Here is a 72,089-nt window from a genome sequence, read left to right as displayed (position 1 = left end):
TCAAAATACTTAAATTTCAAAGTTGATTACATGTCAGAATTCTTTGTGCCTTATGATAAAGATGGTATAAACACTTTTCCATTTCTGATCATAATGATTTTATGATTTAAGATCTAGTCTATTTTTCATGTTACTTTTATTTTTACTTTAGTAGCAATTTTTTCCCTGTGTCTGGAATTATGTTAGTTTATATTTCTTATAGGTAACCAAGTTCAGGTTATGGAAAAAAATAGAACTCCACAATATTTCTCTCTCTTTCTCTGTCACACACACACACACACGCACACACAAACATACACACACACCGAGAGAGAGACTACACATGCTCACTACCCCAGGCTTTTTAGAATTTTTCATGTTTAAAAATAAAACTTAGAGTCTGTAGGTCATAGTCCAAAGTCTCTAAAAAGAACTAATAATTGCATTTCCACTGACCTGTGTCTCAGTACTGACACTTGGTTTATAGCTATAATGTTTTTCACAGGGTTCATACATTTTGAAATTATATCTGAATACTTGTCTCATCCTAATATCAGTCTGCTCATAGACCACCGGAGGAGGAAGTGCTATGCTGCTGCCAGTAATGGCAAAAAGACATCATTTAGCATGGAGTGTTTGCTGGCACTATGTTGAAAGCTATGTGGACATTACCCCCATTGAATATTCAGAATCTTCTTAGGAGGCAAGAACTGTCATTATTGCCACTCTATAGCTACATAGTGGGGAAGTTAAATACTTGAACAACAGAGCAGAAATCTGAAGTCAACTCTATCTCTATCCAGAATAATATTAAAATTCTGCTTTCTTGATGCTCTCTGAATTCCTGTTGTCCACTTTCCTATAGGATCTCACAGCTGTGTTTGGTATCAGCGGCCCTGGGAACAACTCTTTGAGAGTCACAAACATGACTATATGCCATTACTCTAGGATACCCATTTGTTCATATTAACATCTTTGAAATTGACATGCCTCTTCTAGTCAGTGGTGCTTTATAGTTTAAGATTTTCCCCTTTTCTTGGAAGTGCTTAAAATAATGTCATTTCAATTTGATGTGGCATAAATAAAAGTAAAAATGTGACAAAGAAATTGAATATTTTGTATAAATGTAGTAAGAAAAGTTATTGAGCAGTCATTGTGTGCTGGATTATACTAACCATTTTACCTATATTTTAATTGTTATAACTATCCCATGAGTTAAGCTATATATATATATATATATATATATATATAGCTATATATAACATATATAATATGTTATATATAATATAACATATTATAGAGATGAGAAAATAGAGCTTAGCAAACCCTTTTACCTGAGGTCCCACCGTGAGGAAGTAATTGAAAAAGATTCTAACCCAGATAGTCTGAGTCCTCTTAAATACTGAGAAAACTGATTCTTGTAGTTTGCCTGTTTTGCTAATGGAATTTAAAATAGCTTAAATTTTCTAGACTAATGAAGAGGCTACAATTTGCAAAATAATTTTCACATTAACAAGCGGCTTTATTTGAAAAAGTGAGCAGTCAACAGTAACTGGTTTGGTGGGGAGAAAAAGCATTATGTTAAATTTCCTTCTTTCATTTTTTAGAAAATAGGAATGGAGGCAGAAAAATGGACCTAATGAAACTTTAGTCCAAAGATATGTGGAGATACTGGAAGAGAAAGAGATTTTTTAAGAAAAAAAATAGTTTTTAAATATTCATTAAAAAGCAAAATGAATTTTCACTAATAAAACCAAAATCTAGAGAAAAACCCAACTATGAGAATTTTTAAAATTTCATTAATTTTCATTTTATTTGAAAGGGAGAGAGAGAATTTGCATTCACTTTTTCAATCCCTAAATGCCTGCAAGATCCAGGGCTTAGCCACACTGAACCCAGGATCCTGGAACCTAATCCAGGTCTCCCATCTGGGTAACAGGAACCCAGGTACTTGAGGCGTCACCGGCTACCAAAGGGTATGTGTTAAAGGAAAGCTATAGTTGGAAGTGAAGCCTAGAGGTGAATCTACACACTCTATTATGAGATGCAGGCATCCCAAGCAGTGACTTGATGACTTCATCAATGTCTACCTCCTACTGGAATTTTTGCAACTTCAAAGCTACTGGAGAAGACATCCAAGAGATGTGAAGCAGCTGATAGAGATTGAATGAAAATTTTTAAAATTCAGTAAATATAATCTATTTTTACTAATTCTTTAGAAACCTGTAAATTTCCTACTGTAGATGGTCTGTCAGATTCATTTACTTCTTTTTCTGAATTTAATTTTAGATTCTGGTGTGGTTAACTATGGCATATATATCTCAAATATTGTCATTTTCCTATCATCTTGCCATAAATTTTCAACCTAATCTGACAACTTTCACCAAGTTAACTCCCTGAACTTTTTAAAATGCCCATCAGAGCTCTTTTTAATGACAGTGCCATATGTCATGACTGAGGATCCTCTGTGATAGCTTACTATATCCACCTCTTTCTCGTTTAACTGCATATATCTCAATTTCTCTTTCTGCTTTTCTTCTACCACCAAGCCCTGTCATTTCCCATATAGGTTATTGCAATACCTCCTTTCTAGGACCCTAGTCTTTCAAGAGTAAACTCTTTGATTTAGGCTTGACCTTAATATGAGTCACTGCTCCTCTGGTTTCCACATCTGTGAACTTCAAAACCCCTATCATGGACTTGCATTCTCTTTTACAAGCATGCATTGTCAAATAGGGGTCATTAGCCACATTTAGTTCTTTAGTTTTTATTTTAATTAAAATAACATCAAGCATTCATATTTTAATCACGTTGGCCATATTTAAAGTTCTCAATAGCCGCTTACAGCTAGTGACAACCATAGTAGACAGTACAGATAGATGACATTTCCATCAACACAGAAAGTGCTAGGCACTACATTCTAACATCTACTGTAGGGCACCGTCTTCTTTATTTCTTATTCTCCTGGTGTTCTCTTGGCTTATACCAGGATACATCTCTGCCTTCCCTCTTCATGTGAATGCTGTGGGTGGGCTATGCTTGACTTACTCATTTTCATTTTGTCCATGAATCCTGAGACTCTGTGTTCTTGGAAACTGTCCAAGTAGCAATGCCAAGGGATGGAAGAGGCAACACAAAATAAATCTACTTACAGTAATTTATGTGTCATGAATGCTGAGCATGTTCCTTGGACTAATGTAAGTCTGCATAGCCCCAAAAGAAACTTCCAAGCATGCTTGGTTGGATTTTCGTGGTCAACAATATTTGTTCCTTTTAGACTTTTATTTCATGTGGATATTCATCTAGTGGTACTACCTTAAGACTCTTTAGGAAATGCTCATTTTTCCATTAACTTTTAGAATACCCTAATATGCATGGACTTCAACATTTTGTATGCCAAAATAAACTTACATTTTAATTCCATTTTCACTACCTCTTTGAAGTCCTTCTATATGTTCTGTTTTGCTGGGAACAGTCCTGACTTGTATATATTATGCCAGCGTAATCATTAATAATACCCCTTCCCATCTCAAAGGTTTCCCTGTTTGGGTGATAAATTATTTCATTATCTTTATTAAATATCCATCTAGGTTATAAGGCAAAAACAGTATTTGCATTCTTCATTTCTTTCACCAGATGGTTTTGGACAGAATAATAAGAATGGGGAACGTACTCATTAAGTACCGTAAGAATGGATAGATGGAAGACCTTTGTTAAAATTAGCTCTTTTCAGTAGCTACTCTCAAGGCCATGTGAATTAGCACTGCATCCTTCACCCGGGGCATCAGGGTCACCCTGCTCTTCAGCCAAACAGCAGGTACTTGATAACCTGATGTTGTTTGTCCCTCACATATGGCTAGTGCAGGCTAAATGATGTTTTCTGTCACTGCATGCCAGCTTCTCTGGGTTGCTCTCTCTGTCTTGTCACTGTATGCTTTAGAGAGTGGATGGATGATATTGTGGTAGTAACAAAGGAATTCATTTTCCATTGATTGACCTCCTTCTTGAATGTGAGCCTGATTTCACCTTGTCTACCAGCCTCTATAAGTGTGAATCCTTTTTGATTCACACTTATTCCATTTTTCCATCACATTATTTAACAGTAACCTGAATATACAATTAGGTTCAGAAGCAGCTTTTATCTTAGTGTTGCATGCATTCTCTTGGTAAAGTATAGGTCATGCATTGAAGACCTACACTAGACCCTGAGGCTGAAAGCTCCTCTAAAATGTACAGTGACTCCTTGTTGCTGTTTAACCTGCATTTCCTACTCTAGAAAATTATATCTTATAAAGAAACATTTTAGTCATAGACAAAGTATAAAATGATTATGCATCTTTTTGTAGCACTGCATCAAAAGTGTAGTGATGAATGTAGATTCGGGTATTGAGATCTTTTTTGTAGGTACTAGTTATGATGTTGAAAGTTTTTGTGTGCTATAAAAATTTTATCTTATATTAATGCAAAATTTTCCTTCTGCATAATGTTTGAAGATCCCCATGTAAAAAAAAAGGCAAATAAACTCAGCATATGAATAATTCAGAATAAATAAAAAATACATTCTTCCTCCCACATATACACACATAATATCAAAATTAAGCTAGCTAGAAATGTTTTTTTTTTTCTTTCTCTCACTCTGTCTCTCCTCCAACCCCCTTTCAGGGTAACCAATAGTCTCTAGCACATATAGCTAAGTGAAATGATTTCTTATATTTAGAGTAAAATTCTCATAGATATTGTTGCACTGAATTGTCAAATTTTCTTTCTTACGTTTCATCAGTGAATAAAAACAAAATTTTGAATCTCAAGTGTATTCATCATCTGGGTTTTTTTTACTGCTGAATAAAAAAAATGTAGGTAACATTGATATCATTTCAAAGAGAGTGAAGGGGTGGAAATGAAGAAAGAATTCCCACAAACAAACAGAGATCATATTTTCTTGCATTGCTGCTAATAATAACTTAGGACTCATAGCTAGAGTATGGATGCTGTATAAGCAAAAAATAAATCTATATAAAATGGCTTTAAATGGCTGAAAGGCAAAAGTAACTGTAAAGTTGGAATGAATTTACTATAAACACCTTCTCCATGGCAGCACATTTTACTTCAAGTTCTCACTGGAATTACTTGGCATACTGCTCATAGAACATTCAGTAGAAGATACCGAAGGAGCTCTTTACCATTCATAATTCTCTTCTGAGAGATACTTTACCAAATGTAGAAATTAAAAACTATAAATTCCTCCAAAGAAAGTACTCCTGTTCCAATATGACTAATAAGTCTTCTCTCTGCAGTAGATGATAGTGATTTTTAACCAGCAAAACAGTTTTTAAAATAATCATTACAAACATGAGAGTCCAATTTTCATAATGATAAAGCAATTATGTGACTGAGGCATGATCAGTATGTTAAAAAAGATAACTTCCCAGACTACAACTCAATTAAACGCCTTTCCTAACAGAAATCCCCACCCTATCCCAGGTGGTAGGCAACTTCTCCTTTAATACCTTCAGTTTCAAGGAATTCATGCCTTTGCAAAGCAGTTCTTTCTATTGTCAGATCACTCTCTTTCTTAGGAGGTTAATCTTCACTTTGAGTAGAATGTGTCTCCTGGGAACATCCACATTTTCAGTAAAGCTTTGGTTTTGAAGTAACACAGAATATTCTCTATTTGTCACTGTGGAAGATGACAGGCTGTGTCTAACCTTGGGAGCTAAGGACACAGCTTAGCAGTAGGGGGTGAAGGTTGATATACTCCTGGGTGACTTCACAAGAGTCAGGTCCAAACCTGTGCATGACAAGGACATGATATGGCTCAGCAGGTAAAGACAAAGGAGAGACAGATATACTCTGGGGGGAAAGGGATACTAATTATGGAGTCTGCACTTGATAGGGGAGCCAATATACTTGAGTATCCTCTTTGAAGATATGTTAAAAAATGTTTCTAGGCATACAGCAATATATTAGTAGACCTACCTAGGAGTTCTAGCAGCAGAGCAGATATCATTGAATATTCTTTGGACAATAATTGCAATAACATGTAGGGTAAGAAGGTAGAGTATTTGACAACTGTGTTTTCCATCAAATAGGTTTTACTGTGTACCATACTCTTCAGAATTGTTAGCTCCCTGTGAGGCTGAAATAATGTGTCCCCTTAGAAGCTTTGCCTTTTCTGGTTAGGCTTCAAACTAAGAATTTATAGCAGCTTTATTTCCATAGATGAATAACAAATGTGTCAATTTTTTCTTTGTTCCAAAACTTTTTTCTGCAATTCTAACTCCAGTCGTAAACATCAGAGTCCTAATTGATTGATTAGGTTTGCGCACAGCCTCTTCTCCCATGACAATTGTGTCTTCTGTGATCATAAGCCAATGAAGCACTACAATTGAAGAGTCTTCCTAAGCCCTTCTGCCAGCAGAATTCTATTTTTCAGGGTGCCAAATAACAGAACAAAATCTTTCCTCCAACATGCTCCAAGGAGAGCATACACACCCAACTCTCTCTTTGCACTAAGTTCTTGAATGTTGGACCCAGCAGTGCTCTTACATGTTAATTATGATTTATGATGCAAAATTAAGAGTAATGGAAAAGTAAAACTGCTGTTAGATTTAAATGGATCATTTGAATTCATAATTATTGAGGGTTCCATAGAACTAACATTTAGAGGTTAAGTTCTTTTATCTTTGCTATAAAAATAGAGTTCGTATTTTGTCACTCATTCAGCAAATATATTTGAGAGGTAGGGAAGGAGAAAAGCAGACAGACAGAATTCAAATCTGCTGTTTCTTTTTTTTAAGATTTATCTATTTCTTACTTTAAAGTCACAGTTACACAGAGAGAGGAGAGGCAGGGAGAGAGAGAGCTAGCTTCCATCCGCTGGTTCACTCCCCTGATGGCCACAACAGCCGGAGCTGCACCGATCCGAAGCCAGGAGCCAGGAGCTTCCTCCCGGTCTCCCACATGGCTGCAGGGGCCCAAGGACTTGGGCCATCTTCCACTGCTTTCCCAGACCACAGCAGAGAGCAGGATCAGAAGTGGAGCAGCCGGGTCTTGAACCGGCACCCATATGGGATGCCTGCACCGCAGGCAGAGGTTCTACCAGCTACACCACAACACCTGCCCAAATCTGCTGTATCACTTCCCAAATGCCTTCAAAGGCCAAGACTAGCTGGGGCAGAAACTGGGAGCCAAGAACTCAGTCCTTGTCTCCCACCTGAGTGGCATGAGCCCAATTACTTGAGACATTACCTACTGCTCCCCATGGCCTGCATTGGCAAGAAGCTGGAATTGAGAGCTAGAGCCAGGAATTAAACCCAAGAATGCTGTGCAAAATGGGATGCAGGTGTCTTCACCAGTGATTTGACTACTGGGCCAAATTGTTGCACCAACTCTGTTTCTTCATATTGAGAATTGTTAATTCTTTATGGAATATAAGCTTTTCTTTCCTCCTACCCTCCAGTATCTTGAGCTAGGCTTGCCCTGCCCTGCCAACGTGTTTTCTCTACAGTGAACGTTTTATATGATGTATTTCACCCTTAACGGATAGTAGCTATATTTATGGAAAACCTTGTCAACTCTTGTGGTTAGACAGCTGTCAGCGTACATTAAGTATTGTTCTGTGAAACATCATACAGAGGTCTCCATATTAGACACTTAATAATTTATTTTTTGACAGGCAGAGTTAGACAATGAGAGAGAGAGACAGAGAGAAAAGTCTTCCTTTTTCCGTTGGTTCACCCCTGAAGTGCCCGCTACAGCCGGCACATTGCGGCTGGCGCACTGCGCTGATCCAAAGCCAGGAGCCAGGTGCTTCCTCCTGGTCTCCCATGCAGGTGCAGGGCCCAAGGACCTGGGCCATCCTCCACTGCCTTCCTGGGTCACAGCAGAGAACTGGACTGGAAGAGGAGCAATCAAGACAGAACCTGCGCCTCAACCGGGACTAGAACCCAGGGTGTGGTGCCGGTGCCGCAGGCAGAGGATTAGCCTAGTGAGCCGCAGTGCCAGCCCTAGACAATTAATGTAAAGGATTTCTAATGTTTTCATGAGTTGTTTAATTCATTTCATTTTTTCACATCACACATTTTTCAAGACACTGTAATTACCAGATTGCTGATAGTATGTTTAGGGATATTATTTTTACAGTTGCTAGATGTTTGAGGAACTGCGACCAAAATGGATATCAGACTTATATTATTTTTATAGCTTTATTTTAATTTCTTTTGTGGTTTAATAGATACATCAAGCAGCATAATCGATTCAGCTCTTTTGCTAAAATTGGCTAACTTCAAATAAGCACTTATTCTGAAGTTCATATTGAAAATAACATGTACACAAAGCACCTTCAAAAAGTTTATAGAAAATAAATATGAGAGTATTTCAGGTATGGAAAGCCAAGACACTCTGCCAAAAAAAAAATGACCTAAATGAAAGATCTCTGTGAGTGAGAAACCAGTGGATATAGCAGGTCTTCAAAGAAGGAGGTACCTTTCTCTGAAGGGAGGAGAGAACTTCCACTTTGACTACGACCTTGTCTAAATATGATCTGAGTCAGTGAACTCAAAAGGCTTCCATAGCCTTGGCAGCTCATGACAAGAGCCTAGGGTGAATACTGATGCCATAAACAAGAGTGCCAATTTGTTAAGTCAACAACAGGAGTCACTGTGCACTTACTCCTCATGTAGGATCTCTGTCCTTAATGTGCTGTACATTGAGATTTAATGCTATAACTAGTACTCAAACAGTATTTTTCACTTTGTGTTTCTATGTGGGTGCAAACTGTTGAAATCTTTACTTAATATATGCTAAACTGATCTTCTGTATAAAAAGAGAATCAAAAATGAATCTTGATGTGCATGGAAGGGGAGAGGGAGCGGGAAAGGGGAGGGTTGAGAGTGGCAGGGAAGTTATGGGAGGGGAAGCCATTGTAATCCATAAGCTGTACTTTGGAAATTTATATTCATTAAATAAAAGTTAAAAAAAATAAATATTATAAATATATTAGCTCACTAGGCTAATCCTCCGCCCTGTGGCGCCGGCACACCGGGTTCTAGTCCCAGTTGGGGCGCCGGATTCTGTCCCGGTTGCCCCTCTTCCAGGCCAGCTCTCTGCTGTGGCCAGGGAGTGCAGTGGAGGATGGCCCAGGTGCTTGGGCCCTGCACCCCATGGGAGACCAGGAAAAGCACCTGGCTCCTGGCTCCTGCCATCGGATCAGCGCGGTGCGCCAGCCGCAGCGCGCCGGACGCGGCGGCCATTGAAGGGTGAACCAACAGCAAAAGGAAGACCTTTCTCTCTGTCTCTCTCTCTCTCACTGTCCACTCTGCCTGTCAAAAAAAAAAAAAAAGAAATATACTATCCATTAATGTAAACATTGTACAAACAAAACCCTATATTTTAAGTCTATTTTTAAAAGACTTTCTGACATACCCACATCTGTCTGATTCCACTATTGTCATAGGAAAAGACAACCTCTAAATTCATCTTGGTGTACCCATTTGAGCCAAGGAGAAAGGCACAGGACAAGAGTGAAGTCAATTTTTTTTTTACTATTAATTAATTAATTAATTTAACTTTTATTTTGTAAATATAAATTTCCAAAGTACAGTTTATGGATTACAATGGCTTTCACCCCACATAACCTCCCTCCCACTCGCAACCCTCCCATCTCCCGCTCCCTCTCCCATGCCATTCACATCAAGATTCATTTTCAATTCTCTTTATAGACAGAAGATCGATTTAGTATATATTAAGTAAAGATTTCATCAGTTTGCACCCACACAGAAACACAAAGTGTAAAATACTGTTTCAGTACTAGTTATAGCATTACTTCACATTGGACAACACATTAAGGACAGATCCCACATGAGAAGTAAGTACACAGTGACTCCTGTTGTTGACTTAACAATTTGACACTCTTGTTTATGGCGTCAGTAATCTCCCTAGGCTCTAGTCATGAGTTGCCAAGGCTATGGAAGCCTTTTGGGTTCGCCAACTTCAATCTTATTCTGACAGTTTTATAGTCAAAGTGGAAGTTCTCTCTTCCCTTCAGGGAAAGGTACCTCCTTTGATGGCCCTGTTCTTTCCACTGGGATCTCTGGGATCTCACTCACAGAGATCTTTCATTTAGGTTTTTTTTTTTTTTTTTTTTTTTTTTTTTTGCCAGAGTGTCTCAGCTTTCCATGCCTAAAATACTCTAATAGGCTCTTCAGCCAGATCTGAATGCCTTAAGGGCTGATTCAGAGGACAGAGTGCTATTTAGGACATCTGCCATTCTATGAGTCTGCTGTGTATCCTGCTTCCCATGATGGATGGTTCTCTCCCTTTTTGATTCTATCAGTTAGTATTAGCAGACACTAGTCTTCTTTGTGTGATCCCTTTGACTCTTAGACCTATCAGTGTGATCAATTGTGAACTGAAGTTGATCACTTGGACTAGTGAGATGGCATTGGTACATGCCACCTTGATGGGATTGTTTTGGAATCCCCTGGCACGTTTCTAACTCCACCATTTGAGGTAAGTCCGATTGAGCATGTCCCAAATTGTACATCTCCTCCCTCTCTTAGTCCCACTCTTCTATTTAACAGGGATCACTTTAATTTAAAATTTAAACACCTAAGAATAATTGTGTGTTAATTACAGTGTTAAACCAATAGTACTAGAACAAAAAATACTAAAAGGGATAAATTATTGCATTGTACATCAACAGTCAGGACAAGGGCTGATCAAGTCACTGTAAATATATTGATTTTATGACTCTCCTGAGCCTTTGAAAATTACATATATGAGATTGAAAGAATTATGGACTGAACTTCATAGTCTTCTTGAGAGATTATTCATCTCTCTTTTTTTAAACTTTTAGTTAATAAATATAAATTTTGAAAGTATAACTTTCGGATTATAGCAGTTTTCTCCCCCATAACCACTCTCCCACCCGCAAACCATCCCATCTCCTACTCCCTCCCCTGTCCCATTTTTCATTAAGATTCATTTTTAATTATCTTTATATACAGAAGATCAACTTAGTATATACCAATTAAAGATTTCAACAGATTGCACCCACACGGACACACAAAGTATAAAGTACTGTTTGAATACTAGTTCACCATCATCTCTTATACCATGTGTGTTTGGAGTTATATATTTGCTCATTTCATATTAAAATGACTCCTCGAATTTCTTTAAAAATGTTTTCCTGTCCTACCTACAGTTCTCCAATATTGTAACAACTGTAAATAATCCACTATCTTTGAAATCTGGCAAATATATTCATCTATATATCTATTTCCACTTAAAATGTAGAAATCTAGTTCCTTTGATTTAAAATGGCTATTCTTCCAATCTTCTGTTACCTATCATTTTCCTCATTGTCATTAAAAAATCTTCATCTTCGAGCAGTCTTGTTGATATAATTATAATATTCAAAGAACAAGGGGCCACCCATGAGGAACTCTGCCATTATGACAAGTGTAAAGATCAATCCACCTCATAACAAAATCCTCCTACTCCATGGTAATTCTCTGTTCTTCAAGACTCACATTAGCACTAGTGTCATATTTGACAGATTAGATTCACATTTTCATTTAGCATCATTTTATCGTTCATGGTTTGTGCAAATTTTTTATGACATGACTTATGTTGAATATTTATTTCTCACCAAAAGAATATGTCATTGTCGAAGAATTTACTCAGTGGACAGAAAACATAAGAGTGGAAGCATTAGTCCTGAACAATATTTTTCATGCTTAAATTGTAACCCAGGCAACTAAGTATAAATAAAACAGCAGCTATCCAGTGACCCAGGAGGCACGGTGCACAAGTTATAATGTAGTCAATAATAGTGCAAAACTCTAAAAAATTGCTCATTTTAAATAGTCAATTCACTTGTCTCTGGTAATGGGAGGCACAGATGAGCATGGTTCCTTGAGTTAATAGTTTGACTTTAAAAGACTCATGCTCACCATTCATTTGAAATGTTTTCCTTCTCAATATTACTTTTCTGGGACTATTTTCGATAGAAGGAAAAGTACTGATATTTTGATCTTTGTACATATTCCTCCTCACTGATATATTTTAATTCTAGGTCTTAGAATTAATATTAATGAAATAACCACAGTAGAAGCAGTAGGAAAAGGGAATGGGAACTAAAGGCTATATGAGCAACACTGCAGATTTATCAAGCCAATTTCAAATTAAAATATTGGGATTACTTCCTTGTTGCTACAATGACAAATTACCTCAAATATACTGGTTTAAGTGACACAAGTGTTTTATCTTATAATTCAGGGAGATGGAAAGCCTACATTAGTCTCCCTGAAATGAAACCAAAATGTTGGCAGGTCTACTTTCCTTCCTAGTGTCTCTGAAGGATATTCCATTTCTTTGTCCTTTCCAGCCTTTGGAGGCCACAGACATACCTTGGTGCATGGCCCCCTGGCTCCATCTTCAAAGCCACTAACAACTAGTTGTGTCCTTCTCATATTTTACCACTCTGATCTCCCCTTCTGCCTCCTCTTTCACTTTTAGCAACACTTGTGATTAAATTGGGATGACCTGAATAATGCAAAGTAAACGCTATCATTATCAAACTTAACTTCATCTGCAATTTTTTTCTCTTTGTATGTAAGATCACATATTTATAGATTCCAGGAAATAGGACCCATGCATCCTTGATTGAGGGGATGGGGCCTCAGTCTGCCTACAATAAAAATCTAAGTAAGATCATGTTTCAAAATTAGGAATATTATTTCTTTTGCTTTTATAATTTATTATGTGTTATTCTTTCACTAGATAGTACCTAGAATTCATCTACTTCTGGAGAAAATTAGAAATAGTAAAGGATGCTGAAGGCTGCAAAAAAAGCAACTCCTGATAGTTAAACATGGAACTGTTGAAAACAATTGTAAATGTTTTTGGTCTCTGCCTTTTATATATCTATGTCAAAGGGTAGAAAACCCGGTTCAAAGAGTTTTCTACATTTCAGAGAAAACATTCTTCCAATGGCAGAAAAGTCATTAACATGGGTAGATGTATATAAAATGTATATAAAGAAAAATGGCTATTTCTTGGGCCAAAATAATGTAAGAAATGAAAAGATAGAATAAAAATGTGAAGAGAAGGTGGCTTGGGAGGACAGAATGCTTTGCAGGCAGACAATGAGTCATCCCAGCAGCAAGCACCACTGATTTCTGAAAAAGATTTGAAAGGGACAAGAATTTGGCTTATATTACATAAGCAGACCTTAATATTAGGATTTCATTATTAGTGGGAAGGGCTGATGGTGTCTTCACTGAGCCATTTAGTTCAGGTTTTAAGCTTGAATTTCACTTTTTCAACACAAATTCTTCAAGATCCTGTAAACTACTGAATGATGATTTTTCCTATTGGTAAGATACGTTTTTTATTCAAGAAGACAACAATTTTTATGGCTTTTCGGTTTTAGCATAACTTAACTTCTTATGTGTGATGATTCAATAGATGCTTCAAGCATAAGCAGCTCCACTTGCTGCAAACACTGTCTAAATATTTGTATATGTATCTGATTTCCCCCCACTATTCTCATGAGGAAAGAATTGTGTCAAAACTTTTCTTGGTGTCCCCACTGACTATCAGAGTGTCTAGCACAGGGCAAGCTTGTTCTGGACTGGCAGCATGAAGCAGGTGATCCCTAAGGGGAATCACTGTAGGGATGCTTTATTATTTTACCACAGTTTCTGACTTTCAGCACCATTCAGTGTGACAGACAATGGAGAAAGTTGCTCCAGTACTCAAACACTGGCCATTCCTATGAAGTTTTTGTGAATATTCTTAATCAGTGATTCTCAAAAATTGAGCCCCAACAGCAGCACTGTGAACTTGTTAGAAATTCAATCCTAGCAGTCCCACCAAGACTTACTGTACTGAGAAATCTAGGAATGGGGTAAAAAAATCTAAGGGTTGTTTCTAAAAGCATTTTTTAAACTATTCCAAATGCAGGGAAAGCTTCCATTCAGGCCATTCCTAAAATCCGCTAATGGGCCAGCCAAAGCCAGAACTTGGGAACACTATTCCTGTCTCCCACATGTGTGACAAGGACCAAACTTCTTAAGCCATCATCTGCTGCTCCTTGGGGTGTGCATTACCAAGAAGCTAGAATCCAGAGAGCCAGGACTTGAACCCAAGTGCTTCGATATCTGATGCAGGCATCCAAACAGATGCCTCAACTCTAGACCAAACACCTGCACCCCAGATATAGGTTCTGACACATCCTCTAGAAGATTCTGGTGATACTAAAACTTGAGAAACACAGTTGCACAATAACCCTATAATTAGGCCATATAATTTTTCCAATTGAACATATCTTCTTGAGAATGAAGAGCTAAGTAATTAGTTATGTAGTTTCTCAAAAATACATGATTTGCATGTAGACACTTCAACAGTCAGAATTTGTCAATTGTGAGATAATAAATAATCATTTTTTGAGTCACAGTGTGCATTTAAAGACATTTCCTCTAAACTGTTAAGGGCTATGCTTAGGACATAGAACTCCAAAAGAGTACTCTTATAATTGAACAAATGAGTAACTCTGAAACAATGACTATGCTAGTAAACTTTTTGAATCTGTTTATTAAATGTTTAAGATGTCTAATAAATGGTAGTTGCAACTATTCTATTTAGAAATTAAGTCTGTAGTGTAGAAAAATGATGAATACATAGTGTCATAAGAAAAAAATGCCTTCCTTATGATCATGTGAAATATATTTCAAGTTTATAAAACAGACAAATAGGCCAGTAGATAAATAGTAGATAGAAATACTGATATGCAGAGGGAGATAGACTGGAAAGAATTGTATCCAAATGTTAATAACATTTGTTTCTATATGTCAGAATATTGGGATAGTTAAATGATTTTTATACTATTATTTTTGGTTATCTGTTTCTTTAAATTTTTCTATATGTATGTCCTATGTTTAACAATAAAAATTTAAAATGGCATCATCAACAGAAAAAGTGATCTATAAAGAGAGTAAATCATTAAAAACATTGGTTGAACTTATTTAATGACAGTAATATATCTTTGAGTAGAGAATCTTGCTGAATGTTTTCATCTTTTGATTCTGATTTTTAATAGCAGATACTACTAATTAGGTGGCATAGGCCTAGTGATAAATGTATAATGAAGGAAAAGTATTAAAGTATATTTCTCTGGTCTGTGCTCCATCTTCTCATGAAAATTTTAATCATTCAATTTTTGCAAGTTCATTCTGAAATTTTCCATAATAACATATCACTCTTTTCAATAATTAATAGGTACTACCATCCTCAGCCTCCTGTATGTATGTCAGTATGCGAGGTGACTGACTGACACTGTCACAAAACTCACAACCGATGTGTCCTAGCAAGGCTCCCATGGCTGTCAGAGCATCTCATAGAGGCAGATACCCTACGTCCAAATCCTCATCATGTTTCCTCCTCTCTACTTTAAACTGCTCTGACGCCACTCAAGATTTGAAACAACCCTTGACTCTGCAGAATTCTGCATCCTAGAACAAACATAACCACAGGAGTCCGGTAAAGACTCCTTAACAATATTATCTTAAATTTGTATAGTCCTTGAAAATAGTGAGCTTTCACAGGTTTTATCTGTGAGCTCTCACAAGTTTTATTTTTATGAAAAATTTCACTAGACTCCAAAATATGTTATATTATTTGCTCTGGCTCATATATAAAAGCAAAGAAAGGTCCTTTGTAGTTGTGGTCAGTCTGAAAACACATATCCAGAAAGTAGTGGAGCCAGAAATCATATTAGCCACCAAATCCAAGATTGTATATGATACTCTTTCCATTAAAATATTGTACAGTTTGGCTATAATAATCATGGTCTATTTATTATTTAGAGTATTGTGAATATGCATATTTCATAAAGTTGTAGTGATAACGCCAAAGAAGAGACACAAGTGTTAAAAATCATTACTTTCAAGATATGGTCTTTTCAAAGAAAGATTATTATGTTTTTAAATACTATTATTTAAAGAGATATCAATATTGGGCATTTTTAATTGCAAAGTAAATGTCTTGAAGAAGAACTGTTTTGAATTTTAAGCTCTACAGCATCAATCAAATTGCTTGCCTAAGTGTAAAAAATAATTAACATCAAAATATTACCAATTAAGTTGGAGCTCTCAAATGGCATCTCTTGTTAGTAATGAAAACATCAAAATATACATGAATCTAAGGAAAGATGAATAAAATTAATTCCTACTCTCACTGAATTTAAATTTAATAACATCAAATAAAAAGATGACTATGAGATAGGACACTTAATACTTCTGTTGGAATATTTCTGTGAGAAACTTTGTTCTCTTTGTTTTTCAAAAAGCATTTTCACTGAAGAGCTTACAAAAGTAAAGAACTAAAACCTACCAACTACAAATTTTTACCATGGAACTAATAATATGATTAACATATACTTGCATTATTTTCTCTTGTTTTCTATTTATTTTTTAAAGATTTATCTATTTTTCTTTGAAGGGGAGTGTGTGAGAGAGAGAGAGAGATCAATTTTCTTTGTGTGTGTTTTTTTTTTTTTTTTTTTTTTTGGACAGGCAGAGTGGACAGTAAGAGAGAGAGACAGAGAGAAAGGTCTTCCTTTTCCATTAGTTCACCCCCCAATGGCTGCTGCGGCCAGTGCACTGGGCTGATCTGAGGCCAGGAGCCAGGGTCTCCCATGCGGGTGCAGGGCCCAAGCACTTGGGCCATCCTCCACTGTACTCCTGGGCCATAGCAGAGAGCTGGCCTGGAAGAGGGGCAACCGGGAAAGAATCCAGCGCCCTGACCGGGACTAGAACCCGGTGTGCCGGTGCCGCAGGCGGAGGATTAGTCTATTGAGCTACAGCGGTGCCGGAGAGATCCATTTTCTGTCTACTAGTTCACACGCCAAATGGCCTCAGCAGCCAGGACTGGGCCAGTCCAAAGCCAGAAGTTCAGTGCTCCATCCACATCTCCTCTGTGGTTGGCAGGTACCAAAGTACTTAGATTGCTTTCCTAGGCAAATTAGCAGAGAGCTGGCTCAGAAGCAGAGAAGCTGGGACTCGAAATGTCACTCCCATATGAGATTTTGGCATTGCAATTGGTATCTTAACTCACTGTGCCACAATTCTGGCCCTTTGCTCTTATTTAAAAAAAAAAGTTTAAAAATTCATGTGATGCTTATATTTTATTTTTTTTTTTGCAGTAACTTGATCAACACCACAGTTTATTTGTAAACATGTTATATGTGTCAATAATCAAATTGACAACACTTTGTACATTTCATTGTATAATATGAACATAACAGAAAACAATCCACTGTATTCATTACAGTTTTGGTACTTTAAAACCTTTTAATTCAAACTGTATTTGAAACATTAAACATAAAAAAGACACAAATGGCAGAGAAACTGAAAATATCACATAAAAGAAACCAATATGCCCCCAAAAACAAATACAAAATCATCTGATTACATATTAAACAAAAGAAAGAAGCAAATAAATGAAAGATATCAGATGATCCTATTTTTTAATGATATAAAAGTTGAATTTCTTTAGACTTATTTGAGAGGTGAAATTGTACCATACTAGAATCTATAAGTATGCCCTTTTTGATAATTTTTTTCCTCTTGATTACTTAATAATGTTTGCCATGGTTTAAGCTGTTTTAGGAGGTGAGGGAAGAAAGGAGGGGAGGCAGCACAAAGCCAAATGAAATTAAACATTGGCAAATTTTGTTTCATGAATAATCTTTGGCAAATAACAGTCCATATCTTAAATTTATGTTTTTGTTGGATTGGATCAACACTTGGAAGAGGTAAGGGATGCATCCTTTACATGAGCTAATATTTGAAGGAAACAAATCCAAATTCATAAAGCAAAGACAAACATCAGCTTTTCACGCTTTCTAATAGCTCTAAAAATGCAGACTCCCCCTCCTTAAGAGCACAGGGGGCTCCAGCTGGGAATCGGATGGTCACTGTGTCGTCATTCAGCACCAGAAACCAGGGGTGACCTTGTGTTTTCTAACCACTTTCCCTAAAATCCATGATCAGGGTCAGGTTCAGCTTCTTATTCCATTACCACTCAAAGGAAATATAGCATCAAACCACTCTTGTGTTTTAAGCTTTAAACTCACCAACAATTAGGTTTACTGCCAACAACTACCAATGTTCAACTCTTTATTAGTGGGCATATCATTACAGTTGGCTTATACTGTTAATACAAGAATAAATAAACTACGGTTAACTCAAATAAAGCAAATTAAAATGAGATTATAGGGCCCTGATCAAAAGAAATAATTACAACTTTCAGTTGAAGACCTATAAAAGTTACATACATACATACATACATACCTAAGAGCACTAGGAATGTACAATATCAATTATTGGAAAAATAAATGAGTGATTCACAGTCATAAGAAAGTATTTTAATATTAATATGCATTTCTCCTTTTATAGACAAACAACATACACATGGTTTCTACCTTATATGAGATAAAGTAGAAAACTAAACGTTACTGTATTCAACCCCCCCAACACAGCACTGACTGTGCCACAGGTAACCTGGTCCAAAATACTCAGTTCTACAGATAGGCCATTGAATGCATGGTTATATTAACAGTTTTAAGAAAGGCATATATTTCCAGAAGTATGTTAAATACACAAATATCACTTCTATAAATAACAAAAATTGCCAGCCAAAATGGTTAGGTTATAACATTCCCAATTTTTTTAGTGCTTTAGTATTTTAGATACAATGTTGTTTGATCAGTTAGTTTAGTTAACAGTTTTAAACTAGCAAACCATTACCCTACAAAAGGAGCTAAACTATAACACTGCACAAACTTCCCAAGGAAGGTAACTTGACATGTCGAAAAGTGATTCCAATTATTCTAATTAACATTTGAGATATTGAAAGAACCAATGACTTAAGAAATGCCTTGAAAGAGATTCAATGTATCACTTCATCCAAATACCTTTAATATCCAGACTGCCTAAGAATCTGTCTTCAACGCAGGTTTCGCACTAAAGTGTTCTGATCCGAAGACACAGCCTTAGTGCTTCTGACGTGTGATTCTACGCAAAATCACAATCCTTGGTTTGAAAACATCAGATTCAATTTCTATAACAATTCGTTGGTAATACTACAAACAAATCAGGATGAAAACGTGCAACAGCTGCAGCTATAAGAGTGGAAAATGAATTCCATTTTTTTCCATAAAGACTCTATGAAAATATAAAGCCCAAAGTGAGTGACAACAGAAGTCCACATATAAACACTGTTTAAAAATAGAATGTTTTCCAAAGCTTCTCATGAGATGTCAACGAAGAGTCATCATCTGAGTTAAGACCTCAGAAACCAAGGTTATGTTATACGTGACTATACTGATCTACGTGTCTTCAACAATGGTCAACTGACATACATAATTTACAGACATCCACAGGAATTCTTAATGCCCCGTCATCTCATCTCTCAGTACTGGATGCTTATTGTTTTATAGTTTTACTACCACGAGTACCAAGAAGCCTTTCAGAGGAAGAGTTCCATCTCTTCCTTTGATCCCATAAACTGTAGGTAACAAAATATAAAATTAAACAAGATTTATGTTTGATAAACTAACATATAAAATTACCATTGCAATATTCATAGTGACTGCTTATAAACATAACAGTCATCATAAAGCCTATAAAGTATATTTGTAGTTTTATAAAAGAAATGCAGATTGTCTCAAGGTAAAAAATACAGTGCTGGCTGCTAAAAAGCACTTTGTTGCAACAAGAGGTGCAATAATGAACAAAACTTCAGAAAACATGAACATGTTCCCCAAACTCTGAGTCTCAGGTAAGCAAGGACCGCACTGTAGCAGCAGGATGCTTTTTAGTAGCTGACACTATAAAGCTAACGTCAAGGAGGAAAAAAAGGCAGAAAGTGTGGGCAACAAATGGTGTAACCAAATTATTGCAAATGGAGATTAGCAACAAGAAGTGAAGAAGGCGACCGCCCACTCCATTCTGATAAGGTGCCGTCTTGAAATACTAAGTTTTTTGCAGGAAGTGGAACTCCCATATCGCCACAGGATGACTGTGAAATCAAACTTGAAAAACTGGGCTCTGTCTGAATATCCAATGTTGAAGCACCTTCCTGGAATGAGTGAACGAAGTTAAGGACTTGTAAAGAGAGTTTCCTACTGGAATGCAAGAGGTTCTGAAGGCTTTCTTTTCTGCAAAGGCCATGTGTTGCAATTTTCCTACAAACTTTCCGGTTTAATTCTGAACTGAACAGTGGAATTCCAAAGCATAGTTCAAGAGGAACCCAGTCTGCCTCTGTTGTGATACCAGAGTTTTGCTTTGTGGCTGAATCCATAGTTGCTTCCTCAATGACCATTTCAAATGACTCTGTACTCCCATTCACATCTGAGCCAGAAGCTAAATCAGGTTCTCTCTCATCAGAAGCATCACTGAGTTTTCTACTTGCAAGTTGGCTAGAAGCATTCAACATGGTGATGTAGCCACAGAAATGCTGCAAGTCCACCTTGTTCCTTAATATTTGCAATGCTTTATGAACACCCATACTGACACGAGTGAACTCTCCTTGTAGTTCTGTTTCATCAAATGGAAATGGTATATGGACAGTTTCTCCTACCCCATGCAAACCATGTCCCTGAATTAAAACTGCAGAATGTGTTAAAGCATCATTCAACATTGTAAGCACATTTGATGTAGGAACTACTCCAGGATCATGACCCCAAGATGTTATTAGTAACCGATCATAACCCTGAAATATATCTGGCAGTTTTCGAAGTCTTGTACCTTTGGATAGTAAGAGAGATGGCGGTCCTTGTCCAGTGATATGATAAATGTACAGTTTAAACCAAACAGAACTAACTTCTGGAATAGCTGGTCCAATATGCTGAGGGGTGCAGCTGCTGATGGGCCAGATTTCATTGGTGAGAGGCGCCATGGAGACAAGCAGTGTGTAATTCTTGTTCAGAACTCTGCTGCAGGTGGCAGGGTCTAAACCAAGAAGGCTTTCACAGCGCAAGAGATCCAGAGGAAAACCATAATTGGGTTGGTCTGGCTGTGCAGTTTGTGCAACTAGGTCTTTGTTGTGACGTAGAAACAGTATTGTATTCCTCAGAGTAAGAGCGTGATCAAAATATCGCTGTGCTTCTCCTTCACCAGTGATGCTTATATTTTATTATTTTTTTTTTTTTTTATTTGAGAGATAGTGTTACAGACAGAAAGGGAGAGAAAGGATGGTATTCCATCCACTGGTTTACTTCCCAAATGGCTGCAATGGCCAGAGCTGGGCCCATCTGAAGCCAGGAGCTTCTTCCAGGTCTCCCATGTGGGTGCAGGGCCTAAGCATTTGGGCCATCTTCTACTTTTTTCCAAGGCCATAGCAGAGAGCTTGATTGGAGGAGAAACAGCTGCAACTTGAACTGGCATCCATATGAGATGCTGACACCGCAGGCAGAGGCTTAGCCCACTATACCACAGCATTGGCCTCGCATATTTTATTTTTATTATTATATTTATTATTAAATATAATAGCATATAAGAGATAGCCAGAGCATTCAAAGGTGAAATACTTTTCTGAGACTGTCATAAAATGATTCTGTCCTCTCTTTACTCTGTCCTTGTTCTGATCAGAAGTTTGTTTTGTTTGTTTTGTTTTGTTTTGTTTTTGTAATGACTTTAAAGGCCAATTTGGAAATATTACTGGCTTCATCAGAGGAGGCGAAGTATGAATTCTTTAGGATGGTATACAACTGGGTGTTTTATTCATGTGTCACCATTTGTCTTTACATACATTTGACTTCACTTGACAGGCAACGCCTTTCTATTTCTGTCCAGGTTAGTGTGGCTAAAGCACCACCCACCTCTGTAATGAAACAGGAGATTCAAGACTGGCCAAAATGAGCATGGTTGTTTCATTTCACGATGACTGGCTGGCCTGTGGTGGGTGTATGGGTGGCCTGAGTCAGGCCAAATGACAGTATGGAAGCAACCCAGATTAGGATTTTTGAACGTCTTCTGTTTGAGTCTCTTCCTTCCCACGTTTTCTCTGTCCTGATCTTCCTAAGCAGCCAGCTGGATCTTTGTATTCTTTAGCCTAGACTTTTCTTTCAAGGTGATTTTCCTCCAGATTACAGACCACTGTTCCATGGTGGGTTTGATTTCATGTCCAGTTCAATTATTTCCAGCTTAGAAATACTCCTCAGCAGGAATGCTCACACAATAAATGTCCTCATGCATATAATTGGGTAAAATGGCAAATAATGAGAAGTGAATTATGGATGGTGGCAGTCTTTTCTCTTTGATTCTCTGAATTTTATTTCTAGTAGAAAAAAATGAATAATTGGTACAATGAATGTTGACCTGGAATTTAATGATTTTTAAAATCATGTTTTTATCCTTAATTTTTTTGTACAAGATTCCTTCAGTTCATTGCTTTCAATGTCTGTATTTTCTCTTTTCGTTCAAATTATGGGCACTATTAATGATTATTACATTTAAATATATTTTAAACAGTGATAGGCCATTCATTTTTCCATAAAAAAGGAAATAATTCAGACATGTTATATATCTGCTGACACCTCCAAAGCAAATAACTGCTTCCTGTCTATAAGTTGCCTAGAAAATGTGAATTTGAGTTACTGCCTGGTAATCTAAAAAATGAGTGTTTCCTGACTTGGCTGGTCTGAAAACTGAGATAGTTACTATGTTGTATTTTTTTCTCAGAAATATATTGCTTTGGGGAGAAAAAGTAGGAGTAAATATCAAGTCAGGGGAGAGGATGAAAAAGTGCCTTTACTAATCATGGCTATATCAATTGCAAAATGAAGATTCTAATTTAAGAATCACAGAATGTGTATATCCATGTAACTGTGATCAAAAATGACATTAACATTTAGGTACATAATTGATATAGCCTCTGTGAAATGTTCATTTCTACACTCAGTTTCTTAACCACATTCTTCCCTGCTTTGGCTGGGAGCCCCTCCTCTGTCAGGCTCAGGTGACTGACCCTAAATGTTAGTGTGGAGACTAGAGAGACCATGGTCTCTTGCCCGACTGCCAAGACTTGAAGTAAGTTACCTGAGGAAGGAGCATGGAAAGCCTGCTGGAAAGACTAACTGCACAGCTCTACAACCTCCTATAGTCTCCTGTATCCACAACAGATAAATTTTACACTGTTTTTATTCAGTGAAGTTTCAGTTTCTAGGAAAGAATAAAAATGGGACTGTATATCTTACATGGATTTCAAACTCCATTTTAGGATGTTTTACCAGTTATTTCTGGGAAAAGGTTTAGGATCCATGAGCTTTTCAAAACCCTGTGATGTTCTAAGATCTGAAAACCATAAGTTGACTGAAGAAAACCTAAAATACCAAAATAACTAAATATATAATTGAATGCTTACAAAAGCAACCTATTGGAAAGAAAATTATAACTCAAAAAGGACAAAGTGCCCTGAAAGTATGAGTCTGGAGCCTATGCTGTGCTTAAAACTGCACTGGCCCTCCCACATGACTGTTGGAAACCCACAGTATACACAGAGTGTATACACAGTATACACAGAGTGGGTTTGGTAGCCATCCAGTAAATTTCACTTGCCAGCTTGGTTCATGTCACCTCAGATGAAATGGAGACATTAAACCTCTCCATCGTCATCTTTTCTGTGATTCTGCCTAAGTTCTTACAAAAGCTATTCATTCAAAAGTTTGCTCCCAGAATACAAAAATGTTGATTCTACCTTCTAAAATTAGTAAACAATGAGTGAACAATCTTGAAATGAAAGCAAAGCATCTTGATTTTATGGTTAAACCTAGAATTACAAACCATCTATATATCTAAGTAAAGCATCATGTTAACAATGATGACTTGTTCTTCAGTTGTTACATATAAGTTCTATCATAAGAACACTGTCCTTAGAGCACTGATCAGAAAAAAATCCATGTATTTATCATTTTCCATACCTCACTCAGACAAGGATACACTCCTTTTTCTATATTTTTACATGCATTGTTACCAACCTCTTTATTACTCTGACTGTTATGGAACTCTCCACAGCCTGGATAATTTCTATTTTTATTTAGAAATAAATCCCCTAATTACATTATAAGATTACATTAGAGATATGAATATGACCACATATACTAAAGTGATATAAGAAATATGTAAAACATATAAAAATATAGGGCCTCTCCTCATAGAACATCATTTAACCAGATAATTGGCTGGATTTTTATAAATTACAAATTCATAAATATTTGTAAAGAAAGATGAATAGATGATTATCTAAGAAAGGTAAAAATTATGATTCTCATACAAATATAAAAGGAATATATTCTAAAAATTTTATTCATGAATGAGAAAATCAGTAAAATATTACAAGTTCGAATAAGAATGCAAAGTATGAGGTATTGATAGATAAAAAGTCATTAAATTACAGAGTTCAACCAATGGTACTAGAACAAAAAAAATACTAAAATGGATAAAGTATTACGTTGTACATCAACCGTCAGGACAAGAGCTGATCAAGTCACTGTTTCTCATAGTGTCCATTTCACTTCAACAAGTTTCCCCTTTGGTGCTCAGTTAGTTGTCGCCAATCAGGGAGAACATATGATATTTGTCCCTTTGGGACTGGCTTAATTCACTCAGCATGATGTTTTCCAAATTCCTCCATCTTGTTGCAAATGACTGGGTTTCGTTGTTTTTGACTGCTGTATAGTATTCTATAGAGTACATGTCCCATAATTTCTTTATCCAGTCTACTGTTGATGGGCATTTGGGTTGGTTCCAGGTCTTAGCTATTGCGAATTGAGCTGCAATAAACATTAATGTGCAGACAGCTTTTTTGTTTGCCAATTTAATTTCCTTTGGGTAAATTCCAAGGAGTGGGATGGCTGGGTCGAATGGTAGGGTTATATTCAGGTTTCTGAGGAATCTCCAGACTGACTTCCATAGTGGCTTAACCAATTTGCATTCCCACCAACAGTGGGTTAGTGTCCCTTCTTCCCCACATCCTCTCCAGCATCTATTATTGGTACATTTCTGAATGTGAGCCATTCTAACCAGGGTGAGGTGGAACCTCATTGTGGTTTTGATTTGCATTTCCCTGATTGCTAGTGATCTTGAACATTTTTTCATGAGTCTGTTGGCCATTTGGATTTCCTCTTTCTTAGGTGTTTAAATTTTAACTGAAAAGTGATCCCTGTTAGGAATTTGGAAAACATTATGCTGAGTGAAATAAGCCAATCCCAAAGGGACAAATACCACTTGTTCTCCTTGATAGGTGACAACTAACTGAGCACCAAAAAGGAAACCTGTTAAAGTGAAATGAACACTACGAGAAACGGTGACTTGATCAGCCCTTACCCTGACTGTTGATGAGCAGCTTAATATGTTATCCCTCTTAGTATTTTTTTGTTTGTTCTACTTAATACTTTTGGTTGAATACTGTAATCAATACACAATTCTTCTTAAGTGCTGAAACTTAACTGAAAAGTGATCGCTGTTAAATATAAGAGTGGGAATAAGAGAGGGAAGAGATGTGCAATTCGGGACATGCTCAAGCTGATTTACCTCAAACGGTAGAGTTAGAAACATACCAGGGGATTCCAATTCAATCCCATCAAGGTGGCATGTACCAATGCCATCTCACTAGTCCCAGTGATCAATTTCTGTTCACAATTGATCATAATGATAGGACTAAGAACCAAAGGGATCACATAAACAAGACTAGTGTCTGCAAATACTAGCTGATAGAATCAAAAAGGGAGAGAATGATCCAACATGGGAAGTGAGATACACAGCAGACCCAAAGAATGGCAAATGTCTTAACAGCACTCTGGTCTCTTAATCAGCCCTTAAGGCATGCAGATCTGGCTGAAAAGCCCATGAGAGTATTTCAGGCATGGAAAGCCAAGACACTCTTGGGGGGAAAAAAAAAAAAAAAAAAAAAACCTAAATGAAAGATCTCTGCAAGTGAGATCCCAGTGGAAAGAATGGGTCATCAAAGAAGGAGGTACCTTTCTCTGAAGGGAGGAGAGAACTTCCACTTTGACCATGGCCTTGTCTAAAAATTATCAGAGTCGGTGAACTCAGGGGGCTTCCATAGCCTTGGCAGCTCATGACAAGAGCCTAGGGTGAATATTGATGCCATAAACAAGAGTGTCAATTTGTTAAGTCAACAACAGGAGTCACTGTGCACTTACTCCTCATGTAGGATCTTTGTCCTTAGTGTGCTGTACATTGTGATTTAATGCCATAACTAGTACTCAAACAGTATTTTTCACTTTGTGTTTCTGTGTGGGTGCAAACTGTTGAAATCTTTACTTAATATATGCTAAACTGATCTTCTGTATATAAAGAGAATCAAAAATGAATCTTGATGTGAATGGAAGGGGAGAGGGAGTGGGAAAGGGGAGGGTTGGGGGTGGGAGGGACGTTATGGGGGGGAAGCCATTGTAATCAATATTCTGTCCCGAATTGCACATCTCTTCCCCCTCTTATTCCCACTCTTATATTTAACAGCAATGTGGCAATTTCTTAAAATAAGACAATGACATCTGCTATTGATGGACACTTCCTCTCACAAAATATTTCTCTGTTGTATGCAATGCTGTTGCATGAGCATTTTGCTCACAATGGGCCTTCTTTCAAACTGGGCGTCAGATCTCTCAAACCCTGCCACTCCTTTATCAACTATGTATATCTAACATTTTAAATTCTTAGTTTTCATTTCATCAATGTTTATCGCATCCTCACCAGTAGATTTCATCTCAAGAAACCACATATTTGCTCATTCAAAAACGGCATTACTGCATCTATTAATGTTTTTTCACAAGATGGCACCAATCCAGTCTCATCTTTAGGCTCCATGTCTAATTTTATTTCTTTTGCTATTTTCAACATGTAAACAGTTGCATCCTCCACTGAAGTCTTACACCCTTCCAAATCATCCACAAAGATCACAATCAACTTCTCCTGAATCACAATCAACTTCTCCTATTGTTGATATTTTGACCTCCTATGAATCACGAATGTTATAGTGGCATCTGGAATAGTACATCCTTTACAAAAGATTTTTATTTACTTTACTCATACCCATTAGAGGAATCACTATGGCAGCTATAACCTTTGGAAATGTTTTTCTTAAATAATAAGACTTGAAACTATAAATTACTTGACTCATGAGCTCCATAAACAATCTTGTATAAGCAGGCATGAAAACAGCCCTGCTGGCATTGAGACTTAGTTGTTGCATTGACAGAACACAAGCAGAATTGATTCTGCAGAATTCTTAAGGCCCTTGAGATTTTCAGAATAGTAAATGAGCACTGGCTTCAAGTTAAAACCACCAGCTACATTACTCCCAAGTGAGAGAATCATACTGTTCTGTGAAGCCTTGAACACAAACCTGGGCTTTTCCTCCCTTTAACTATGAAAGTATTAGGTGGCATATTCATTGTAATAGAAGACAGCTATTTCATCTGTATTCAAAACTGTACTTTAGTGTACCTACTTTCATCAATTATCTTGCCTAGATCTTCCGGCTAACTTGCTACATCATCTGTATCAGCACTTCATCTTGCATATTTTTTTTTGTTGGAGACAACTTCCTCCTGTAAACTTCATCAAACAACCTCTGTTAGCCTCAGCCATTTTTTCTGCAGTTTCCTTGAAACTCTCAGATTTCACAGAATTGAAGAGAATTAGGCTTTTGATTTAAGGGAATACTGTGACTACCTTGATCTTCTGTCCACACCATTAGTACTTTCTCTACCTGTAATAAAACTTGTTTGCCTTCTTACCATTCCTGTGTTCACAGGAGTATAATTTTTAATTCCCTCCAAACAATCAAAATAGTAACAACAAATATCACTGATTGAAGATCTAATAATAATAAAAAGGTTTGAAACATTGTCAGAATTATCAAATCGTGATACATACATGAAATGCTCACAAGCTGTTGAAAAAAACCACCCTAATAGACTTGCTCAGCTCAGCATATTTTCACATTCAATTAATTAGCAAAAAAAAAAAAACCTGCAATATTTCCGAAGTACAATAAAAGTGATATGCAGTAAATCAAGATGTGCCTACCATGGTTAACAGAGCTTTGCATTTGGCAAACAACCAGCTCAGGCTGATAAAGAATTTGACTTCATTTTTGTCTTTTTAATTGCAGCCACAAGGTGGAGCTAAAGAAATTTTAACCTTTGGGGTTTTACTTTGTTTTCTTGTCTTCCACACTAGTTTCTAGAGGTCCTTTTATTACCTTTTCTTAATTTCTCCATGTCAATATCACCTTATACTTAGTGCTACTGAGTTTTATAAACTGATTTGCAATTGATTAGTTTTTTTTTTTTTTTTTTTTTTTTTTTTTTTTTTTTTTTTTGACAGGCAGAGTGGACAGTGAGAGAGAGAGACAGAGAGAAAGGTCTTCCTTTGCCGTTGGTTCACCCTCCAATGGCCGCCGCGGCCGGCGCGCTGCGGCCGGCGCACCGCGCTGATCCGATGGCAGGAGCCAGGAGCCAGGTGCTTTTCCTGGTCTCCCATGGGGTGCAGGGCCCAAGCACCTGGGCCATCCTCCACTGCACTCCCTGGCCACAGCAGAGGGCTGGCCTGGAAGAGGGGCAACCGGGACAGAATCCGGCACCCCGACCGGGACTAGAACCCGGTGTGCCGGCGCCGCTAGGCGGAGGATTAGCCTAGTGAGCCGCGGCGCCGGCTGCAATTGATTAGTTTTATATGTAGTTGCATTCAGGCCAGACATTCTATCAGCAGCTGTGATTAATTCAACATCACAACAAACTGGATAAGCATATTCATGATTCTAAGACTACCTCATCAACCAAAAAAGTGTACTATATTATTCCAGAACCAATGCACTAATGTAACGCAAAGTTTCTTGAAGTTAATATAAAATTCATTACACATTATATTTATAATTGTGGTATTTCTATAGTCTTTAATGACATTAAAACTGTAAAATTAGTTAATCTGACATGTGTGATTTAAAAGCCTAGACAACTGAAACTTGAACATATGTTTTTTTTTTCCTTTTTAGTTTTGTTCACCTTTTCCAAAATGCTTTTTCTGAGTAGAAACTGAATGACAGACTATATGTTTGAATATAAAAGGATATGTCATCAGAACCAATGATAGTTAAACATATTCAAATGATTTTACAAGTTGTGATGGCTAGCATTCTTTTAAAATTCCAAGCTATTACTCCACACTGAATAATTTAAATTAAAAATGCAAACCAAATGCTAAAGGTAGAGATTGGCAATGTTCTTGATTAGAATATCTGCATGTAGTATTTGTTTATGCAGTAACTGAAGTGCCCTCCCTGGTTGTTTTGCTATTTGAAGAATCTTCATAGAATCTCAAGTACTTGTTGTCACTGAGGCAAAAACTAATTTGCTTCCCATTATAATATCTGCCTTTCCATTAGTGCATTTAATTGTGGTGAGGTCTTGGGAGTAGCTTTTGACTTTTATACAAGGAAAAATTAGAGTAGAGTTGTTATTTTTGACAGCTTACAGATAAAAAAATTTGATGGGAAATAGGTTGGAAGGCTGAATTAAACCCAAACTATAAAAACTTTAATTAGTGAAGCATAATTACAGAGAGCTATTGTAGAATAAAAATCTAAATTGTATTAAAATATTTTTTCAACTGATTTAAAGATTGGAAAAAACTTGGTTAATACTATAAGCAATTTCTGTAAATTACGGCCCAACACTGAAGTTCATGAATTAAAATTGAATGCTGAAATAAAAATTTGTTATTCCCATTTTTGTTCATTTTGAAGTGATTTTCTAAGATATTTTTTGAGGATTTATATTGCTGCTTCTTGTTGTATATGGTGCAGCAGTGCAATCATTTTCAAGGCCAGGGTTAACACTGATTTTTAAAATGTGTATAAATACAAAGTTACTTCTTAACAAGCCATTCAGTCAGTCATTAAATGGACAATTGTTGTCTACTCCATAGCACTGAATATATACTCAATATCACTCTCAGAATAATGAGATATGCTATAGAAAAGCCCAATATAATGCTTATATTTTCTGTCTCCTTTCTTTGATCTCAAACACTCTCCAAAGAAATGTGAACATGGATAAGAAAATAAAGGAAGGAATAGAAATCTGGGTACAACTAAGAATTTGAGTTATTTTTACTACACAAAAAGTTTCAAATGCAAATATCCAAATATTTATGTACTTGAAACATCATAATATGTTAAATTTGATTATTGAAAAATATTATTGTTAGTTTACAGATAGTCCCCTTGTCTACAGCATGGCTCCTAAATTTTAATTTTATAAGGCCCTAATACACACACAAACACACAATTTTACCATGTAGTAACAAAAAGAATATATTTAATTTCAGTTTAAAAATTTGAAATCAGTTCATATGGTAAGTCTCCCAATAGTTTATTGGTTATTATGAAAAAGTACTCATAGATTTCAAAATTATTTTGTATCACAATAAAGTTATCTTTTAATTTCATTCTCTATAAAGGCTTTGAACTACCATCATATTATGCTTTTTTTTTTCCCCTTTTGTAATTGATTGTTCAAAATTATATTATTGACTAAGGTTTAGGAATCATTTGTCAAGAGGTTAAAGACAAATGTATTGTCCTTTCACAGTGTGGTCCAGACCTACCCTTCTGCTCTCATCTTCTACATTTTTATCTATGAATCCTAAGCTTCCATTACACAGAACCACTTGTCATGTCTACAAAGGCCACATGGTTTTGGGAATACAGACATGAGATTCAAGTCCACAGTGAGCCTTAGCTTGTCATATGAGAATGAAAAGATGATCTGCTTTTTGCTCCAACTCTACCACTTAGCATGACTTTGGGTAACTCATTTGGCCTCTGTGTACTTTGGTTTCTTTGTCTGTAACATGAAGCTAACATACCCCCACTGAAATGTGTGGATACAATGAGTTTCTAAAGAGGCTCCAAATGCATATTTATCACTTTTCTGTTGCTATGTAGAAAACACAAGATGTAATTGTTTAATGCAATGATTTTGCATTTTTCATGATCTTGAGGTTGGCTGAGCAGTTCTATTCCATATTTGTCACCCAACATCACTCTTGCAAAACTGCATTCAGCTGGTGGATGAGCTGGGCTATGAGATCCCAGATGCCTCTCTCATGTATCTACCCAGGCTGCCAGCTAGCTTGCCTGGCTCTTTTCCATGCTGCTTCTCCCTTCATGCCTTATTCTCTCTCTCCAGCAGGATAGCCTGCCAACAGAGTGGCAAATGGGGCCCAAGAGAGTAGAATCAGAATCATCCAGAAATCCTAAAGGCTGTTCCTGACCTATCACAACATTTGATTGACGAGTGCAAGTCATAGGGAAGTCGATAGAGAGAACTCAGTGTCCATGCAAGGATGGGAAAAATTGTTGGCAGCCATGTAATAAAGACACATAAAATAGAGTAGCTCATAATGTAGTTATCATTTTCTTTTATAAAATGGAGTTAATGTTTCATACCTTCTCAGGTTATTGTGAGGATTAAATGAAAAGATAAAAAGACTTAAAGCTCTGTAATCATTGCCGTTGACATTATAACTAATGATTGCTACTTATAAATATTCTCATCCCAACTGTGCATTTGGAAGCTTTAGCAGATATGATTCTACTGCAGCAGAATTATCCCAGGACACGCCCCCTGCCCCCTCCCCAGGACTTGGGCACAGCGGCAACATGAGACAGCTTCTACTCTTCTATCTGGCCCTCAGAGTTGTTCTGGATAAGAATTAACCTGAATCTTTCTGCCCATTGGGAGAGACAGAGGTGACAGGGGGTACTTGTGTCTCAAAAACAGATTATATAAAACAGTGTTTCCCATAGAATCAAAAATGATGATTATGTTACCTAAAATTCAATTGAAACAGCATACTTCTATTATGAAATGTCTTAATTTTTTGAATTATAAAAATTAAGTTTGGACTTAATATGTTTCTGAAGTGAGACTTACATCAAATAAGTGAGCTTCCAGAACTAATTATTTTTGGAGGCCTAATTGCATTTTGCAATTCACTTGTATACAAAAGACTAAATCACAAAACTATTTACAAAGTCTTCATTTCTTGCCAATTTCTAATCTTTTTACACTCTTCACTTTCATACCAAATGTCTTTTATACTGTTAATGTTCATTGAATTTAAAATGAGTAACATTCAAATCATAACACATTTTAATTCGGGTAAGATGTGAACTGCTGAGATCTTCATATACCAGTACTTAACTTCATGGGTTAATAAAGAAATACCCTGTGAAGACATGAGAAGATCCATTCTTCTGATAAGTTTGCAATTAGAACAAACATGTCTAGAATTATACAAATTTCACACTTCTCAACACCCAGAGAGCAGGTTTTTATCACCATGAATTCCAACTCTCTATAGTGATTAATATTTATATTTCCACATGAATACTAAAATAATAAATAGTTATTAATCTTCAAAAAGTTTCTTTCTATGACAACTTTGATCAGTTCAACATATTTTAAAATGTGAAAGAACAATTTACACTCATCTTTACTTTGTATTTTTCCCTTTCTGACCATATCGGTTCTAACAGGCCAATTTCAAACAAAACTTGAATTTTAAATAATAGCAGTGTTTCAACAAATGAATTAAAGGAGTTCTGCAATTTTGTACTCTGAGCACTCTTCATGGTGCATGTAGATTGTAATAAACCAAATGATGAGAGGCAACCTCAGAGTCATGGTGACTATTTAAATTATACCATACAGACATGGACAATGTCAAAAACCAATTTTAAAGTTATTTAAGCACTTCATAAAGTTATTATTGCAAGTGGAAGTGGAGATATGTCAAAAATCCACACGTGATTTAAAGGATGTAAACTTTTTGTTTATTAAAATATCTTATTGCTCCTGGGAGAAACTTTGAAGTCCCCAGACATGTAATAATATTCCTGTCCTGCTGTGCCAATGCTAGATATGTTGCTTACTCTCCAAACCACACAGTGTACACAGTGTGCATCAGACTGATACTTGGAGAAACTAAGCTAACACTCTCTAAGACGAGGAGTTCAATTCCATTTCATGGGAATCTAGATGATCCCTTGGAGATGTAGTCATATGGGTGATTCCCAATAGGCTAACCAGCATATAAGCCTGTTTGAATTTTTAGATTTGATCACATAAAATACCAACAACAGATAAAAATTATCATTCCCTGGCTTAGTTAAAATGACTTTTCCTTTGGAAAGGAAGTGTAAAATTCTATCAACTCTGGAAGCAGTGGAGGTATTGAAGGTGAGGACTTTGGCCACTACCTCTGGTGTGGAACCCCCTCAGAAGACCCTTATGTCACTCAGTTTCTTTCTACTATTGCCATTCTTAAGCTGTTTTTATACTCTTTCAAAGTCTGCCTTCCTTCCTTCCTCTATGTGTTGAAAAGAGACTTTGGGTCAATTAGCCTCACTCTTTTATCCAGACTTTGTTTTTTAAAAGACAAATATCTTAATCACACTGGCATATATAAAAGCATTATGGATAATATTTCTAAACTGAGAGATAAAAAAATCATAGGAAATTTTCCCCATTTTCCTATGACTTTAAAAATTTTATCAGCCGGCGCCGCAGCTCACTAGGCTAATCCTCCACCTTGCGGTGCCGGCACACCGGGTTCTAGTCCTGGTCGGGGCGCCGGATTCTGTCCCGGTTGCCCCTCTTCCAGGCCAGCTCTCTGCTGTGGCCTGGGAAGGCAGTGGAGGATGGTCCAAGTGCTTGGGCCCTGCACCCCATGGGAGACCAGGAGAAGCACCTGGCTCCTGCCATCGATCAGCGTGGTGCGCTGGCCGCAGCGCAGCAGCCATTGGAGGGTGAACCAACGGCAAAGGAAGACCTTTCTCTCTGTCTCTCTCTCACTGTCCACTCTGCCTGTCAAAAAAAAATTATCAAAATACTAAAAACATCCATGATATATGTATGTGGAAATTTTTAAAATAGAACGTATATAGTAAACTACATATGAAATCATTAGAAATAATGATAATTAAAGTGTTTACATCTTTATAAAATTTATCAAAACATACATATGTTCTTAGTGGCATCTTTCATAAAAGCCAAAACGTGGAAACAACCTTAATGTCCATCAACTAATAAATCTTTAAAGGAAATCTGGTGTATTGATTCAGTTGGATACTATTCACCAATAAAAGATGAGTTAGTGAGACATACTACAACATGGAGGAACTCTAAATTTTATTATACACAATGAAAGAAGTCAAACACAAAAGACCACATGTTACATGATTCCATGTACATAAAATATCCATAAAAGGCAAATGCATTGAGACAGAAAGATTGTGAATTTTCTATAACAGAGATTGAGGGTAGGAGGATTTATAGGATTAACAGTAAATGAACATGAATGCTATTTTGAGAGTGAAGAAAACCATATTAAAACAAAATACTGTTGACTGCACAATTTAACAATTTAAAAGTAATGCAATAATCATTGAATTGTATACTTGCAATACATGAATTAAATGATATATAAAGCAGACCTCAATGAAGTTATATATATTTGTTTAATTTACCAAGAATAATTGAACTCTTGGTTGTGTTTTAATCATTGCTATACTCATGACATAGAGCAATATATTTTCTATTCCTTGGAAATCCATTGCTCTGCCTCCTAAGATTGAGACAGCTTTCAATATTTTATACTTAGTGATTGGAAATTTTTGGAATGATATGAGCATCCATTTAATGTGAAGTAGGGCTTTTCTTTTCTTTGTGGCTGGCATCACTCCCTTGGGAACACCTTCATCTTTCTTACCACAACCACTTCCCTCACACAAGTCAATATATTTTTCCTTAAAAATTCTCTGACTTATATATGGGGTTTCCCAAATGACTCCAGCATTAATATGTTCTTTTATTTTTCTATCACTTGATTACAGTGCCTGGAATTTTATTTCCAGTATTATCTGTTTTCATTTCTTTGCTCCATTTTCATCTGACTTAATCAATTTTCACTTTGAGTGATTCAGTTTTAAAGTGCCATTGGTTTTATCACTGGGACATAAGGATGGAGCACACTATCTGCTTTGTTGTCTATGTGTGAAATGAATATCAAATGTGCAGTAACCTATCACTGACAGATTTTGAAAGAAGTAATGTGATTGGCCTTTGATCGTGCTGAGTATCTCTTTTCTGTGCAGTAATTTATGAACTGAACAGCTATCAGTGGAGTTCTACTTGATGCAATACTTCCTGCTAATACCCTATGCTAACTGAAATTTGAACTGTGTTTGGGACTGCTTATAATGTCTGACTGTGTGCATTTGTGGTCACTGTTGCATATAATTGATTTTATTGGTTGTGCATTGAATGAACTGAATTCAAATCCAAGGGTAATAGATCCTGAGAAAGAATATTTATACATGTTAGCTGCTTGCTTTTATTTTTAAGTATAAAGATTTCAATGAGCACATACAGATTTATCAATTTTTAACATTTTGAAATATTCAATTTATATGTAAATATTATATACAAATATGCCACTTTTCTTGAAAAGAGGAATAATAATATCACATGAGTTGGAATTCATAATTCTATCATAAAGTCAGAAGTGATGGCTGTTATAAGTACACACATTTAAAATATATACCAAATAATAAGGCATTCATACATTTAATGTATACTTTATATATAAAGTATAAAGTGTATATATATAAAAAGTTACATCTGCTCCTACATATGAGATGAAGCATGGAATTTGTCACTTATTTCTGATATATTTCACTTAGTATAATGATCTCTAGTTCCATCCATTTTGTTGCAGATGTCAGACTCTCATTCTGTTTATGGCTGAGTAATATTCCATTGTGTATATATGACATATTTGCTTCAGCTGGTCATCAGTTGATGGAAACATAGGTTCATTCTACATCTTTGCTATTATAAATTAGGCTACATAAATGTGGGGATACAGATATCTCTTTTATATTCTGACTTCATTTCCTTTGGCTATATTCCAGAAGTCAGTTGGCTAGGTCATATGATAGATCTATTTTCAGTTTTGTGAGGAAATTTCACACAGTTTCATAATGGCTCTAATAATTTGCATTTCCACTAGCAGTATATTAGAGATCTCCTTTCTTCACAACCCCTCCAGCATTTGTTATTTTTTGACTTTTGAATAATAACCATTCTAACTGAACTGAAATATCTCATAGTGATTTTTATTTACATTCCATGATTGCTAGTGATCCTGAGCATTTTTTCATGTATTTGCTGGCCATTTGTATTTCTTCTTTTAAAAAATGGGTATTAAGATCCCTTGTTGGACGGCGCCGCGGCTCACTAGGCTAATCCTCCGCCTTGCGGCGCCGGCACACCAGGTTCTAGTCCTGGTCGGGGTGCTGGATTCTGTCCCGGTTGCCCTTCTTCCAGGCCAGCTTTCTGCTGTGGCCTAGGAGTGCAGTGGAGGATGGCGCAAGTGCTTGGGCCCTGCACCCCATGGGAGACCAGGAGAAGCACCTGGCTCCTGCCATCGGATCAGCATGGTGTGCAGGCCACAGTGTGCTGGCTACGGCGGCCATTGGAGGGTGAACCAACGGCAAAGGAAGACCTTTCTCTCTGTCTTTCTCTCTCACTGTCCACTCTGCCTATCAAAAAAAAAATCCCTTGTTCATTTCTTTACAGGATTGTTTGTTTCATTGCTGTTGAATTTCTTGAACTACCTGTTTATACTGGATATTAATCCTTTATCAAATGCATAGTTTGCAAATTTGGGCTCCTATTTTTGTTGGTTTATCTTTTCACTCTTAAATGTTTCCTTTGCTGTGCAAAATATAATTCATTTGTCTATTTTTGCTTTTATTGCCTGTGCTCTCTTTTATCCAGAAGTTATTGCCTATGCAGTGTCTCAGAGTGTTTACCCTATGATTTTCTCTAGTGATTTCACAACTTTAAGTCTTACATTTAGATCCTTAATCCATTATGAATTGATATTTGTTATTCAGTAGGGTCTTGTTTTAAACTTCTGCATTTGGAAATTCAATTTTCTGATGTTATCTATTGAAGAGTCTTGATCTTTCCCCAGGTAACATTTTTTAGCACTTTTGTCAAAATAAGGTGGTTATAGATTCATTCCTGGTGTTTCTGTACTGTTCCACTGATCTACAAGTCTATTTATACATCAGTATCATGCTGTTTTGTTTATAATTGCTCTGTAATGTATCTTAGCTTCTGGTATTATGATGCCTTTTGTATTGTTCAGTAGATCCATAAGATGCATCAATAAGTTATTTATTTGATACTTTCCATTTTCATGATATAGGCAATAATTACTATAAACTTTCCTCTTAACACTGCTTTTGCTGTACTCAACAATTTTTTACATGTTGTGTGTTGCTGTTGATTTCTCAACAATGTTGCAGTGGATTCGTTTCTGAGAGGAGCAGCGTGGTGGGGGCAAGAGGCGCGGAGTCACCACACAGACCCCGGGAGTCGGGTGAAAGCAGACTTGAGGAGAGCAGCCCGCAAACTCGTTTATTACAGTTGAAACAACATCTTATATAGCCAAGACCAGCCAATCTGGTCAAGGGGCGGTCTATGCCCCAACCAATCACAGCCCGTTGCCAGGCAGGCTCCATTGCCAGATGGGTTTCAAAGCCATTCCTGAGTAACTGACACTCGCTTGCCAGTGGCCACCTTGGAATGGCCTTCTCATTCCACCACAGTTGTGTTTACATTTTCATTAATTTCAAGAATTTTTAAACTTCTCTCTCTGATTTCCTCAATGACTTATTGTTTATTCAGGAATATGTTGTTTAGTCTCCATATATTTATATAACTTCCATAGTTTCTTTGTTTCTAATTTTCAGTTTTTGTTCCTCTGCAGTTGGGAAGAAAAGATACGTGATAGGGTTTAAATTTTTTGATTCATTGAGACTTAGTTTATGGTTTAGTATATGGTGTATCCTAGAAAATGTTCTGTGTGCTAATGAATGAAATGTGTGTTCTTCTGTGGGATGGAGTGTTCTGTACATATCTATCAGATTCATTTGTCTTATAATGCCAACTAATTCTTTTGTTTCTTTGTTGATATTTTTGTCCAGTTGATATTTCCATTGATAAAAGTTGGATGTTGAAGCCCCCCAAATTACTGGAATTTATGTTTCCTTTAGAAATATCAACATTTGTTTTATAAAACAGAGTGCTCTGGCATTAGGCACATATACATTTACTACAGTCAAATCTTCTTGTTGATTCAAGCCCTTGATTAGTACATGAATGACCTTCTTTGTCTCTTTTAACAGTTTTTGTCTTAAAGTCTTTTTTGTCTGATATTAGTAAAGCTACTTCTGCTCATTTTTGATTGACATTTGTATGGAGTATCTTCTTCCATACTTTCAGTTAAATCTTTGTGTCTCTTTACTGATGGACAGTGCTTCTTTTGAGCAGCATATAGTTGTTTTTATTCAGGAAATCTGTATCTTTGAAAGGGCAATTCAATTCATTCACATTCAAGACAGTTATTAATAAGTATTAACTTGTGGGGGCCAGCACCATGCTCACTTGGTTAATCCTCTGCTTGCAGCGCCAGCATCATGGGCGCCAGGGTCTAGTCCCAGTTGCTCCTCTTCCAGTCCAGCTCTCTGCTGTGGCCCAGGAAGGCAGTGGAGGATGGCCCAAGTCCTTGGGCCCCTGCACCTGCATGGGAGACAAGGAGGAAGCACCTGGCTCCTGACTTCGAATCAATGCAGCACGCTGGCCATGGAGGCCATTTAGGGGATGAACCAACAGAAGGAAGACCTTTCTCTCTGTCTCTCGCTCACTAACTCTGCCTGTCAAATTAAAAAAAAAAATAAGTATTAACTTGGGTCTACCATTTTTGTCTTAAAATTCCTTTTACTTACTTTGAATATCCTTTGTTTTACTGATTTATTTGTAAGGTGGAGTTCCACAGAGAGAGCGAGACAGAAAGAAATATTCCTTCTGCTGGTTCACCCCTCAAATGGCTGCACAAACGGGGCTAGGCCAGATGGAAGCTAGGAACATGAATCTCCATGGGATCTCCCACAAGGGTGGCAGGGGTCCAGGCCCTTGGTCCATCTTCTGCTATTTTCCCAGGTGCATTAGCAGGGACTTGAATCAGAAGTAGAGCAGCTAGGACTCGAACTGGTGCTCATGTGAGATGCTAGCATCTCAGGCAGTGGCTTAACCTGCTGTGACGCAACACCCCATCTCCTATCCTATTTTTATGGCGCAGATTACCTTTCTTTGTCTCCATATGTTTTATATCCTTAAGTATCATTTTTAAGGCTGGTCATGTAATGATGAATTCTTTCAATGTTTGATGTTTTGGAAAGTCTTTATTTCACCTTCCTTTGTGAAAGAGGGCTTCATTGCATAAAGTATTCTGGGTTGACAGGGTTTTCTTGTTTTTGTTCTCACAACTTGGGCTCTATCTCTCAATTCCTTCTTGCCCTGAAAAGTTTCTCCTAACAAATCTACTGAGCTGCATATTATAGCAAGCAAGCAATGTGCTGTGTTGAATGTGACATGGAAGGTCCAAGGAGTGTGCTGGGTGGGGCCATGAAGTGCAAGCAGCAGATTGTGGATGGAGCAAAAGTCGAGTGAAGCTTGGAATGGGTGCAGAAACTCTGAGTGCTGTCAGTGGCATGGGCAGGAACAAAATAGTGCAGAGCTTAGTCTGGAGGCCCTCATCTGTGCTGCTTTGAGAAGTGGACTGATTCACTGTTTGGTGTGAGTGCATTGTCTTGAGCATGTTCACTCTCTCAGACATGCACACTGTTCAAAGCATGGACATACTCCCTATTGTGTGTTTCAGACCCACTTCAAGTACCATCCCTCAATACACAGGGAGCTACGAGTCTGGACAGGCGGACTGAGCAGGGTCACAGGAACCCTGATGGTCAACCTGTATGTGTAATTTCCAGAAGCAAGCAGCAATGTTTCAAATGGTTAGGGGAGAGGAGTCAGTGAGGACAGCCCCCGTGTCTGCGAAGCAGAATCCCCTACTTTTAGGATCCTAGGAGGGGTATAGACCAGCGATCTTGCTTCCACTTTCCCCTGAGGTGTAAAGTGCTGTGTGGGCTAAGGTGCTAGAGTCACCCTTATTCTGTTGATTCCGGCTGGACCCAAGGGGCTCAGTCTTCCTTCTTAGAATGCAGAAATGTTCATGGGACTCTTAGAAGAAAATATGCAAAGGCTTCTCCCTCCTAGCACAGTGTGGCTTCTGACAGTGACTCCTTTCTTAAGATGATACTACACTGTCACACCCTATGCTCTGAGATTAGAGGAAGGGACAATGTGAGCTCCTTTTCTGGAGAAAAGTGGTAATGGGTTTTCCAGGGAGCCACCTTACTGAGTTGCTGATCTGTGGTGTCTGAATTCCTCTCTGGCAAGGCTATCCATATAAGGCATTCCAGTAGGTGGGCACCAGTGAGGCTCTCTTGGAATCCTCCTCACTCTGGGGCAAGGGATTCAGTCACCTCCCGATTGTTTTTCCCTCTCTCTATGCTGCTTTGACTGATTTCTATGTTCTACCATGTGCCTGCTGTTTCCTTACTACCTTCAAGTGTGTTTCCTCAGGCACTCACCTTCACATTTCAGTTGATTTGGATTTTATCCATGGGGGAGGAAGAGGCAAATGTTTGACTTTTTCTGTTCAACCATCCTGAATCTCTCAGCTGAGGCCAAAATGGAGAGTGTCCATTTCTAGCTTTCTTATCACGCCATAGTCACTTTTCCTTGTAGTATGCTTTGATTCTCACATGTTGGCTCAAGGCTGCTCAATGATGCTTTGGAATATTAGGCATAAAGAAGAAGAAGACCAAATGCAGACTAAATACCCAGAAATTCTGTCCCTTTTGAAAAGAACTTCCTAGGAAGGTGCTCTTATGGATTTCCACTTACATCTTATACCCAGAAATGTGTTGGATGACCAACTCTGGCTATGCAGCAGTCTAATAAATGTTTACTTAGAATCTATTTATAATGGAGGTGGCAATGTGGCACAGCAGGTTAAACCGCTAATCATGTTGGAACACTGGTTTGAGTCCCATCTGCTCTGTTTTAGTTCCATACTCATTGCTAAAGCACCTGAGAAACCAGAAGATTGTGGCCTAAGTACCTGGGCCATTGCCACCCGTTTGGAGACCTAGATGGAGTTGTAGGCTCCTGGCTTCAGCCTAGAACCCCCCTGAACATGGCAACCATTTGGAGAGAGAACCACTGGATGCAAGATTGTCTCTCTCTCTCTCTTAGTCTCCCTCTTTCTCTCATTCTGCTTGTCAAATGAATTAATAACAGCTTTTAAAAGAATCTAGCTTTATTGTTACTCTAGAAATTGAAGTTCTGTTACTTAAAGAGATCAGAATGGATATTGAATATGTAACTAATATATATTTCATATTATATTGCAATTTTACTTCATTATATTTTACCATTTTATATATTAACACATCTTCCAAGCCATTATACTTTAATATGATATAATAGTTCATCAAATGTGGTACAATTAATTAATTTCATTTAAATTTTGTGTCCATGTTGATTCTCTCCTATCTGTTGTTTTTACCTTTTATTTGAAAATTGTCTTTAATTACTGTCAAAGGATATTAATATTTTATAGTCTGCTTAAAATTATTCATTCAGGAATAAGTATTTGGCCCAACTGGTAGTTAGGTACCTGTATCCAGCATTGGAGTGCCTGGATTAGAGTCCTGAATCCACTCCAGATTCTAACTTCCTGCTAGTGTACACCTTAAGGGGCATCATGATGACTAAAGTAGTTGGTTCCATAACATGCATGTGGGAGACCTGAACTGAGTTCCCAGTTCCCAGCATTAGCCTGATCCAATTAGGACTGACTCTCTTTCTCTCTCTCTCTTGTTCCCCACTTTCCTTCCCTCTTTCTCTCTTTCCGTCTTTCCCTCTCTTGTTTTCTCTCCTTCTCCCTTCTTTTTTTTTTTTTTTTTTTTGACAGGCAGAGTGGACAGTAAGAGAGAGAGACAGAGAGAAAGGTCTTCCTTTTCCGTTGATTCACCCCACAGTGGCTGCGGCTGGCGCGCTATGGCTGGCGCACCACGCTGATCCGAAGCCAGGAGCCAGGTGCTTCTCCTGGTCTCCCATGGGGTGCAGGGCCCAAAGACTTGGGCCATCCTCCACTGCACTCCCAAGCCACAGCAGAGAGCTGGCCTGGAAGAGGGGCAACCAGGACAGAATCTGGTGCCCCGACCAGAACTAGAACCCGGGGTGCTGGCACTGCAGGCGGAGGATTAGCCTAGTGAGCTTCTCCCTTCTTGCCCCTCTTTCTCTCTGCCTTTCAAAAGAGAAATATTTTATGAGAAATTATCTATTTGGAAATAAAAGAAAGAAAATATGTAAGAAAACAAATTTCTTATATCAGCATTCAAGATTTTAGAAAATAAATTTTATGCAATTTTTATTTTATTTATTTGCAAAACTTGAAGAGTTTTATTTTATACTATTTTCCCAGTTAAAAGTATATTAAATTACATATAGAAATCAATAAATGGACTAGCCTAAGGCCTTAACACTAGTAATTATTTTTGTTTCTATGAATGCACTGAATGCTACGTAAAATGCACTCTTTTACATGCAAATTCAATTATACAGTTTCCTGGGATGAGGGTTGGTGTGACATTTTTATACAATAGGACCCCTAATTGCATGTAAACTCCTGCAGTTTAGGCTCAGCAGACAAATTTGTGGCCTATTCCTACATGATAGAAACATTAAGCATACAGATTATCAAGAGAAATTTGTTCTAAATAAGCCATGCATGTAGTCCCATTTGAATGAATACTTTTTTCCTTTAGATGGTTTTCACATTAGTCATTGACTTTATAATTTAACCTCATTATGATATGGCTATACTCTGAAATATTCTATATTGTCTATAGCTGAGTTCCTTTTGAAACTATTGGGAACTGTCTATGATATCTTAGATCCTTCTCTCAATGTGATTGACAGATATGTCCCAGGAACTAATGCTAGCTGAGTATAATTGCAAACTAATGAAGAATGATAATCTTGAGAATCCACTGTAATTGGTGATCTTGGAATCTAAGAGTTATTTATATATGCCCTTGGAACAATAGAGATACTGCTATGTTTTTCTACTATTAAAATGGTCATAAACTTCAGTTTGCCACTGGACATTCTCCAGGAATGTACTAGCTGATAAGAACAGCTGACTGTAGGCAAGAGGGCCAGATGCATTCCAGAGTGTTGTAGGATATGGTCTTTAGAATGCCTGAGAAATTGTATAAATTGGATCTGTATCCAGTATCAACTAAGTAAGCTGTTTTGGTTTCAGAAGGAGAGCAGGTAGACATAACAGAGAAGAGGAAGGCAGGTTTTACTTTTTGTTGTTTATAGATTTTTCATGAAGGTCATTGGAAGGTTCTCCCCATATCAGCAGATCATATTGGGGATTTTACATAAGTATTCTCATTTATACATGCTGGTTAATAGCTAGCATTCAGAGACATAATTCAAAATTTCCAGTCTTGGCCCTGACACTTCAGTTTGTGATGCTGGTTGAGTTACCAAAATACCTTGTGCTTATCTTTCTCTCTATGCCAAAAAAAGAAAAAAGATTATCAATAATTATAATATCTGCCTTATGGGGTTGTGAGGACTAAATGATAATAGACATGAAATGCTTTGAACAATACCATGGAGTTAGAAGAATTCAGTAGCTATTAGAATTATTATTCCTATTAATTTTTATTTTATTAGCCCAGAAAGCATCAGAGTGAGCTGTCTTCCTGTGGTGAGTTTATTTTTGCCATGTCTTTCTCTTTTGATGTTTATCTTATTGTCCTGGTATATTATCCTTCAAGTATTCTACACCATGAATTTATAATTGACTTTTCACGTGCCATCCTATGCTCATGGAATTTCAAAGGCAAAGGGATTTTAGAGGACATCCTTACAATATCCTCTTGGTCAGGAGGACTCCAGCGCAAGCCTCTGCCTTTTGCCGTGACAACTCTACATTCTGTGATGCTTTGGCAGGAACATCCCTGTTTCTCCCAACTTCTCCAAGTGAAAACATTCCTGAACGAAAGTGGAGAGTCTCTGTGGTGACTGTCATCACTTTGGACTCAGGAGAATGTGTTTTTAAATCTATTTCTGTTCTGGTTGTACCCATGCCTCTTCTTTCTCTGTCACCCTTACATATATCAAAAGCAATTTAAAAGCAAGAAAGTGCAAATGTTCTCACTTTAAAAAATAAATCTCAGCCATTTTCTCTCCTCAAACTCTAAAAAGCTGCCCCTGGAGAGGACCAGATAAAATAAGGGCTTCTGAGACCTTCCATGGATGAGTGCAATCATTCATTTTTGTGCATTTAGAATGCAGAGCTTTACTATGCAGTTCTGCAGATACAAGCCAGGAGCAGTCGAGTGATTAGATTTTAATCCCATTAACTCTAATTGCTTCTTAGAAGCTGTGTACTTACAGTATGTGTCTGATTTTAGAAATCCAAGGGAAAGCGATTAAATGTTTCCTTCATTCTGAATTGGAAACCAAAAGCAAAGCAAACCATGTCTATGCAACCAGTTACAGAGAAATGCTGGCAGACTTTAATAAAGATTATTTATGATGATTACATATGTTTTTGGGTATAGAAATCTGCCTGACTGCTCTGAAATTTCAGTGTAGGAGGGCTTATTTCCCTCCTGTTCATTCTTTGCAATTGGGCTTTGACACCCATATTGTACTTTCCATGATTTGGCCACAAATAATTGCATTGAAGAGAATGAGTCATGGAGGTTAAGCATCCTTTATTTCTGAGGACAATTGCAGTGACTGCCTTTGTGATTCCAAACAAGGTCTATTAAATACGAAGTGAACCTAGTGAAACTGATAAACACAACCATGTTAAGGAAATGGAGATGAATTGTAGCTGAGCTTTAGGAAAATATGAAAGCATAATAAATTGAAAATAATTTTAAATCACAATTATAACAGTGCTTTATTTCTTACCCTGCCAGTTTCATGATACACGTGATATAATTTGAAAATGTTTCTATGTAGCTAGACTTCCTGTTTTTTTTTTTTAAAGATGTTATTATCCATAAACCTCACATTGTTCTGCAGAATATCTATTCATTGTGACCACGCTAAGATATAAGGATGCAGCTTTTTGAGTAAGTAAGCCACAGCCTTGGAGAATTAAGCACTTGATGGAGAGGGAAATGTTAGTTAAATGGTGAAAGAAAAGAAACAAAAAATGAGTGGAAAACAAAATGCCACCAATAGGGGAAGGAGTTGTAGCACAACAGTTTAAGCTACTGCTGGGGAGGCCCATATCTCATACTAGTGTGAAGGTCTGAGGCTTGGTAGCTCCAATTTGGTTTCAGCTCCCTGGTCATACAGCTGGGAAGGCAGTAGTGTTAGCCCAAGTACAAGGGTCGTTGTCACCCTGGGTAGCCTGCATAGAGTTCTGGGCTCCTGGCTTCTGCCTGGCTCAGCCCTGGCTATTGTACGCATTTGGAGAGTGAACCAATGGATGAAAGATCATTCTTTCTGTTCTCTCTCTCTCTCTTTATAAATAAATAGCATTTTTATAAAAGGTAATGCAGGACTCATAGAATGGCGGATGTCCTAAATCGCACTCTGGCCTCAAAATCAGCCCTAAAGGCATGCGGATCCAGCTGAAAAGCCCATGAGAGTATTTCAGGCATGGAAAGCCAAGACACTCTGGCAAAAAAAAAAAAAAAGGACCTAAATGAAAGATCTCTGTGAGTGAGATCCCAGTGGAAAGAACAGGTCTTCAAAGAAGGAGGTACCTTTCTTGGAAGGGAGGAGAGAACTTCCACTTTAACTATGACCTTGTCTAAATAAGATAAGAGTTGGTAATCTCAAAAGGCTTCCATAGCCTTGGAAACTCATGACTGGAGCATAGGGAGATTACTGATGCCATAGACAGGAGTGTCAATTTGTAAAGTCAACAACAGGAGTCACTGTGCACTTACTCCTCATGTAGGGTCTCTGTCCTTAATGTGCTGTACATTGAGATTAAATGCTATAACGAGTACTGAAACAGTATTTCACACTTTGTGTTTCTGTGTGGGTGCAAACTTTTGAAATCTTTACTTACTGTATACTAAACTGATCTTCTGTATATAAAGAAAATTGAAAATGAATCTTGATAAGAATGGAAGGGGAGAGTGAGCGGGAAAGGGGAGGGTTGCAGGTGGGAGGGAAGTCATGGGGGGAGGAAGCCAATGTAATCCATAAGCTGTACTTTTGAAATCTATATTCATTAAATAAAAGTTTAAAAAAAATAAAAGGTAATGCAGGACCGGTGCTATGCGTAGCAGGTAAAGCTATTCACTGCAGCATCGCATCACATATGGGCTCCAGTTATGCTCCAACTCCCTGCTAAAGTGCCTGGGAGAGCAGCAGAAATTGGCCCAAGTGCTTGGCCCCTGAACCCATGTGAGAGACTCAGAAGAAGTTCTTAGCTCCTGGCTTCAGATCAGCCCATCTCCGGCCATTGCGGCCATTTGGGGAGTCAACCAATGAATGGAATATCTCTCTCAAGATCTCTCTTTCTATCTCTCTCTCTCTCTCTCACACTCTGCCTTTCAAATAAATAATAAATAAATCTTTAAAAATATAAAGGAAATGAAACACAATAAGAGAGAGAGAGGGAGGTCAAATATGTAAAGGTGTCAATTTGTTCAAAAAGTTGAACTTAAGAAAATGGGATGTGTCATTCCACATTTATCTCCCACCAGACTGGACCAACTTTTCCATGCTCCTGCTTTGTTAACCATATACCTGGATGTTTTTACAACTGTAAGGAGACTCGGAAAGAATGAGTTACATTAGTTTTCAGTCTGTACACCACACTTAAAAGCATGCATTTATGAGGGGCTCACTTTGAACATCTTATGGATCCAAGATGTAATTGAATGTTGATATAAGGGGTGAAATTTGTATGGGGTCAGAGCATCCTTTGGTAACTTGTTTTACCATTCAGGTCAATGCCATTTATCTCAATGGAAGTAGACATAAGGATAATTAATATCTGCAAAATACTTGATAATGGAAGTCAAGTCAGGAGCTTTTACAAGGACTTTAATAGAGAGACTGGAATTGGGTTTATTCCAAGCCTCCTACTTTGAAGCACTTATTGGCACACTGTAACCATCCCGACCTTTAACTTGTCCAGGCATGTATTAAACTCATTGGCAGGACACTGACTTGTACCCTTTGAGGCACATTATTGCCATTAGGGAGCTCAGTTAAAGTATCATCGTTGAATCAGATTGCTGTACTTGCTTAATTAGCATAACATGAATTTAAAGAATGCTGTTAATGTAAAATGCCACCATATAGTCCCCCTCTCTGGACTCTGCATTTGCAGGCAAACGTGGAGAGAGCAGAGTTAACCCTTGCTTCTGGGTGAAGGAAACAAAGCTATTAGTAATGAATGAGTCTTTTTGTATTAATTGTGTTTTAGACCTTGTTTCTGCCCTTGGATAGAAAGTGGTCTGCCCAGCATCAAAAGAGCCAGATAGCATTTTAGCATGCTTCATCTAAATTCAACAGAATGCAGTCAAATGAGAGCCTCAGCTTATTTCTTGAGACTTCAGAATTGATGTCCTGTAATTTCAGGGCCATGGGATTACTTTAAAATCCCTTCAACACTCTGATTTTGTATTATCAGTTACTTAAAAAATCAAGGGACCCACACTATGGTATAGAGGTAAAGCCACTGCCTGCACACCTTTTATACATAGCTAGTCTTTCACATAGGAAGAATTTAATATTGAAAAAAAAAAAAAAAAAACTGTGGGGTTGGCGCTGTGGCATAGCTGATAAAGCCTCCGCCTGCAGTGCCAGCATCCCATATGAGTGCCAGTTCAAGACCTGGCTGCTCCACTTCTGATCCAGCTCTCTGCTATGGCCTGGGAAAGCAGTGGAAGATGGCCCAAGTCCTTGAGTCCCTGTACTCACGTGGGAAGATGTGGGGGAAGCTCCTAGCTCCTGGCTTAGGATCGGCACAGCTCTGGCCATTGCAGCCAACTGGAGAGTGAAATCAGCAGATAGAAGACTTCCTCTCTCTCTCTCTCGCTCTCGCTCTCGCTCTCTCTCTCTCTGCCTCTCAGGGGAACTAACTTTCAAATAAATAAATCAATCTGTAAAAAAATCAAATAAGAGTAACTTCAGATCTCACACCTGATTTAGCCTTCTCACAGAAGATGTATGTGGTTAGTTATTTTGCATTCTGTTTAGAAGGCGAGAATTTTTGTATTCAGGATTTGTAATTCCAGTAGATCTAAAATGACTTGCAGATGACGTAGATATGGGAACTGAGTAATAGAAAGTAAAATTTAGTGCTAAGTCCATATTCTGAGTCCATATTTAAACATTGGGATAAGGATAATCATTGTATTAGACACTGTAATTTGATTCTATGGGTACTGATTCTAAATATACAGATAAAACTTGGGGTTTGAGTTTTTACTACAGCAGGTATTTGAGATCATATTGCTAGCATTTAAAATATTTAAATGCACTAATTATATTCTCAGTCATTTACTGTATGAGCAAATTGTCTTTTCTCTTAATGTGATGCAAGAGTTTGCAAATCAGTTAAAGTTGGAAATCTGAAAGTTTTTTTTTAATTTAGTAAATATAAATTTCCAAATTACAGTTTATGGATTACATTGGCTTTCCCCCCCATAACCTCCCTCCCATTCGCACCCCTCCCATCTCCCGCTCCCTCTCCCATTCCATTCACATCAAGATTCATTTTCAATTCTCTTTATATACAGAAAATCGATTCAGTATATATTAAATAAAGATTTCATCAGTTCGCACCCACACAGAAACACAAAGTGTGAAATACTGTTTCAGTACTAGTTACAGCATTACTTCACATTGGACAACACATTAAGGACAGATCCCACATGAGAAGTAAGTACATAGTGACTCTTGTTGTTGACTTAACAATTTGACACTCTTGTTTATGGCGTCAGTAGTCTCCCTAGGCTCTAGTCATGAGTTGCCAAGGCTATGGAAGCCTTTTGAGTTCACCGACTCCAATCTTTTTTAGACAAGGTCATAGTCAAAGTGGAAGTTCTCTCCTCCCTTCAGAGAAAGGTACCTCCTTCGTTGATGGCCCCATTCTTTCCATTGGGATCTCACTCGCAGAGATCTTTCATTTAGGTCTTTTTTTTTTTTTTTCCCAGAGTGTCTTGGCTTTCCATGCTTGAGAAACTCTCATGGGCTCTTCAGCCTGATCCGAATGCCTTAAGGGTTGATTCTGAGGCCAGAGTGCTATTTAGGACATCTGCCATTCTATGAGTCTGCTGTGTATCCCGCTTCCCATGATGGATGGTTCTCTCCCTTTTTGATTCTATCAGTTAGTATTAGCAGACACTAGTCTTGTTTGTGTGATCCCTTTGACTCTTAGACCTATCAGTGTGATCAATTGTGAACTGAAATTGATCACTTGGACTAGTGAGATGGCATTGGTACATGCCACCTTGATGGGATTGTATTGGAATCCTCTGGCACATTTCTAACTCCACCATTTGGGGCAAGTCCTATTGATCATGTCCCAAATTGTACATCTCCTCCCTCTCTTAGTCCCACTCTTATATTTAACAGGGATCACTTTTGTTTGACATAAGATCAAGACAGTCTAACTTTACTTTTATATATAAAAAAAAGTTAGGGGCTGGCACTGTGGTGTAGTGGATTCAACTGCCATCTGCAGTGCTAGCATCCCTTATGGGCACCAGTTCCACTCTTGGCTCCTCAATTTGCAAGCTGTCTCCCTGCTAATATGCCTGGGAAATCAGTGGAAAATGGCCCAAGTTTTTGGGCCCCTGCTGCCATGTGGGAGACTCAGACAAAGCTCCTGGCTCCCACCATCAGCCTGGCCCAGCCCTGGCCTGGCTGTTGTAGCATGGGGTGTGAACCAGCAGATGGAAGATTTCTCTCTCTGCTTTTGCCTTTGCCTGTCTGTAACTCCACCTTGCAAACAAATAAATCTTTAAAAAAAGAAAAGTTAGTGTTAGATTTAAATATGAATATCCAATAGCAGTAGTACCACATTAAAATATTTTAGTTTGATTACCATGAATAGAAGGCATTAAATGACTTAATTACTAAAATGAATTGGCCAATTGGGAATCATTGTCCATGTAGGTGGCTGTACATCTGAAGCTCTAGAACTGCCAACTTATTCACATGTCTAACCTCATGGAACAGTTTGACAGTGTGAGTTATTTGGTCACCTCTCAGTTGTGTTTGGGGCATATGAGTTTATTTAGTCTTGAAATACATTTTAGAATGTTGGAAATTGGATAGAATTGTTTTTGAAAATTTGAATTTATCTTAGTCATCCTGATCTCACTTAAACTCTTCCTTCTTCTATTAGACCTCTCTAATTTAGGTATTGGCCACACAAATCATTCAGGATAGACTAAATTATGCCACAACTACACATAATGTACATAACCAGAACCTTTGTCTTTTGTTTTTCATTACATTATATAGCTACCCCAGATTATTAGGAGGGGCTGGTCATTATAGCACAATAGCAGTCTAACATAGCATGGATAAGAGACCTGGTCAGTTAGAACACTAGCTACCTTGAATGCTGTCAGTAGCCCACCAGAATTAAAAAATAAGAGGGAGACTCCTACATAAACAAGTAAATTATGCCAGGCAATGTTGATCCATGTTAGTTATCTTACAATTCAATGACCAAACTACTCATGCATCCCAACTCTATAATAAAGGGCAATTCTAATATTTGCTTAGAAAGTACAGAATCATGAATATTTGGGAAATGACTAACATGTTTTCTTATATACATCACTAATGTCACAATTCTCTACCAACATTCAGCCCCTGATATTAATCAGAGCCAAATTTCCCTTGTCCTGGTATTATCAAGTTATTTGAGTCAAGCCTTAACTTCTGGAGGGATATTCTCCTCAAAATACACTTAGATTTAAGAAGTTCTTCAAGAATAAAATATCTCCATGATGGTAGAATATTATTCTATATATAGCAAACATTTATAGATGAAGTAAATGAGCACGATTCAGCAAAAAATACAGCAGAGTCACCTTTTTGACACTCACAGATCACATAAGATGCACAGTTGTCTTCATATAGACAGGTGATTTTCCAGGGTTCTATTTTCAAATCAGTAATCATCTTTTATCAAATTAAATGTTAACTAATTGCATAAATTATAAAAAAGCACTGTTTATTTTTAACATCAAAATATTATAAATATATTAACCTGATTCAATGAAACTTAGAGGTTTGGCTTCATTTCATTTTGAGATTTTTTAGAAGAAATTCTAGAATGTCTCACTGCTGCAATTTTATATAAATCTTTACTAAAATGTTCATTTTTAAAAATTGAAAAATAGCAAGGAGTCTTTTACTTAGGTTAAATACTTGCCAGTAATAATACCTTGTTAGAAGCTCAATTTCTATTCTCAATATATATTTTTAAAAGATTATTTATTTGAAACTCAGTTACACAGAGAAGAAGAGGCAGAGAGATAAGAGAGAGAGAGAGAGAGAGAGAGAGAGAGAGAGAGATCTTCCATCCTCTGATTCACTCCCCAGATGACTGCAATGGCCGGAGCTGTGCTGAACTGAAGCCAGGAGCCAGGAGCTTCTTCTGGGTCTCCCACACAGGTGCAGGGGCCAAGGACTTGGGCCATCTTCCACTGCTTTCCCAGGCCATAGCAGAGAGCTGGATCGGAAGTGGAGCAGCCAGGACTTGAACCAGAGCCCATATGGGATACAGGCACTGCAGGCAGCAGCTTTACCTGTTATGCCACAATGCCAGCCCCAATTCTCAATATATATTTTAAAGTAGTAATAATTTGATATGAAAATTCAGAAAATCATGAAACATTTATTTTAGAGTTAGCTAAGGACAACTAAATTCTCATATAACTTTAACATAAATATAAAAATGGCCATCAAGATGCACCTAGGTCAGAAAATATGAGCTAAAATTGTTTATATTGGCTTTAAAATTTCATCCTGTGACCAGTGAGTACAAATTTTATTTGTTTACTTATGTATTTGATATGCAGTTATTAAGAGACAAAGGAAAAGAGCACATTTTCATCTGCTGTTCACTTCCAAAATGCATGCCAGAGCTAGGACTGGCTCAAGCTCAAAGTGAGGAGTCTGAAACTCAATCCAGGTCTCCTACATGGGTGGCAAGAAGATAATTCCTTGATCCATCACTGCTGCTTTTATGGTCAGCATTAGCAGGAAGCCAGAATAAGGAGCTGGAGCCAGGAATCAAACTCAGGTCCTCCTATGTGGTGTGTAGACATCTTAGCTGGTGTCTTAACTACTGATCTAAATACTTACAGATATGTGTGTATAAAAGTATATATTGGTTATTGTATTGTACATATGCACTGAGTGTGTTTTATATAGTCTGTGTTTATTTTATATATATATATGATAGAAAATGTTTTCAAAACATCCATGTCTGTACTGTGTCTGTACAGACAATTTCCCTTCACATTATTCTCTAATCCATTCAGGATAACTATTATTTACTTAGCACCTAAATCATTTTAGTTATTATAAGTAACGTAGGAAAGATTGAAACTGTATGGGATGATGTACACAGGCTTAATGAAAATACCTTGCCATTTTATATAAGGGAGTTGAGCATCCGTGCAACGTTCTAGAACCAATCCTCCATGAATACCCAATGATCACTAAAAACCACAAAAGTTGCAGTGCTCTTCAGGGTCCTATGTCTAACACACATTCATATTTCTAATTTGCTTTGCTTCGCCCACCCCATTTTTGCTACCTTTAATGTTTTTGACATCTTCCCCTCTTGCAATTCTACTCTACTTCTGGTTAATCTCTTGAGAGACTTACTGGTCTCCATTTGTTCCATCAATTGTGCTACTCTAAAGAGACAGATATGGAGCTTTGATTCATACAGTGGATAATGAAAGAGTAAAGGTTTTCTTAGTGTTCTGATATCATGGTAAATTATAAATAATCGGATTATTTGCAATACAGAAGTCCATCTACAATTTGCACATAGTCATGATGTCATATATCCTATCACCTAGCTACTCAAAGTGTGATGCTTAGACCTCCAGCATTTCAGACCCATCATAGACATATTGAATCTGATGTTGCCTTTGACAAGGTCCTCTGATGACGTGTAGACAACCTAAAGTTTAAGCACTGCTTCTAGTCACTGTAATACATTTCTCTCTCTCTCTCTTTCTCTTTCCTGCTTTGAGTTCCATGACAAAATTATTACATTCAATTGCTTTATCCTTGATAGTTACCAGAATCCTAATAATTAGTTTAAAATATGTTAAAAATAAAGATTTTGAAGAAAACATGCAGTAAGTATTTCTAAAAGACAGACCCAGAGTTAAACTCACACATTCCATGGGTTAAGGAAGAACAGATTGCTCTCATATATTTAAAACTCCTTCAATTGGGAATTTTCTCATATTAAATGAAATTAGTTAAAATCAAACGTGCTGACCAATTTATTGTATATAAAGCTCCTGAAGTACAAATTACACATTGCTAAACCATATCAATTTATATATTGATCCTACTTGTCAGCACAAAATAGTATATGCTTATCTGGAAGAGTACTAGGGTAATATTTTTTATCACATTCTCTAGAATGTTGGAGACATGATGATCAGAAGACTGACATAAAGAAATATATGGTGAAGAGAGTCTCCTTTATTCTGTGCGAAGCTCCTAAGATCTTATGGCCCCCCAAAGTCATGTATAAGCATGCAATTTTCTATTAATAATAATATTGCATATACTTACCAGGACTGTTACTAACCATTAACAAATTCTGCTTCCAAAAATTATAGTTTTAGCATTTAAATCATGTCCCACATAACTATGTAATATTAAGTGAAATTAATGTCATTTATCTATTCTAAAGACAACTGTGATGATTTTGATGTCATTGATTCTATATTATTAAAATACTTGTTTGGTGCTAGCCACTAAAAGTCTATATAAAAAAATTGCTTGGTTTAAGAAAATCTGAAAGAAATAGGGACAACCTGATGCCTGAGTATAGCAGACTTCCCCTCTATGAGAATATATTTAGCTACAGTTACACTTAGCAGTGAGATTTTAGAATTCCGAAAAGTAAATGTTGGTTGAATATACAATGTGTCTTCAAAATGTTAGTGGAAAATGTGTATTATGAAAAAAAACTACTCAAGGGTTTCAAAGATTGGCACCAAATAAAATGTCTTTTATTTCCATTTCTACAACCTTCTTGAAGTACCCTCAAGTTCTTGAAGGCACTAACTATTAGAACTGCATGAAAATGGAATGAACTTTTTAGAACTATTAAGCTCTTTACCAACAAAGAATTCCATAGAGGTCAGTGGTGAATTGGAAAGCATGCAGAACCTTTTAGATTTCAAGTTTGTAAAATCTCTAACACCAAATCCATGTTCTTTGGTCCATACAAAAAGATACTTGCTGAAGAGTACCTCATCATAAAAAATTCAAATATCATCTGAAAATTCTGTGAAAACTCATACAGAAAACAGTCACAGAATATATCCTTAAAAAACTTAGAGTATAAACCAGTAAACCAATACAAAGAATAAAATAATTTTACTTCTTTGATGATAACTACGTGTGAGATCACTCTCTCTCTACCCTCTATACCCTTATGCTTCATTTTTCAGGCACACAGAGAAAATTTATAGATCATTTGTTGTAAAGTCTTTTTAAATATGAAGAAATATCCAGATACTGGTCTATGTTTTCACAATGTTGCTTCATACTGATTATTCTCTATTTTGCAAAGTCTATAGTATCATACTAGACAGTTCACCTCTTTTTCCTAATCAAAAATATTTAATTATTTTTCAAATTGCCTAGTCATTCTAACTGCAACCTACTTTTCCGTGTTTTTTTTTTTTTTCTGTTTTAGGAAATAAAATAATGCTGGCTTCATAGAAAGAGTTTGGGAGGATTTCTTCCCCTTTAAGTTTTTTTGAATAGCTTGATAAGAATTGGAATAGTTCTTTAAATGTCTGGTAGAATTCAGCAGTGAAACCATCTGGTCCTGGACTTTTCTTTGTTGGGAGGGGATTTATTAGTGATTTAGTATCTATTTTGCTTATTGATCTGTTTAGGTGTTCTTATCTTTATGACTCAATTTTGGTAGCTGGTATGTCTCCAGGAATCTATCCATTTCATTTAGTTTTGCAAATTTGTTGGCATCCATTTCTTTGCAATATTTCCTGATGATTATTTTTATTTCTGTTGTATCTTTTGTTACATTTCCTTTTTCATCTCTGATTTTATTGATTTGGTCTCCTCCCTCTTTTTTATTTTAGTGACTTGGGCCAACGGTTTATCAATTTTGTTTATTTTTTCAAAAACTAGCTCTTCTTTAAAATTATCTTTTGTATCTTTTTTGTGGTTTAAATTTGGTTAATTCTTTTTTTTTAACTTTTATTTAATGAATATAAATTTCCAAAGTACGACTTATGGATTACAATGGCTTCCCCCCCATACCGTCCCTCCCACCCACAACCCTCCCCTTTCCCACTCCCTCTCCCCTTCCATTCACATCAAGATTCATTTTCGATTATCTGAATATACAGAAGATCAGCTTAGTATACATTAAGTAAGGATTTCAACAGTTTGCTCCCACACAGAAACATAAAGTGAAAAATAATAGATGATTTTTTTAAATGATGATGAAATCAGATCAGACCTATTGTCATGTTTAATCCCAGTGAGAGTCAAGTTAGGAATTGATAATTTCTTTTTTTTTTTTTTACAGAAGATCAGTTTAGTATGCATTAAGTAAAGATTTCAACAGTTTGCACCCCCATAGAAACACAAAGTGAAATATATTGTTTGAGTACTCGTTATAGCATTAAGTCTCAATGCACAGCACATTAAGGACAGAGATCCTACATGAGGAGTAAGTGCACAGTGACTCCTGTTGTTGACTTTACCAATTGACACTCCTGTCTATGGCATCAGTAATCTCCCTATGCTCCAGTCATGAGTTTCCAAGGCTATGGAAGCCCTCTGAGTTCTCCGATTCTTATCTTGTTTAGACAAGGTCATAGTCAAAGTGGAGGTTCTCTCCTCCCTTCAGAGAAAGGTACCTCCTTCTTTGAAGACCTGTTCTTTCCACTGGGATCTCACTCAAAGAGATCTTTTGCCAGAGTGTCTTGGCTTTCCATGCCTGAAATACTCTCATGGGCTTTTCAGCCAGGTCCGAATGCCTTTAGGGCTGATTCTGAGGCCAGAGTGCTGTTTAGGACATCTGCCATTCTATGAGTCTGCTGAGTATCTCACTTCCCATGTTGGATCACTCTACCCTTTATTTATTCTGTCGGTTAGTGTTAGCAGGTACTAGACCTGTTTATGTGCTCCCTTTGACTCTTAGTCCTTTCATTATGATCAATTGTGAACTGAAATTGATCACTTGGAATAGTGAGATGGCATTGGTACATGCCACCTTGATGGGATTGAATTGGAATCCCCTGGTATGTTTCTAACTTTACCATTTGGGGCAAGTCAGCATGAGCATGTCCCAAACTGTACATCTCTTCCCTCTCTTATTCCCACTCTTATGTTTAAAAGGGATCACATTTCAGTTAATTTTCAACACTTAAGAATAACTGTGTATTAATTACAGAATTAAACCAGTCATATTAAGTAGAACAGATAAAAAAAACTACTAAGAGGGATAATGTATTAAGTTGTTCATTATTTCTTTCCTCCTACTAATTTCAAGTTTGATTTCTATTGTTATTCTAGATCCTTGGGTGCATTGATAGCTCATTTATTCGATACCTTTCCAATTGCTTCCTGTAGAAACCTGTTGCTGTAAACTTGCTTATTACATTGCATTTGCTGTATTCCATAGGTTTTTATATGATGTATTGTCATCTTCATTTGTTTCCAGAATTTTTTTATTTGTATTTTGATTTCTTCTGTGACCCACTGTTCATTAAGGAGCATGTTGCTGAGTTTCCATGTTCTTGTATATGTTCTAGAGATTCATGTGTTGTTGATTTCCAGCTTCAATCCATTGTCAGAGAAACTGCCTGGTATAATTTTGATTTTTTTTTTTTAGATTGGTGAAACTTGCTTTATGACCTAGCAAATTGCCTATCCTAGAGAAAGTTTCTTATACTGATGAGAATGTGTATTCTGCAACTATGGGATGAAAAGTTCTGTAGATAGAAGGTCTATTTGGTCCATAGTGTCTATTAGCTCTGTTGTTTCTTTGTTGATTTTCTGTCTACTTGATCTATCCATTAATTAAAGTGGGGTGTTGAACTCTCCTGTTATTATTGTATTGTCATCTACATCTTCCTTTAGATCCATTAACATTTCTTAAATAATCAGGTGTATTGTAATATGTTTTATATACATTTTAAAAGAATTATTTATTTATTTGAAAGGCAGAGTTATTGAGAGGCATGAGAGGCAGAGGGAGAGGGAGAGGGAGAGAGAGAGAGAGGTCTTCTATCCGCTGGTTCACTCACCAATTGGCTGTAATGGTTGGAGCTGTGTCGATCCCAAGGAGCCAGGAGCTTTTTCTGGGTCTCCCATGTGGGTGCAGGGGCCCAAGAATCTGGGCCATCTTTTGCTGCTTTCCCAAGCCACTATAGATAGCTGGATAGGAAGTGGAGCATCTGGGACTCAAACCAGAAGCCCATATGGGATGCCTGCATTCCAGACAGTGGCTTTACCCTCTATGCCACAGTGCAAGCCCATTTATATACATTTATTTTTGGCACATGTACCTGTTGAACTGATCCCTTAATCATTACATAGTACCCTTCTTTGTTCCTTTTAAGAGTTTTTGTGTTAAAGTCTATTTTGTCTGATGTTAGGATAGTTACATCTGCCCTTTTTTGCTTTCCATTAGAATGGAAGAGCTTTTCCATCCTTTCATTTTCAGTATGTGTGTATCTTTGTTGGTGAGGTTTGTTTCTTATAGGCAGCAAGAAAATGGGTCTTGTTTTTTAATCCTTTCAGCCAGTCTGTATCTTTTAACTGGAGGGTTGAGGTCATTTCCATTCAAGGTGACTATTGAAAAGTAAGACTTGGCCATTCCATTTTTCCATAAATATTCATATTTTTTACTTTGGATTTTCTTTGTACTTTTACTGGGAGATTTTATGCCTTCACATTCTGTCATAATGATGACCATTTTTTATGTTTCTGTGGGTAGCACATTCTTAAGCATCTGCTGTAATGCTGGATGAGTGGTGATTAATTGTTTCAGTTTCTGTTATGGTGATCTTAATTTCATCTTCATTTATAAACGAGAGCTTTGCAGGGTAAAGTATTCGTGGTTGACAGTATTTTTTTCTTAAGACTGGTTATTTCTTTTCATTCTCTCCTAGCCTGCAGATTTTCTAATGAGAAGTCAACTGTGAGTCTAATTGGAGATCATCTGAAAGTAATCTGGTGTTCCTCTTATGCACATTTTAGGATCTTTTTTTTTCAATGTGTCATGGTAAAGATCTTTTCTGTTCATGCTTCCTGTGCTTGGAAGTCCCTTTCTTTCTCCAAATTGGGGAAGTTTTCTGTAATTATTTCAATAAATATGCCTTTCTAATCTATTCTGTCTTTCCATCCCATCAGGGACTGCTATGACTCATGGTTAGGTCATTTCATTAAAGGGATACAAATTGGGAAGGAAGAAGTCAAACTATCCCTCTTTGCAGATGATATGATTCTTTATTTAGGGGATCCAAAGAACTCTACTAAGAGACTATTGGAAATCATAGAAGAGTTTGGCAAAGTAGCAGGATATAAAATCAATGCACAAAAATCAACAGCCTTTGTATACACAGGCAATGCCACGGCTGAGGAAGAACTTCTAAGATCAATCCCATTCACAATAGCTACAAAAACAATCAAATACCTTGGAATAAACTTAACCAAGGATGTTAAAGATCTCTACGATGAAAATTACAAAACCTTAAAGAAAGAAAGAGAAAAGGATACCAAAAATTGGAAAAATCTTCCATGCTCATGGATTGGAAGAATCAATATCATCAAAATGTCCATTCTCCCAAAAGCAATTTATAAATTCAATGCAATACCAATCAAGATACCGAAGACCTTCTTCTCAGATCTGGAAAAAATGGTGCTGAAATTCATATGGAGACACAGGAGACCTCGAATAGCTAAAGCAATCTTGTACAACAAAAAGAAAGCTGGAGGCATTACAATACCAGATTTCAGGACATACTATAGGGCAGTTGTTATCAAAACAGCATGGTACTGGTACAGAAACAGATGGATAGACCTATGGAACAGAATAGAAACACCAAAAATCAATCCAAACATCTACAACCACTTTATATTTGATCAAGGATCCAAAACTAATCCCTGGAGTAAGGACAGTCTATTCAATAAATGGTGCTGGGAAAACTGGATTTCCACGAGCAGAATCATGAAGCAAGACCCCTACCTTTCACCTTACACAAAAATTCACTCAACATGGATTAAAGATTTAAATCTATGACCCAACACCATCAAATTATTAGAGAGCATTGGAGAAATCCTGAAAGATATAGGTACTGTCAAAGTCTTCCTGAAAAAGACCCCAGAAGCACAGGCAGTCAAAGCCAAAATCAACTATTGGGATTGCACCAAATTGAGAAGTTTCTGTACTGCAAAAGAAACAGTCAGGAGAGTGAAGAGGCAAAAAATGGGAAAAAATATTTGCAAACTATGCAACAGATAAAGGGTTGATCACTAGAATCTACAAAGAAATCAAGAAACTCCACAACATCAAAACAAACAACCCACCTAAGAGATGGGCCAAGGACCTTAATAGACATTTTTCAAAAGAGGAAATCCAGATGGCCAACAGACACATGAAAAAATGTGAAAGATCACTAGCAATCAGGGAAATGCAAATCAAAACCACCATGAGGTTTCACCTCACCCCGGTTAGAATAGCTCACATTCAGAAATCTACCAACAATAGATGCTGGAGAGGATGTGGGGGAAAAGGGACACTAACCCACTGTTGGTGGGAATGCAAATTGGTTAAGGCACTATGGAAGTCAGTCTGGAGATTCCTCAGAAACCTGAAGATAACCTTACCATTCAACCCAGCCATCCCACTCCTTGGAATTTACCCAAAGGAAATTAAATTGGCAAACACAAAAGCTGTCTGCACATTAATGTTTAATGCAGCTCAATTCACAATAGCTAAGACCTGGAACCAACCCAAATGCCCATCAACAGTAGACTGGATAAAGAAATTATGGGACATGTACTCTATAGAATACTAAACAGCAGTCAAAAACAATGAAACCCGGTCATTTGCAACAAGATGGAGGAATCTGGAAAACATCATGTTGAGTGAAATAAGCCAGTCCCAAAGGGACAAATATCATATGTTCTCCCTGATTGGCGACAACTAACTGAGCACCAAAGGGGAAACCTGTTGAAGTGAAATGAACACTATGTGAAACAGTGACTTAATAAGCCCTTGTCCTGACTGTTGATGTACAATGTGATACTTTATCCCTTTTAGTATTTTTTTTTTTGTTCTAGTACTATTGGTTGAACTCTGTAATTAACACACAATTATTCTTAGGTGTTTAAATTTTAACTGAAAAGTGATCCCTGTTAAATATAAGAGTGGGACTAAGAGAGGGAGGAGATGTACAATTTGGGACATGATCAATAGGACTTGCCCCAAATGGTGGAGTTAGAAATGTGCCAGGGGATTCCAATACAATCCCATCAAGGTGGCATGTACCAATGCCATCTCACTAGTCCAAGTTATCAACTTCAGTTCACAATTGATCACACTGATAGGTCTAAGAGTCAAAGGGATCACACAAACAAGACTAGTGTCTGCTAATACTAACTGATATAATCTAAAAGGGAGGGAAAGATCCAACATGGGAAGGGGGATTTTGACTTCTCTAAAATCTCAATTTCTTGGAAAAAATTTGCATTCATGTCATGTGTTAATTAATTCGTGGATTTGCTTCTCATTGCTTCTGAGTAATCATATGATTAATCTTCTGAATTCCTTTTCAGGCATTTCATTGATCATTTCATCTTCACATTTTAATATTGAAGAGTTGTATTCCTTTGGGGGGGTCGTATTGTTTTCTTTATTTTGTGTCTTGAATTTCTGCATTTTTTTTTAGGCATTTGTGGAAATACTTGTTGGGTTTTTCTTCTGATGGTTTTTACTTTGAACTATGCCTGTGTGACTTAGTGGAATGAGTGCCCTTTCAGTGAATACCCAGTGGTGTGTGCTGATATGGCCAAGGATCTCTGGTTAATGCTCCAGGGTGGGTCAAGTATTCAAGGTGACACTCAAGTTGGGTGTGTAAGATCTGGAGTCCTGTATTGTATCCATGCTCATGCTGCAATCCATACTTGGCACACAGATCCAATGCATTCCTCTTCCTTTTTCAGAATTTCCAGTATGATTTCTAACTCTCCCTTGACTTCCCTGATAATGTACTTCTGTACTTTTTTTTTATTACTTATCCCTATACTAGTGCAGTACACCATTCCCTGTTCCACTTTCTTGGAAAATCTTGGCGGTTGACCTAAAAAGATAAGAAATTTGATTTTTCTAATGTTTTTGACAGAAGCCACAATAGCACCTGTGAATTTATTTGATCAACAGAGATAAAGCATAAGTTGGGTTTTAATAATAACCTTTACAATATTGATCAACAGAGTTGCTTAATTTTTTAAAAGTCCATTTTAATCATCAAAATGTCAATCTCCCAAAAGCAATTTATAGATTCAGTGTGATACCAATAAAAACACCAGAGACATTCTTCTGAAATCTGGAAAAAATGATGCTGAAATACCAGATTTCAGGACATACTACAGGGCAGTTGTAATCAAACAGCAAGTGGGAGGGAAGTTATGGGGGAAAAGCTGCTATAATCCAAAAGTTGTACTTTGGGAATTTATATTTATAAAATAAAAGTTGAAAAAAAAAAAAACAAATTAAAAAAATCCATTTTAAGTACTAGGGTTGTCTGAAGCTTTCAGATAAATGGTTCCTCAATGATAGCACTACGATCTCTGCAATAGGCAAGGTGGTATCTCTCTCAGATTCCATATTTTTTGTTACTTCCTCCCATAACAGAACAGCCTGAGGCAGATGTCAAGAAGAGTTTAGGGACCAGCACCGGGGCTCACTTGGTTAATCCTCCACCTATGGTGCCTGCATCCCATATGAGCACCAGGTTCTAGTCCTGGCTGCACCTCTTCCAGTCCAGCTCTCTGCTGTGGCCTGGGAGGGCAGTGGAGGATGGCCTAGGTGCTTGTGCTCCTGCACCTGCACCTGCAAGGGAGACCAGGAAGAAGCACCTGACCCTGGCTTCGGATCGGTGCAGCCTTGGCCGTAGCAGCCATTTGCGGGGTGAACCAACAGAAGGAAGACCTTTCTCTCTGTCTCTCTCTCTCACTGTCTATATCTCTACCTGTCAAATAAATTTTAAAAAGGAGAGTTTAATCAGAGTTTCCTCTTCTCTACAGTTCTAACTACTCTATCCTACTCCATGTATCTGTTTTGTCCTTAGTCCTCACATGGTCCTAATCATTTCCAGAACTTCTTGGATCCACACACTTCTTCATTCATATTCATGGAGTAAATAAAGTTACTGAATAAAAGTCTTTAACAACCCTTTGATGGAAGCAAATGTGGTACATGCAACTTCTGAAACCATCATAGTAGCAAAATCAGATCATTCCATCTACTTTCAAGAGATCCCTTGAACATGAGTTCAAAGAGGCTCAGGCACAGCAATGATATTCATCACATAACAGAAATTTATTCATGTCTAGTCAGTATCCACCAATGACTGGTTATATGTTTCTGTACATGAAAGTAGGGTGTAACATCTGTAGCCATTAGATTTGATAAATAACTGCTTATTAATTTAGGATGTGATAATCCATTAAAATAAATAAAAAATCCTGCTGGGTTTTATAATGTATTTCTGCAATATGAGTGAGAATAAATCTTGTTTCAGTAAAATAAACTCCCTTTCAATCATCATTCCTTTAAAATGGTTAGAATTTTAAGGCTTTATATAAATTTTCTAAAAATATTTTAAACCATCTCAACTGGGAAAGCAATTTCATGCTTGCTTTTTAAAGAATCTATTCAAAGAACTCATTAAAATCATTCATTTAAATAATCTCGTGTATGTTCATTATGCTATGTCCTTTGGGAGGAAAAAAAAGTATGAACTGCTGCCAGCAAGCAAATGAAGGGAACAAATGTTAAATGTAAAAGGTTAGTCCTTCATTATAATTGCTTAAATAAGTAGCAACTCCCCCTGCACCCTTAAGAACTCTTCCAAGAAACATTTATACACATTTAGCAGAGCAAATTAAAAGCAGAACAAACCTCAAAAACAAAATCTGCAGGCCAGTTTCATGAACTTTTTGCATTTGGACCATATTTGCATGTCATTTCTGGTTCGAGGTGAATGAAAGGGTAATAATCTGCCCAGATAATGTGAAATGTTCATAAACAACATGAACTGGAATCTAATGGGGGCCCTTTAAGTCGAAGATTCTTAAGAACTTATGTTGAAGAGCTCCTTCTCCTATGGTCTATATTTCGGAATATGAGGAGATAAACTTGGGAGGGTGAGGTCACAAAGTTCCCAAACCTTTTGCCCTTGCCCCCTTATCTTTGATCCCATATCTCTGTTTCTCTGGTAACCTGTGTCATGGTTATCAACAGATCTACCTGCTTGTCTAGCTGCTTGCGAATGTTTTAGGTAAAAATTTAGCTCTGGGCCTCTGTTGTCTATAAGGCTTATAAGCAGCTGAGGTATGACCAGGCACTGCTGCTTGTGAATGGATGTAGACAGGCATGTGCAGCTATTGGTGAATGTGGCTGTATGTAGATGTGTTGCTGTGTGTATGTAGATGTGTGGGTGTCTGACCACTGCCAAGGTCACAAAGGAGAATACCTCCCCTGTGGCCCCACTACCATTAGCGGAAAATGGCTATTCTTTGTGCATTTCTCACTGCCACTGTAAGTAAAGAGAATATAAAGCAACGAATGGCTAGGAGTTGTTCTCTGATCTTTCAGAGTCTGGATCTGCTTGTCCTGGACCCTAAGCCCTGGGTATACATACTTACATTTTGGTAATAGTCTTAGGATCTGAAAATGTTTTGATAAGGGGTACATAAATAACCTAAAATGGTTCAATTGATCCTTTAGCAGTAGGTTCTATTATTTTTTTTTGACAGGCAGAGTGGACAGTGAGAGAGAGAGACAGAGAGAAAGGTCTTCCTTTTTCCGTTGGTTCACCCTCCTATGGCCACTGTGGCCGGCGCGCTGCGGCCGGTGCACCACACTGATCCGAAGCCAGGAGTCAGGTGCTTCTCCTGGTCTCCCATGCGGGTGCAGGGCCCAAGGACTTAGGCCATCCTCCACTGCACTCCCGGGCCACATCAGAGAGTTGGACTGGAAGAGGAGCAACCAGGACAGAATCCGGCATTCCAACCAGGACTAGAACCCAGTGTGCCGGTGCCACATGCGGAGGATTAGTCTATTGAGCCATGATGCCAACCGGTTCTATTATTTTTATTATGTCTTTACAATTTTTCTTTATTTATTTGAAAGAAGAGACAGAAACATGGACAGGGAGAGAGACAGAGTAAGGGAGGAAAAGATGGTGGGACTGGGGTTAAGGGGGAGAGAGAGAGAGAAAGGAGAATATTTTTCCAATTGCTGGATCACTCCCCAAATGCATCCAAAAGCCATGGCTGGCTCAGGATAAATCCAAGAACCTAGAACCCAATCTCCATCACCCATGTGGATGAGAGAGACTCAATTACTTAAGTCATCATGGGCTTCCTTTCCAGGGTGTAAAGTGACAGGAAGCTAGAGTCAGAAGTGGAGCAGCAACTGGAATGAAGGCACTCAGATATGGGATTGGGTGTGCCATGTGGCATTTTAATGTTTGCATCAAATGCTCATCCCCAATATGGCATTTCTTTTGCCTTGCCTTCTTGCCTAAGTGTGAAAATAATCATAATATTATTTATTTCTAAATTGTGTCTTATGCTGTGCGTTCTTGATAAGATTTCTTGCAGTATTTTTGTTTGTTTGTTTTTCCCCAATTGAAAGAGTTGTGTTATGATAGTGTTTCCTGTTAAGTGTCTACGTGGCTAACAATTGACAGAGTAATAATGTAGCAGATTGGAATGAGCATGTGATGGTTCTCTAATCATTTATCTTTCAAATAGTGTCATGAGCCATTATCATTTCTAGACTTAATTTAAAGGACAGCACGTTGTTTTTATCGTCAGTGAATGATTATTCACCCAAGGGAATTATAGACAGCATGAGCAAATTACAAGATATCATGATCTCAGGAATACTTATCCCTTGGGGAAAGATATGAATTTCACCAAGTTGATATATACACTTAAAGTGATGCCATAAAAATATCAAGTTTCCCTTTGATAATTTATAAAACTTATATTATAAGGACATAATAATGAAAGTAAGGACATAACAATGAAAATAAATTAATCAAATATAAGGTCTAGAAATAGAAAGACTATATGTAAGATAAATATATGTTAAATAGCCATGCTAAAATTTAAGTGCAAAATGCATCATTTAATATAAATTATAGGGTGATGCAATGGCTACCTCGTACAAAATGCAGTAGCCTAAATGAATAAAATGGTAGTGTGAACATTAAAGAGAGTTATTTTTCCATGTTACATATTCTAATAACAGGTAAACTTCTCCCTCTTGCATTTAATACAATTATAACTTTCCTTACATTTTAGCAGCTTAATCAATCTTCTTTCCTGAAGTACTCCCAATATGCTACATCAGGGTAAGAACTGTGGATGATTTTTCTAGTTGTTTTCAGAACCTAATACAATGCTTGATTCATTGTAGGAATTCACTAATTATTTGTTGAATAAATGAGAATTAGTATAAAAATAGAATCCTTTAGGACATAATTTAACAAAAGGAAAAGAGTATTAAAATTTAAATAATGTATTTGGCTCCTATGATATTAATAAGAAATTTTTAAAAGCTCAAATATATTGGTCCATTAAACCACAACATGGATTAATTACCTCTGTTATTTTGGACTCCCTAATCACTCATTCTCTTTCCCAAGTTTCTGATTTATGAACTAATAAATGTAAAAAAAATTACTTGTTCAATTTAATTAGTTCTTTTTTGAACAGGGTATTATATTGATATTGTAACTTTTTCAGGGTAAAAATTTGGTGCTGACTTCTCAAGTCATTGTATAAAATCACATATTGACCTATTAGATTGAATAAGGGACTTTGGCAGAAAAAGCTAATAAGATATTAGATTTTCTCTGGAAAATACCTTTAATTGTCAAAATCTAATGAAGAGGGAAGATATTTGAACTACATAGCATACATTGTATTAGAGTGGTTGTTAACAAATTGGTTAAAGGACACTGCATTTGATTAAAGTAGTTCCTATAATTAATATTTTTATGCCATTTTATCTTGTAATTCTCAATCTCCAGTCTGTGGAAAATAACTTTTTTCTTTAAATTTTGCTATAGTAGTCCAACTGACTGGTAAAATTTATTTTGTTACTTTCTCATAAACTACATGTCAAGGAAAATGTTCCTCATTATGGTTATGAATAATCAGCAGTTCATTGATGTCAAGAGTAAAAAATCTACTAACTATTGTGTTAAACTAAACAGAAGTCGTACTTGTTAGTGGGTCATCCCAATTTTCTTGAAGAAAACATTCTCCTAGGGAGAAAATGGGGTGGAATAGATAATAGGTGGGGGTGGGAGGAACTGGATAATGTCTACTTAAGCATAGTTCATGTTCTGCAAACTCCACCCATAAACTCTTTTAGTAAATTATAATGATATAGATTATAGCAAAATAAAGTCATCTAGAAACTTTATTTAAATATTAATAAATATGAAATAACTGAAAAAGAATTTTAAATAGCTCAATAGGCTAATCCTCTGCCTGCAGCGCTGGCACCCCAGGTTCTTGTCCGGGGTGCCGGATTCTGTCCCGGTTGCCCCTCTTCCATTCCAGCTCTCTGCTGTGACCAGGGAGTGCAGAGGAGGATGGCCCAAGTCCTTGGGCCCTGCACCCACATGGGAGACCAGGAGGAAGCACCTGACTCCTGGCTTCGGATTGCACAGCGAGCCGGCTGCAACACACTGATCGTAGTGACCACTTGGGAGGTGAACCAACGGAAAAAGGAAGACCTTTCTCTGTGTGTGTCTCTCTCTCACTGCCTAACTCTGCCTGTCAAAAAAATATATAGTAGTTATGTTTTTGAGCTAAAAACCTCAATCAATGAAATAAAAAATAAAACTGAGAGTTTCAATACTAGAACACATCAAGCAAAATAAAGAAGTTTAATATTGAAAAAAAGATTTTTGAAATAACCAAATAGCGGGAAGTAAATACAAAAGAATTAAAAATAAGAAAAAAAAGCCTAAACCACATATGGGATACTATTAAGTGAACAAGTTTTGTGTTATGGGAATACCTGAAGGAGAAGAGATGGAAAAAGGCATTGAGAACCCAGTGAATGAAAGAATAAATGAAAACTCCCAAAGGCTTGAAAAAGATGAGGACATCCAGTTAAAAGATTTGCAAAGGAGCCAAACACACTCAACCAAAAATACTCTCTACATGATATATTATAGACACAGTGTTATGAGTTGGTATTGATAATGAGAGAATCCTAAAGATAGCAAGAGAAAAATGTCAAATTACATTCAAAGGAAAAGCCAGTAGACTTGCTGGACTTCCCAGCAAAAACATTACAGTCCAGAAGGGACTGGGATTTTATATTCAGGTTCATAAAAGAGAAAAAATTCCAACCAAAAATACTACATCCAGAGAACCTATCCTTCAAAAGTGGCAGTTATAAAACTGTATTTTGCTGACAAGCAAAATAAGGAATTGATCACCGAGAGACCATCCCTATAAAATATCCTGAAGAAATTCCTACATTAGAAGTAAAAGAATCATAGCAACTATCATGAAAACACACAGAACTACAAAATTCACTGGTACAGCATTTGCAAAAATGTTCATAGAAGAGACAAACATTTTCCTGACAGAGACCTAGTAAAACATCAAGATCAATTATAATACAGAAAGAAAAAAATATATCTCCAGTGTAACCTGAAGTCATCTTGTGGGATGCAGATAAGGTATCTTCCAATTTAAGCTCTGGGACTGAAACTATTAGAGCTGTATTCCAGAGAGACACCAAAAGTTCACCCCATGGGACCTGGTAGAGGGCACAATCTTCCTTCCTGTTCTCCAGACCCATGCCAGCCAATACATAATATTTGGCATTGACTGAGCCAGTAACGTGGGACTGGGTAAGTTCTCCACTGCATCTTACAGACTGTTTTGGTTTTTAAGTTCTAGGACCACCTGCATTCACTCTTTGAGACTTGGAGAAGTCTGAATCTTCATTCCACTCCTGCAGTCCCAAGGTTGCCATTGCAAAATCTCCAGCACAGCCTACACTTTCCTTGTGGGCCATGGCCAGGTACTTTTCTTTCCTGAAACTTTGGGACTATGACTTCTATCACCATCTTCCTCAGAGTTAACTGAATCCACTCCAAGGCCCAGGGAAAATCATACTTACATTCCACCTACATTCTACCCAGTAGATTTATAACTGAATTCCATAAAATGTTTAAAGAGAAGCTAACTCCAATAAGTCTTAATCTGTTTCAAAATATTGAAAAGGATGGATCTCAGCCAAACAGAAAGCTTCCAGGATAGCAGTCCTCAGAATTTATAGGGAATGAGATAATAAAAATCGTAAACGCTTTTTCTTAAGAATAGGGAAAAATTAGCTACAAACTCATATATTCTGTATCTCACTTAAGAACCACTTGCCTACAAAGTCATGATAATATTCACCTATTTTAATACAAATTTGTAAAAATAGATTTTCTGTTAAGAGTAGATTCAATTCTGCTTAATGTGTGTATGTTTGTGTGTGTGTGTGTCTGTGCACATGAACCTGTGTGTATGTGTAGGTATTTGTGTTCACAGGAATAGTCATGATTCAATTTTTTCTACTCAGATGTTTATTCTCACTTGAAAAATATCGCCTATCCTATTAGGGTGCATTGATACATATATTGAATCTCAAATGACCACAGAAATGTTGATTTGTTTCTTTGTATTTTGTTCTGCTTCTTTATTCTGTTTCTCAAAATTAACTTTGATAATACAATCTCTTTATATTGTGACTCCATTATAAATAATAATAACAATAATCATTTTATATTCAAATTGGATGCTTCTTTGTCCTTAATTTTATAATTTTAGAAAATTGTAGAATTTTCTTACCAGTTTTTACAGAACAGCTTGGTCAGACTGACAAAAGGATTGCATTGAATTTATCAATTTATATGAGAAGTGACAACAATATTAGATTTTGAAACCATGAATATAATCTATCCTTCTATTTATTTTAGTTTTTAAAACCTCTATCAATATTTAGTAGTTATATGTGAAGAGGTCTTGCATATATTTTATTTAGAATTTTTGTAACACATTTGTAAAAGAAATTGCTTTATAATTTTTTTTCTATATTGCTATTATATCCCATGGACTTTCCAAATCAGTATATTACTTTTAGGACTTGTTTTCTTGCTACCTTTGAATTTTTTTTTTTTTTTTTTGGACAGGCAGAATGGACAGTGAGAGAGAGACAGAAAGAAAGGTCTTCCTTTGCCATTGGTTCACCCCCTAATGGCCACTGCAGCTGGCACACTGTGCTGTTCCGAAGCCAGGAGCCAGGTACTTCTCCTGCTCTCTCATGAGGGTACAGGGCCCAAGCACTTGGGCCATCCTCCACTGCCTTCTCAGGCCACAGCAGAGAGCTGGACTGGAAGAGGAGCAACCGGGAAAGAATCCGCCGCCCTGACCTGGACTAGAACCTGGTGTGCCAGCGCCACCAGCGGAGGATTAGCCTATTGAGCCGAGGCACCGGCCTATCTTTGAACTTTCTGCATGATATATTTTATCATCTACAAGTATATATAATTTTATTTTTTGCACTGCTGATATTTATAACTTTTCATGCTATACTACAGTAGCTTAAGCCTCCAGTATAATGGTTAAAGGACATGGTAAAAATAAGCACTCTTTTAAAAAAAAAGATTTATTTATTTTACACAGAGAGAGAAGGAGAGGTAGAGAGATAGAGAGGACTTCTATCCACTGGTTCACTCTCCCAAGTGGCCACAATGGCCCAAGCTGCACTGATCTGAAGCCAGGAACCAGGAGCTTCTTCCAGGTCTCCCACATTGGTGCAGGGGTCCAAAAACTTGGGCCATTTTCTACTGCTTTCCTTGGCCACAGCAGAGAGCTGGATAGGAAGTGGAACAGCTGGGACTCGAACGGGTGCCCATAAGGGATGGCGGCGTACAGGTGATAGCTTTACCTGCTAAGCCACAGTGCAGGCCCCAAAATAAGCATTCTTAACTTGTCCTAAATCTTAGGAGAAAGGATTGAGTGTATCACCATTGATTAAAATGCTTAAGAGTAGGTCTTTAACTGGTACTATTTATTATATTTATATTATTCCTTTTTGTTGTTCATAATTGATCATAATGATAGAATTAAGAGTCAAAGGGGGCTGGCACCACGGCTCACTTGGCTAATCCTCTGCCTGCGGCACCGGCACCCCGGGTACTAGTCCTGGTTGGGGTGCCGGATTCTGTCCCGGTTGCTCTTCTTCCAGTACAGCTCTCTGCTGTGGCCAGGGAAGGCAGTGTAGGATGGCCCAAGTGTTTGGGCCCTGCACTCTCATTGGAGACCAGGAGGAAGCACCTGGCTCCTGGCTTCGGATCAGCGCAGTGCGCCGGCCACAGCAGCCATTAGGGGGTGAACCAATGGGAAAAGGAAGACCTTTCTCTCTCTCTCTCTCTCTCTCTCTCTCTCTCTCACTGTCTAACTGTCAAAAAAAAAAAAAAAAAAAAAAAGAGTCAAAGGATCACAGCGTAAAAAAAAAAAAGACCTAAATGAAAGATCTCTGTGAGTGAGATCCCAGTGGAAAGAACGGGCCATCAAAGAAGGAGGTATCTTTCTCTGAAGCAGGGAGAGAACTTCCACTTTGGCTATGACCCTGTCTAATAAGATCAGAGTTGGCAAACTCAAGAGGCTTCCATAGCCTTGGCAACTCATGACAAGAGCCTAGGGTGATTACTGACGCCAAAAACAAGAGTGTCAATTGTTAAATCAACAACGGAAGTCACTGTGCACTTACTCCCCATGTAGGATCTCTGTCCTTAATGTGTTGTACTATGTGAATTAATGCTATAACTAGTACTCAAACAGTACTTTATACTTTGTGTTTCTGTGTGGGTGCAAACTGCTTTACTTAGTATATACTAAATTGTTCTTCTATGTATAAAGATAATTGAAAATGAATCTTGATGTGAATGGGATGGGAGAGGGAGTGGGAAATGGGATGGTTGCAGGTGGGAGGGAAGTTCTGGGGAGAAAAGCTGCTATAATCCAAAAGTTGTACTTTGGAAATTTCTATTTATTAAATAAAATTTTAAAAAAGTGTTTTGTCATGGATAAGTGTTAAACTTTTTCAAATGTTTGTCCTGTATCCCTGAAATAGCATGTGGTTTATCCCTTTATTTTCTTTTACAAATTATATTTTTAAAACTTGAGATTAAAAGAGACTTAGAAAGATACAGATAAAGACACATACATGCAAGTGAATGGAAAAAGCAAGAGACCGAGAGGAGAGACCTCCCATGTACTGGTTCCCTCCACAGGTGCTCACAACTGGCAGGACTGGACTTGGATCACAGCCAGGAGCCAGGAAGGAATTCAGTTACTGGAGCATCACTGCTGCTTCCGAGGCTCTGCCTAGGCAGAAAGCGGAGTCATGAACTGGAGCTGGTGAAGA

General features: G+C 37.3%; 1 protein-coding gene across 1 annotated transcript; it reads right to left on the bottom strand.

The window, feature by feature from the left end:
• Positions 1–17,165: 17,165 nt before the first annotated feature.
• LOC103348842 (protein FAM91A1-like) lies at positions 17,166–44,231 on the bottom strand. The gene is made up of 2 exons (XM_070069879.1): positions 44,014–44,231; positions 17,166–21,169 (listed from the first exon to the last, which is right to left on the bottom strand). The coding sequence occupies exons 1-2, from the start codon at positions 44,229–44,231 to the stop codon at positions 19,939–19,941; spliced, it is 1,449 nt and encodes a 482-aa protein (XP_069925980.1). The 3' UTR covers positions 17,166–19,938.
• Positions 44,232–72,089: the final 27,858 nt, after the last annotated feature.

Source organism: Oryctolagus cuniculus, chromosome 3 (assembly GCF_964237555.1).
Source record: "Oryctolagus cuniculus chromosome 3, mOryCun1.1, whole genome shotgun sequence".
NCBI classification, from domain to species: Eukaryota; Metazoa; Chordata; class Mammalia; order Lagomorpha; family Leporidae; genus Oryctolagus; species Oryctolagus cuniculus.
This window is presented reverse-complemented; position numbering and strand designations above follow the sequence as displayed.

Coding starts and splice junctions, on each gene's coding strand:
- LOC103348842 (XM_070069879.1), bottom strand. CDS start 44,231: ATGGGTACAACCAGAACAGAAATAGATTTAAAAACACATTCTCCTGAG. Junction 21,170..44,013: donor CTCCTGACCAAGAGGATATT/GTAAGGATGTCC, acceptor ATAAAATATAAG/CATCACTGGTGAAGGAGAAG.